Source organism: Vulpes vulpes, chromosome 13, assembly GCF_048418805.1.
Source record: "Vulpes vulpes isolate BD-2025 chromosome 13, VulVul3, whole genome shotgun sequence".
Taxonomy (NCBI): domain Eukaryota; kingdom Metazoa; phylum Chordata; class Mammalia; order Carnivora; family Canidae; genus Vulpes; species Vulpes vulpes.
Genome location: NC_132792.1, coordinates 102300185 through 102354568, shown reverse-complemented (window position 1 = coordinate 102354568; position 54384 = coordinate 102300185). Strand labels below are relative to the sequence as shown.

General features: G+C 36.4%; 1 protein-coding gene across 1 annotated transcript; it reads right to left on the bottom strand.

Annotated features, from left to right (window-relative positions):
• Positions 1-8824: 8824 nt before the first annotated feature.
• DSG4 (desmoglein 4) lies at positions 8825-50628 on the bottom strand. Its single transcript, XM_072732126.1, has 16 exons — positions 50317-50628; positions 37959-37994; positions 36443-36574; positions 34763-34918; positions 34308-34452; positions 32190-32356; positions 31807-31941; positions 30597-30782; positions 24642-24913; positions 23166-23305; positions 20629-20856; positions 18055-18360; positions 15441-15580; positions 15225-15288; positions 13726-13934; positions 8825-10952 (listed from the first exon to the last, which is right to left on the bottom strand). The coding sequence occupies exons 1-16, from the start codon at positions 50362-50364 to the stop codon at positions 10185-10187; spliced, it is 3132 nt and encodes a 1043-aa protein (XP_072588227.1). The 5' UTR covers positions 50365-50628; the 3' UTR covers positions 8825-10184.
• Positions 50629-54384: the final 3756 nt, after the last annotated feature.

Genomic DNA, 54384 nt, shown 5'->3' with positions numbered 1-54384 from the left:
ATGTAAATTCCCTAAGTTAAGGAAGTCAGATGAGAAACATTGATTTGAAATTGTGGAAATGAAAAACATGAGGAACAGGTTAGTACTTGAAATCCACACATTGTGGAAGATTAGTCATAGTTAAATATATTCTGGACAGTGTAAGAAAATCTCATTTTTTTGAAATTAAGAACAAATATAAGTAGTAAGTGTCATTTCAGGATGGGATCTACAATCATCATGTCAGATCATGTTCTATCTTTACTGGGTGTAATTTTTTTCCTCTAAAGCATGTATTTAAATTTAAAGATCTTTCTTGGTGGATGGTGAACTTAGTTCTAGCAACCAGCCTATAGGCTATACTTGGGAGATGCCAGCCAGTGTGGCATTGTGGTTTAGGTTTTCTCATACTTTTTGGGGGAAGAGATTTTTTTTCAGGGTTCAAATTGTTAGACAATATTGGGTTCTTTTTAGAAAAAATTATAGCCCATAACTTTGGTTCTAGGATCATACTATACATCAATCAGGGCTGAACACATAGATATGTTGTCTTCACTTGAGAAAAAAGAGTAAGTTTTAGGACCACCAAAAATAACTTGGGATAATTTCTTTTAAAGATTTTATTTAGTTATTCATGAGACACACAGAGAGAGGCACAGACACAGGCAGAGAGAGAAGCAGGCTCCGTTCTATGCAGGAAGCCTGACGTGGGATTCGATCCTGGGTCCCCAGGACCACATCCTGGACTGAAGGCGGTGCTCAACCACTGAGCCACCTGGGCTGCCCTGAGATAATTTTTTTTAAGTAATCTCCGTGTCCAGTGTGGAGCCAAACACAGGGCGTGAACTCATGACACTGAGATCAAGAGCTGAGCTGAAATCAAGAGTCGGATGCTTAACCGATTGAGCCACCCAGGTGCCCCTCACCTAGGATAATTTAAGCCTTGAGAACAAGGGATATTTATCCAAATATTTCTGTATAATGCTGGCATCCTTACAGATGAAAATATAAGCATCATAACTCAATGATAAATCTATTAGGCACATGGTCTCCATCAGAGTACTGGAAGGGAAACTGGAACCCTAGAAGTAAAAAAATATACACTACTGCTTTGGTTATTGCACTTTGGGGTATAGGGTGTTTTCAGGAATATCTAGGGCTATCTTGTTAATAAGTGTTGTATATAATATACAAATTCTTAAATACATGCATAGTTTTGGCCCAGAAATTTCAATTTCAATGGAAATAATGTAAAGTGCATGTGAAGTCCCACATCATTTTTTATAATATAAAAAGAATGAAGGAAACCTCCGTGTTCATTCATAGCTTGAATATCCCTTAAAATACTTTTATTAAGAATTTCAAATAGGGGCACCTGAGTGTTGCAGTGGGTTGAGCACCTGACTGTTGGTTTCAGCTCAGGTCATGATCTTAAGATTGTGAGATCAAGCCCTGCATTAGGCTCTGCACTCAGTGGGGAGTTTGCTTGAGATTCTCTCCTTCTGCCCTTCCCTCCATGTGCTATCTATCTCAAATAGATACATAAAATCTTTTTTTTTTAAAAAAAGGCTCTTCCTCTCTCCTTGTCCCTCCCTCTCTTTAAAAATAAATAAATAAATAAACTTTAAATATAAAAAATAGGCACAAACCTTTATATATAATAATCTCAAGTTTAAAATGATATGCAACAAATAAGCGTGTTAGAAAAGGATGTAGAAACAATGTTTAACAGTCATGAACTTGGGTTTCTTGGGCGGTAATCTATCAGCTAAAGGGTAACTGGGAAAGTGTTAATTGAAAGGAAAATTATCATGGTGTTAACAGTAGTTGTTTCTGGGTAATGGTATATGATTCCCATTACCTTTCTATATTTTCACAATAACTACACAGCAGTTTTACACTAGAAAAATAATGAAAGCTGCATGAATAGCAAAAATAAAAAGCAAAAACCCTTAAAATCTTAACACTGATTTGTTTCAAAATTTTTCGTTCCTCACCTTTATAAATGTAGAAAGCATATTATTCTTGAGGTGAAAGATTGGGTCTTAGCATCCATTTTCTGCTCCTTTAGCAGATAGTCCTTCAGGGAGAGTACTACTATTTCAAGGGCATTTACTGGGCTTGGTGGCTTTAGGTTACAGTGCCATCTTTGGGACATGACTGGTATAACTGGTTGCCACCATTTATTGATGATGTAAAATACACATTTTTTTTTTAAAGATTTTATTCATTTCTTAGAAAGTGAGTGAGTGAGAGCGAGAGAGGGAGAGAAAGCAAGCACCAGTCAGGGGAGAGGCAGAAGGAGAGGGAGAAGCAGACTCCTTGATGAGCAGGGAGCCCGATGTGGACTCCTGATCATGACCTGAAGCTGAAGGCAGTTGCTTAACTGACTGAGCCACCCAGGTTCCCAACAATTGTTTTTAAGATTTATTTATTTTGGAAAGAGAGGAGTAAGGGGAAGGATAGAGGGAGAGGGAGAGAGAGAGAAAGAGAGAGAGAGATCTTCAGCAGACTCTCCACTGAGCATGGAGCCTGATGAGGGGCTCAATCCCAAGACCTTAAGATCATGACCTGAGCCAAAATCAAGAGATGGATAATTGACCGACTGGGCCACTCAGGTGTCACATGAAATACACAATTATAATATCATTTTGTGACATGGGCAGTTAATCGGTCCAATATCCCAAAGATTATGATGAGTTGATGAAACTCAAATCATTCCCTCACTGCCTTGGTTCATTGGAACAGCTTCCTGGCTGGCTGATCTTATCAATAGCCTCATGCCCCATCTGTACCAGAGCAAACGTTACAAGTGATTTAAAATTCACTATTCTTTAAATATTTCAGTGGTTCTCTTTAACTTTTAGATTAAAATGAGAATTCCTTAGCATGTCATTATATTTAGGCTTCTGACTTCTTATCTATACTACCATCTTCCTTCATTCCCCAGCCTTAACAAACTACTTCTAGTTTTCAGAAGAGCTAATCTCTTTTTCCATGTCCCCTGTTTCTCTGCTTCTTTCCTATTCTTTCCAGTTTTGAGGGCCCTTCCCATTTCTTCATCTGGCATTTTCTCCTGGGTTCTTCCAGGCTCAGCTGAAAGGTCATTTTGCCTCAGAAGCGCTTCCCACTTGCCTGGATGCCCCCAGTCTTCCCCCATAGTACTCACTTATTCTCTTGGGTAACGGTTGTCAAATCATTTTAACTCTACTTCTTCCTGCATTGGACTGTGAGACAAGGACCTTAGTTTACCTCTCTACTCCTAGCAATGAGCTCACAGGTAGATAGTGAAATGATCAAAAACCATTTAATTCATGAATGAATGAATGAGCTTTGGAACTAGGTCACAGTAGTTCCCATAATTTTTCTTTTCCTCAGTTTTATCCATCTAGGAAGACAGATCATAAGTGGATTAAAGAAGAACATGTTTGAAAAGCAATTAGTGTAATCCTTTGCATAATAATAAATAAATATTTGGTTTTTTATTCTTCTCTCTTTAAATACCTATCTAGTTTCATATTCCCCACACCTGGTGGCTCATGTCTCCCTGATACCAAAGTCCCCACCCAGTCAGTGCCTCCTGTGTATTTAAATACATAATGAAGAATTCCCAGGCAACCGGTGTTTATGCTGATTGCATGTGTGCTCTGTGACTTTTGTACCAACACCTCACCATCACTCACTACACATATTCACTATCTCCTTATTAAGCACACAGTCAACATCTCTCTTACATTTAGCTTAGTCATCTTACTAATCACAGAGAAACTCAACTCTATGGATTTCTAACCCATAACCAGGATTTCTAACCCTGGTCCTCTTTTTAATAAAATATTTTCAATGCTATGAGTTGATCTTTTAGGCCAACAACAATAAATACAGGTAGTCTTCAACTTTCACTTGTTTCACTTTTATTCAACTAACTTTGTCTACATTACGTATTGGCACCCTTACCTTGCACAATTCTGCCTGCATGTGAGCTAATGAACAAGCACTTTGCACTAGCACATGATGCATGCCTGCCGGCAGTTCTGTTCCGAACAATTGCTATCTTAATCTATAAAAGAGAATTTATTTTTGTAATTATTAGAAGGGTTTTATTGCCTTTTCCTTTATTATTTTTTAAAATGATAAGATACCTCACAGTCTTGTTTATTCAGTTTCTTAGCAGTTCACAAAAGTGCAGGCAAACCCCACTAGGGATTCCTTCCCAGTGTGAACTCTGTCTTCAGTTTTACCGTTATTTCAAGTCAGCTGAAATAGAATTTATTTATTTATTTAAGATTTATTTTACTTTTTAGAGAGAGAGAGAGACAGAGCATGCATGCGTGTACGTGCAAGGTTAAGGGAGAAGCAGAGAGAGAAGCAGTGAAAAACCCAAGCAGACTCTGCAGTGAGTGCTGAGCCCCACAAGGGACTTGATCTTGTGACTTGAGATCATGACCTAGGGTGAAACTGGGAGTTGGAGGCTTAACTGACTGAGCAACCCAGGGACCCCTTAAATAAGCTGAAATAGAATTTAAGGAAGCTGTCTTAGCAACTTAATTTTCATTATTTGCATTTAATAATTAGTCCCTGTTTAAAAATTGTAACAACCATTTAGATATTGTAACATTCAAGAAATTATACCATTTGACAATAAGTGACAATAAGTGTTGGCTTTCTGGGAATTTTTCCCATGAAAATGTAAGCGTAATTTTTAGGCTTCATTTATTTGGTTTTCATGGTTGTTTTGATAAAAGGAAAGAACCTTTATCTTAATACTGAGACCTGTATTTTTCCTGCTGTCAGGCTTTATCACACACACACACACACACACACACACACACACACACACACATTTTGTTACCAACCTTATATAGAAGAAATGGTATTTTTTTTTTAGAAGAAATGGTATTAAAAGAGAAAAAGCCCACAATCAATGGCTCTAATGAAAGGTAATCTTATTATCAACTGTCTCTCAAATTCGCAGAAATTTTAACTGTCTTCTGAAGTGTTTATCTTGCATAAAAATCACTTTCTCTGTGACATTTTACAATTTATTTTATTCAGCTATAACAATTTCTTTCAAAGACACATGAGATTTTCTCTTTCTTTCTTTCTTTCTTTCTTTCTTTCTTTCTTTTTTTCTTTCTTTCTTTTTCTTCTTTCTTTCTTTTCTTTCTTTTTCTTTTTTTTTTGATTTTGTTTGTTTATTTATGAAAGACCCAGAGAGAGAGGCAGAGGCATAGGCAGAGGGAGAAGCAGGCTCCCTGGAGGGAGCCTGATGTGGGACTCGATCCCAGGACCCAAAAGATAGATTTCTCCTGGAATTGTCTTTGTGAGTTATATACTTCCATTTTCTTGCTAAAGGCAGCATTTATACAAGCTTTTCAAAAGTCATTCAAAGGGCTGCTACCTAGAGGTAATGCTATTAAACTGCAGATACTTCCTTTTGAGTCCCTGAAAGAATTGTACTATATTCTTCACTTCTAAAATTAATGAGTGGGTGCTATGTGCTAGATATTCTTTTAACAGTGGAGAAAAGCGGTGTCCTTTCTCAAGGAACTCATAGGCTGGCAGGCATAGGAAAAATAGTGTGTTAACAGAAGTAAAGGAGAGCTAGCTAAGCCAGCAGCTTGAGGGCAGTGAAAGAGATATCAGGAAATGCTCTCAAGAAGTGGCAATGCTTGAAGTGAGTGTTGAAGGGTAAGTAGGAAAAAGCTAAGTAGATGAGAAGAGCAAAGAGTGTTCCAGGTTAAGGAACCAGGGAGGGGCAGAGTGATGGAGGTATGAGAAAGCATGCCCTATTCTAGGAACTGCAAATAGTCCATACATGTGACTTAAAGTGAAAAAAAAGGAAGAAGAAGGTCAAAGGCATTCAAAATGTAGAAAAACTTTGATTGACTTATTGGAGTCACCTTAGACCACCCAACATATACCTGCTCATCACAGTGGTGATCTAAGATCTCTGAGACTTTGGGGTCAACAAGCTTACCTTGGAATATTGTCTTTTTGGAAGATCCTTGGCTCTCTGGCCTCAAGAGTGTCTCTGTGTTCAATAGCACACCAACTGTCATGAAGACTCCTAATGGCTGCCTCCGTTGCATCTCATAAAATAAGACCTGGCCATTTAGCAGCACACAAAATTTCACTTGTTCCTCATTTTATAACAAGTTAAGACCAAACCCCTAATGGGATTCAAGATTCTCTACCATTTGCCTTTCTCCCTAATCTTTTGAATGAAATCAAAAGCATTTGAAGATTAAGAATAAGAATAGGCCATCCTGGGTTTGAATTTTAACTCTGCTACTCACTTAAGCTCTAATACAAAAATAACAACGCTTTAGTATCTTCATGTGTGACTTGGATATCAGTCATACCCAGTGTTGTTTTATGAACTCAATAGGATAATATATTCTAAGAAATTAGAACAGTAAGCGTCATATAAAATGGCTGACTATGTAATAAGTTTATAATGCCTATTTTGTTTCAGACATTTCTTATTATATTTAATTTGACCACTTAATATTCTTTGAATATATCCTATGTTTTTAGTTTTTATACCTTTGGAATCCCTGTCAGACACAATTCTGCTTGGTCTAGCTCAGATCTCACCCTTCAAGAAGTCTTCCTCAATTCCCCTTATTGAAATTCACTATTCTTTTCTTATTTCAACAGAAATTGATGCCTCTGGTAGGGGAACAATAATGATAATTTTATTGAATTTAAATCCAGTGGGAGAAAGAGGATATTTAATTCTGTAATTTATACAATGTCTGGAATAATTTTTGGAATTTATTCAGGAGATTTGTTAGTTTATAGTGAGCATTTACTAAGAAAATAATGATTTTATTGAGAAATTTTACCATTGGTGAGTAAATGAATTATTCTGAATTCCAATTTACAAGTGAATCCATGCTCCTGTATTATACCCACATGATAGAGACAATAATCACCCAGGAACATGATGGGAAGAGGTTTTCTGGGTGTGTGTTTGTGTGTAGAACACTACATACACCAAAGAGAAAATGAAACATTTATTTCTTTTATCATATTTTTATTGGAGAAACATATAAAACATTATTACATTTGGTAATATATTGCCATCAGAAATATCTAATCCAAAAGGAAATTTTTTCCAATAATTTTTTTCTGAAACAAGTTTGTAAATAATGTTTTTTTTTTAAAAATATTTTATTCATATGAAGGAGAGAGCATGAGCAGGGGTAGGGGCAGAGAGAGAGGGAAAAGCAGACTCCTCGCTGAGCAGGTAGCCTGACTCTGGGCTCCATTCCCAGGAGCCTGGATCAGGACCTGAGCCAAAGGCAGATACTTAGCCAACTGAGCCACCCAGGTGCCCCTGTAAATACTCTGTGTTCTTGTCTTCCTTTCCCTTTACCTAATCAGGCAGTTCTAATAGAACCTATTTTTACATTTGATAATGACTTCCCTTCAGGTAATTGCAAGCAGCAAGATATATGGTTCAAACTATATGTTATTATACTTATTAATTAAATATCATTTCTTGAACTTATGGGTTCATTTTCAAATTTTAACATCAATGCTGTATCATCTTTATATCCTAGATAAATCAATACCCTAACTCTTCAGCAGGGCAAGGGAGATCTTACTTATGTTTTCTATTTTATTTGGGATAATATTTTAATAATACACCAATTTTGGAGCCTTATGTCATATGTGAATGATACAGACCATCTTGGAATGATGGAGGAGTTCCTTCTCACTGATAATATTGAGAGAGAAAATGAAATGGTTCTGGTCTTGTTTCCATGGACAGTATAAGGGAAAACAGCCACCAGAGATAGATTTCCTCTTTTGGAAGCACCATTAAATCTTTGTGTATTGATAGAAAAGTTTATAGAGAAATTTTCATAGCCTTCTCACAAGTGGTATCAGTTAAACTTTTAGTACTATTTTCTTCATCATTTCTCAAATCTCATATTGTTTTCAGTTTTAAATCCATTAGCACCTTACATTTAATTATTCACCAGTTTTTTCATAATTTGAAAAATTATTAGCGCCATAGAATGCAGAATTCAAGAGAGAACTATCCACATCAGGAAATGCCATGGCACTGAATGCATGCAAGGTGTTACATGGCTGGTTTGTTGACTATTAAAATGACCATGGTATTAATATGCTCCTTAGCTACCCTATGAATTCATCAAATTATAGAGTTATGAAATGTAGCAGAATCTTGGTTGTGAATAACCACAGTAAGGAATGACTATAATAACTGGTAATACATGTAGCTTGGAAAAGATGAGAAAACATGTAAATAATCTTCTGGCGTCATACCGTTTCAGCTGTTCTGCACTTAAACGTCACAAAACCGGGATCCCTGGGTGGCGCAGTGGTTTAGCGCCTGCCTTTGGCCCAGGGCGCGATCCTGGAGACCCGGGATTGAGTCCCACGTCGGGCTCCTGGTGCATGGAACCTGCTTCTCCCTCTGCCTATGACTCTGCCTCTCTCTCTCTCTGTGACTATCATAAAAAAAAAAAAAAAAAAAAAAAAAAAAAAAAAGTCACAAAACCTTTTTTTTTCTTTTTTCTTTTGAGAGATACTTTTTCTTCCAATTAGGAAATAACAAAGACTATGCAATGGGCCAAACTTGATCTCCATGTCTGATGTAGTTATAATATTGAAACATGGGCCAGAGTACCTGAGAAATGGCTATAAGATTTTGTTCCACAACTAGCAAGTTGTAGTCACTTTACCTCTCTGGTTCTAGATTCCTTTTCTGTAAAATGAGAGAATTGGGCAAGAGATTATGGGAGATGCTCCAAATTCTAGACTAGTTTTATTTATAAAGGAACAAATTAAACAAGAAGCACTACAGTTATTTCCTTCCAAAAGGAATAAGCCCTGAAAATAAGTTTATTTCATTTACATTATTTTATGAGTCACATTATAGTTGCTACTATATAGTTTACATATTTTACAGAATTAAATAAAATTATCTGGCTAGAACTTCTTTCTCTTAAGCCCACTTTATACCTACTAAAAGCAAGCAATCTGTGTATGTGTTTCTGTTTTATTCATTCAACATAATATAGCAGTGTTAAAAAGAGAAACACAACTTGGTAATGGACTTAAATATTTTGTTAATTATTCTTGGCAGGAACTCAAAGCTGTATCCCCAGAGTTTTAAGGGTACAGATGAGTTAGAAGTTCTAGAAGACGGGTAAATCATGTTTGTCTTCTTCACGTATTTATTCACAGAGACAAGACCAGCACTCAACACATAGTAGCTTCTGAGTAAATATTGTTGAATATATGCATAACCAGAGAGGTACTTTGGAGAATACCTGATCGCTAAATGAAAGCTCTATGACTTGGGTCAACAAAATGGAGTAAACCATATTTAATATGGTTTTCTGACATAATTAGGAAGAATAGAGAAAACATTCTAAGAAGGAAATACTTTAATGCTTTCCCTAAGAACTGTTTGTACTCTATCGTTGTCATAATTCTTTTTACTATCATAAATTAATTTACAGTTACTGATATAAATCAATAAAGTGCAATAAAAATTCATCCATATTGATTAATGTATATATGCATATCTATATATATGTAATTCTTTTCAGTGAACTATTTTCAGTAATGCACTCAGCTGTCAAACTCTTTCCCTGTATTATATTAGTTATGCCCTAAATATTGCATATCTTGAGAAACTATTGAAGAGACAAATGATTTCAGGCTGCTAATGATAGATGCTCTATTGTCCTTTCCAACCTTCTTTCAGAAATGTACACTTCATTCAGTTTTTCAATTAAAATTTTTTAACAGAAATATTTCTCAAAAGATAAATATGACTGGTAATTGTAGTCATGACTTCTTTTGCAACCTCCAAGAACAAGGGCATCTTGGCTTGTATGACTAGTCCTACAGACCTGAAGATCTCTAAGATTCACCTTATGAGTTATGTGCTATTTATTAGACGGTATCAAAGGAAATAAAAGATTTTAAGTTTTTGGCACATTATTTAAAACCAGAAAGAATTATAAAAGGCTTATCTAAAGTGCTTAGCCATATTCACCACCCCCCGCAAAAGACATATTCAAAGAGTAGCATTGATCTTAGAATATCTGAATATTTGTTGGCTATTAAAATGTTAAATATAATACATTTATACCTTTAATGGATATGTGGGTGATTACAAAGTACAAGGTCTCCGTATAGAGTATTGACCAAAAGCACTATTGTTGGGAGTAATGTATGTTACTATACCGTGTTACTCTGTGTCGAGATGTCATTGGGGATGTGGAACCAGTGGTTTGGCTTATATGAACGTTGGGACTCACCATTTGTGTCACTTGAATTTCTGGCCCTACCAAAATACCTCCACTCATTACGGGTCCCATACAGCCATCAGTCATGGTACTGCTGTTCATGTCAGGCATACCAGGACTAGATAGCACTCTCTCAGTGTAGATTACATTGTGTGCGCTGGCTAGCTCAGCTGGTACACAGATATTCCCTTGGACATCATAAACAGGTGCCATCACTGTTTCAGTCACTACAACATTGGGTGCAAGCTGAGGATCAATAACAATTGTAGTGGGTTGCATACATTGGTCAGCAGTTGAGTATGTCTCGGTCACTACGATATCCCCATGGATTATGGGCTCAGGTATTGCCATTTCTGCCTGGAATTCAGCCTCTGAGAGGGTCATTCCTGAAGAATCATTAACAAAATAATTAGGCCCCAGCAAAGGCAGGTCGGTACTGATAGGTATACAGGCCTGCTGTGAAGGAAATGGCTCAATTTCTGTGTCTAAGCAGATTTCAGCCAGAGTCCTGAATTTTGGATCTAAAGTTTCCATGCAGCTTTCATCCAAATCATCCACAATCCAGCTGCAGCAACCAATGGAGCCAACAGGAGACCCTACTCCCTCGTGGTCATAGATGAGTAAGCAGTCATTTGCTGGCCGACCTTCATCTTCATCTGCATAAACATATGCTTTCTAAAATTAGAAGAAAAATAGGAAATTAGAAGCCTCTTTTCCCTTAAGATAACCAAAGAATAATAATAATGCTTTAGAGATGTCAGATTTGAGAAGACTTTAATGGAATGAACTGAAGAAAAACTGATGATTTTTTTTTGCTCTATTTCTAAATAATCGGGATTTTATTTTTATTTATTTTTATTTTTTCAATAATTGGAATTTTTAAAGGAGATCAGTATTCATTAATAGTGAATAGAACTTGAATAAATGTGAACTGCTCTTATTTGAAAGCTAACATAATAATTTCTACATTTTATTCAGATTTTGACAATCTGGATTTATCAAAGACGAGGTTTTAGTCTTTTGGATTTATAGTCTTTTGTTTCTCTGACATGGTCTAGAAATAACAAAATATATTTAGTTATGTTCAACACGTTATTTACTTAAGGAGAGAAATTTTATCAACTTAGAATAAAAGCATGTATGAAGATGTCAGTATCTTTAAGCTCCAGAGACTTATGTTCGAATGTTCAGTGGTTTTATGTGAACTAGGTGAAGAGAGCCAAGCTGACTTTGGAGTTAGGTTGACAGCAAAAAAACACTAGGATGATACCTACTATGATTTTCAAATTATTTTTAATGACAGCCCCTTGATTTTTATTTTTATTTTTTTTTATTTATTTATGATAGTCACAGAGAGAGAGAGAGAGGCAGAGACACAGGCAGAGGGAGAAGCAGGCTCCATGCACCGGGAGCCTGATGTGGGATTCGATCCCGGTTCTCCAGGATCGCGCCCTGGGCCAAAGGCAGGCGCCAAACCGCTGCGCCACCCAGGGATCCCATGACAGCCCCTTTAAATGAAATCTTAGGTAGGAGCCCTCTATGTAGAAGAGATGAAAGAGAACTTCTCTGAAGAGGTGAGGTGGCTGCCAGTTTTCTCCCCAATTTCCCTCAGCTGCCATGGCCCTTGTTGGGTTCCATGAAATCCCACAGGACCTGGTATAATATTAGCTCCTTTCTATGTTATAAATAAGGTAGCCGAAGGCCCAGAGAGAGTGAATGGAATGCCCGAGACTCAAATAATTGTAGAAGGCTACCTGAAATTCAACTATCCTTTTTATACTACATCATGCTCCTTACCCTCTGGTCTGTACTAGACTCTAAATTCTAGCATTAGAAAGAAATGATTTTAAGTCTTGAAATCAATTCTTCATGAGTTTGGTATTACCTTAGAACTTTGCTGTTTAATATTTTTAAGTCGACACCTTAGTAAGAGAATAATCCCCTCTTGCCTGGGGCACAAGTTGGCTGTAGGGGTGGTGGTGTTGGTGGTGTAAAACAGAAAAAAAGAAGCACTGCACTCTTCTGCAGGTTTCACCTAGTAGAGGGAGAGGCTGCATCTCATGACCTCTGAAATCTAGGGCCATTTTTAAAGTGTAGAGCTGATATGTTTGGGGAAGGATGAGCCTCAGTGCTCACAGAGAAAGGAGAACACGTTTTGAATTTATTTGACCTATCAGGCACCAATTGTAACCAAAGGAAAGAATGCCCAGTGCAATTTTGACATTAATGGTAAAGCTCTTTTATTATTAGTGTGATTTTTATGAATGATTTGTTAAATAAAATTTCTGTGACATTTCTATGATACATATATAATTTGTGCCCATATATCGAGTGTACTCAGTGATAGTAGTCACTCATTTAAATAATCGATGCTATTCATGGATAGTCTGCAGTAGTATTTGTAATCACCAATTTTAAGAAATAGCTTAGAATTACAACAACATCCTTAGCATTTTTGTTTTGTTTTGTTTTGTTAAGAGCTATGGTAAAATTCATGTATTACCATATAGGGAGTAAAATGGGCTAGTTGAACTCTAAGATGAAATGGATTTCTAGTTAAATCAAATAAACATACTAAATAGAGATCCACAGGGGATTTATTTACTCTTTGTGCTACTCGGTTAGGCCAATCCAATGCCTATGGAGCTTTCTTTGGAATACTCATAGACCCATGATCCCTTCTCTAACTGGGGGACACATATCCTTGGTGATGGGAGAATAGGAGACAGGGGTTCTGGATCTTGATCTATCAGCAAATCATGGCAGTGCTCTGTTCCTGAGTTACCATTCTCTTCCTTCCCCAGTCCTGGCTTTAATTTCTTTTTTTTCTCTTTTCTATTGGAGGTACTTGCAAGGCAGGAAGGACACCATAAGGAGAGGACATGGATACACATTTTTTTTTTTCTTCTTGATCAGAATCCTCCTGTTTTGCTGCTGCTATGGGAAACAAAGTGGGAAAACCAGAAGGAAACAGAAGACAGAAAAATAGGAAAAGAGAAGTAGGGAACAATGAGGGATGCTAGCCTTTTCCACAATATTAAAATAGAGTATGTCAGTTGAATACGAAATGTTTTTGGCTGCATTGCCTTTCTGTATTTTAAGGAGAAATGAAATACTTCTTATTCAGGATGGGGATAGACTTGAGAATAACTGAATATATTTCAGAAGAACCTGTTGGGACGCCTGGGTGGCTTAGCAGTTGAGCATCTGCCTTTGGCTCAGGGTGTGATCCTGGAGTTCCAGGATCAAGTTCTGCATCAGCCCCCCCCCCCCCACGTGCCCCCCCCCCCCCCACCGCAGGGAGCCTGCTTCTCCCTCTGTTTATGTCTTTGCCTCTTTTTGTATCTCTCATGAATAAAAAAGTAAAATCTTAAAAAAAAAAAAGAATCTGCTGAATGTTATCATTCAGTCCAAAATTATTTTGTGGGGCCATGTGCAGGGGGATTACCTCAGAGAAATAACTGTCCAAGAAAGCCATGTTCAGGCCCATATCTGCATATTCCCACTGAGTTCCTATAGTGGAACTCCTCCTCCGCCGCGCTCCTGCTGCATCTTCGATGGCCAGACCGGCAGCTGTCCCCAGCCCCGTGTTGAGTTCCACTCCTGACACACCCCCTTCAACTGTTCCTCCACCGGCGTAGGTGTTAGTGTAGATTTCTGAAAGGAGAGAGTGTTTGGGAAACAGTGCTTGAGGGGTCTGCACAGATCATTCATGTAAAACACTGCCAGCCACTGTCTGCTGTGTCACACCACCACCACCACACAACATGAGTAGGTTCTGGAAAGCAAGGCTGGGAGCCATCCAAATTCTACCCAGTCTCAGGCTTGCCAATAAAAGTAAGTAAGTGGTACAGAGGGAGCCAGCTTTTCGCACGTGGCCCCACATTTGCACAAGCTTCTCCCCTAGACTCAGGTGGAGAACTAGCCAAGAGGAGCAGGACCTCTGCCTCTGCTGCTTGGGCAGGTCAGAGAGGGCTTGCACCCATCCAGGAACCCGCCACTGCAAGGCCAGCAGAAACAGGCACAGTCCTCATTCACCCCAACACTAGAGGGACAGCTGGCTTTTAGAGGAGTGGCCAGCCACCTTAGGCTCTTTGCATCCAGGGTCCAGTTTGGGACACTAAGGAGCCACTGCTGAGAAATCTCATGTCTGCTCTAGAACTGGGCAACCTCTCTATATTGTTCAGTCATTGCTCACTAGCTGGGTATTTTTTATAGTATTCCTAGATGTACATAGAACTGATAAACTAGGAGAATATAAGGCTGGTGAGGCAAATGCATGTGTGGATTTAAGAAAATTCTTCAATGTATATTAGAAGAATATATTTGCTGCTTTTTCTTTTCTCTTATTATTTTTTTTGAAAAGCTTGTGTTACAAATAATAGCTACAGTAGCACTCTGTGTAAGGCTATTCTTATAGTCTTAGAATATACTATTCTAAAGTATATTTTGTGATACATATTTTATATGTATTTGTATGCATGTATATTTTGTGATATATTTATTCACATACCACACATACACATATAAAACATAAATTATATAATATATAATACATTATATAGCATACATAATATGTGTATATTTGTGTGTGTCACTCTTCACAATGATACTTTGAAGTAGGTACTATCATAACCTCATTTTCAAAGATAAGGAAATTGAGGCCCAGGGAGTTTAAGTGCTGGCCCAAGGACATAACTGGGAATCAAACTCAAATATTCTGGTTCTAGAGTTTGCCTTTTTAATTGCTGCACCATACTGCACTGCCTATAGTTTAAGAAAAAGAGAATGCTGATTTCAAACGTAACTTTTCCTCTCATTATAATCTCCTCCAAAAAGTTTGGCAGGTATACTGTTTATTTAAAAAAATTACTTTTACATGAAATTTATCTGGTTGGATAATTTTGCAAATTTCAAAAAGAAAAACAGATTTTAGTGTCCACTGACCAGAAGAATCTATACGATCCTGGGTATTAGAGGCTGTCATTGGTACACATATATTTGACACATCCTGAAAAGAAAGAAAAATATTTTTTAAATAAATGCTTTATGTTAAACATATAAAAATTGACATACTTTTATTTTTATGTCTCATGTAATTGTCAAGACATGCATAATCCCATTGAAACCCCACACTTCTCTGGAACATGACAGTCCACTCACCCTGTCCTCAGGATGGGCCCCTTCGATTCTCCAAGACTGCATCACTCCATCACCTCCCTCTGGCACAGGAGCAAACCTCGTCCCCAGGCCTTCAGGCTGTCTTCGTTTGCAGCAACACATGAGCAGCAAGAGTGGTGACACTACCCAAGAAAGTAGAAAGAGAGTTAACACATATTGCTCAATTTAGGAAGTCATTAAAAGTATCCTTTTTTGAAAAATGCAGCATTCTATTTAGAACCAAAGGGATAAATATAAATGTAGGAAAGCATTTCCTAAAGGATTGAATATACACACCCATGTTTATGAATATGAAATCACCAAATCATAGACTTTGAATGCTGGGCTGAAAGGAATTTGAGATCACATAATCAGGGTTTTTTACTGATAGATCAGGAAAATAAGATGCAGATCCAGGATTCAAATCCAGTTTTCTGATTCCTAGTCCCCCATGTACACACATATAATTGTCTTTGTATGTATATGTGTTTGCTAGCCTATATATACATATGAATAAATATATTCTTATCCTCAAGAGTATGTGTATTTGTAGGTACCTGGATATGGTATATACATACACATAGACTGTCTCTGTGTATATGTGTGTGTGTGTGTGTGTGTGTGTATACATTTGCGTATCCATATAAAAACCAATATATACAAACCCATGTAACCAAACATCACGTATATATTTATAAGTTAAGTGCATAATCAGTGTATGTTATCAAAAAGATTGAATACAAATTTCAGCTATAGGACCTAGAAATAGGTCTCTTCTACTCTTATATTTACACTTAAAATCAACTAGATATCACCCACTAAATTTAATTGAGCCATTTATATTTATTTTAAGATTTTGTCTATAAACTATAATGAAAAATTTACCTCAATTCTACACTTTAATCCATAAATATAGACATTTCTTAAGTTTTCTAAGATTCTAGAATACACTCAGTTTAGTTCTTTGGGTCCACTCTAGTTGATTTTTTTTATACTCTTCTAATTCCCTAGTGTAACATGCATTCCACTGAGTTAATTAGAGGTATGGAAGAAAATAACAAACCTGCTAAATAGGACTTTTATTGATTTCATTGAAGTAGTTAATCTCACTCAGAGCAAACATCAGAAGTCTTAAATGAAGGCCCTTTGAGAAAATGTTTTGGGCAGGGATCCCTCCTCTCACCATAACACTGCTTCTCCTCCTCCATAACACAGCATGGTTTTCTCCAGTGAAAACAAATAATCGACTAAAAGGGTATACCCTTTCTATTCTACAATCAACTTAACAACTCTTCTGCTTTCTTGGCCTGGTTAAGGAAGAGTCATGAAATTCTGAGTGCTAGTCCACTGAGAATGCAGCTGATTCTGTTTATTTTTTTATTTTTTTATTTTTTTATACATGAACTGCACATTAGCTTCACCAGACATGCCACAACTTGGTGTCATCTTGAGTACTTCTGCTTGAACATGATTAATTTTAAAGGTCTTCAGTGATTCCAATGTGCAGGTAGGATTGAGAACCGCTGGCTTAAAGGCAAGCTGACACCTTGACTCATTTGCTATTGTCATGTTCTGGGAAAATATCTCTAGTATCATTATGATAATCACTCGTGATATTGATATAATCCTAAAAATTCATATTGTTTTAAGAAGGAAAGTCTCCCCCAAACTCATTTGTTATTTTTTCATTCCTCAAAGTGATAATGTTTCAGTGTGTACTTATCCATTGTAACATATTAATATTATATTTTGAAGGATTTAGTCATCTTTGATTTTAGAATTCAATTTTTGATTTCCACAAACTCTAAGTATTGCAGGGGAAGCCTAAAATGTATTAGTCTTCTGAGGATCTACATGCTTTAAAAAATGGTATGGGGAGAGGAGGATTCTTTTTGCAGTGTTTGCTTAGGGACCTCACCATTCCTATGACCATGGTTTTAGTTGCAAACACTTCTATCAAGAGTCTAGAGGCAAATTTTCTCTTCTAGGCTTTCTCCCCACTTCCTATTATACTAGAGTGAAGAGGTCACCTGATCCTATACATCCTCACTGATTTCTCAACTGTGGACTGAAGCCCAGAATGTTTGGCTTATCATGAACTTTCCTGCTTTATGGCTCCTAGCTTACCTTTTAGCTTATCTACTTCCTGAGTGTCCAATGCCTTTCCATCCCTCTCCTTGTTTATGTTTGTGTTATTCCTTTCAGATTTCCCCAGATACCATCCTCCTTCTAAGAAAATCTTTAGCTTTTAGGGCCTGGGCCGAAGCCAGTTTCTATATGAAGACTACCAACCTTCCCACTTGGACTTGAATTGCTTCTACCTTTCTTTCCAGCACTTTGCTGAAATTCTCATGATGGGATTTACTCTATGTTTTGCTACATTATACTTAGACATTTGCTTGTGTTTTTCATTTTTTATGACCCTCCCTAACTCTAGTTATCATTATTGAACAAGTATATGCTCTAATTGGTTCCACTGTTTTTTTCCCCAAATTCCTGCAAGAATTGCTATAGCTACCAAAAGGAAATGGCCAAACAAATTTAGTCACACCTGTGAGCCTAGTTACATTCTTATTTTGAAGAATGGCTGAAAAGAGGGATTCAATCCAGTACTTACAAAGTAGTAGTAGGACTCCCAGAGCGATCATGCCAATCCCTGTTGGTCCGAGACCAACATTTGAACTCCCAAGTTGGTCATCAGTGACAGACCCGTATATATCGCTGGTAACTGAGCTGCCGTCCCCTGTGTTGATTCCCGTGGTACTAAAGTACAAGCATATGTGGTCGTTGTCACAATCACAGGCTTCTAACACCACAATCTGTGGCAATTCACATGCTCGGTTATAGCTGTCCTTCACGATGATTGGGATTTGGTAGAGCATGGGACTTAAACGCTGCTTAGCTGTCAGGATTGCGAAGGTAGCTGAAAAAGAAGAGAGGAAAGAAAAAATAAATGGAAATTCCTTTTGGGTGACCCTTCTTAATACCCAAGACTAACCTAGGGCTTGGTTTTTCCATGTTCCCCTAGTCATACAGCACTCTACACTTTTTTTTTTTTTTAAAGATTTTATTTATTTATTCTTGAGAGATAGAAGGAGAGACAGCGCCAGAGACACAGGCAGAGAGAGAAGCAGGCTCCATGCACCGGGAGCCCGACGTGGGATTCGATCCCGGGTCTCCAGGATCGCGCCTGGGCCAAAGGCAGGCGCCAAACCGCTGCGCCACCCAGGGATCCCCACTTTTTTTTTTTTAATGTTTATAATGAATTGTCCAATACTTCTTCCTGCTGAATTGTTATTTTTCTGAAGCAGGCTGGGACCCTGTTGCTATTTTCTGGACCAACAATATTTGGCATGTTGTAGGCAGTCAATAACTATTTGTCCAATGAATGAAGAATTATCGAGCTGCAAGGAAATACTAGAAATCTTCTATTTAGGATTACAGTTTGCAAATACCTCCTTAAGACACTTGATTATCTCTTATTCAAAGTTGCTGTTGTATCATTTAAATTTAAATTATTCGAATAACTATTATTTTCCTAATTCTTTGTGCTACCATTGCCTATTGATTTGCCTAGAAACTATAGCTTAATACATAGCTTGAAATTTATTTACAGACCCAAGGGTTTAGAGATTATTAAGTTTATACCTAAATCATGAATATTAATTGATTAATCTATAACGTGCCATAATTATAAATATTATGGTTTATTAATTTCATTTAACTATGTAATAAGCCAACTGTGTCTAATAAAATGCACCTGTGCACAAGGCAAGAGTTGAATAACATCTGTGATGCCATAGCACATTAGGTGAAAGTTTATTCTGTTCTTTAACACCAACATTGAAACAGGACCCTAGGAATATTTTTTCCAGTGTGATTATATTTTTATTGGCAAATCTATAATTTGAATACCTTTATGAACCTCCACATTGAACCTTTTTAAAAATGTTTTTACTCATAATATCTAGGATCTTAATGAGGAAAGGTCATTGGCAGTTGTTATTTAAGAATGGGATATTAGGCTTTATAAGAAGTGTGAATTCAAAGTTGTTTTGATTTTAATGGAGTTACTTTAATGTGCTTAGTGTTTTAAAATATTAAAGTGGTTTTGTGGAAAAGAGCCAAAAGTTTTATTATGAAAACAAGTTGCCTAATTTCCTCTTTTTATTAAGTGCTTAAGTGTGGCTCTTTTTTTTTTCTTTTTGGCATCATTTTAGCATTTCTTCATTCTGTGAGTGGAGAACCTCAGTGGTCTTGGAGAGATGGCAAGTATTTCCTCTCACCTTGGGCTCTGAGGTTGGATCTCCATCCCATCACCCTCTAAAAATCTTTTATTGTTGCCTCAAGTGAATATGAAATTAGAGAGCTATTGTAACCCAAATCAGGTCCTCTTATAGCATTTTATTTTCTATTAAACATTTAACATCTCTGGGAAGTAGAACCTAAGTATGTAAAACATTATGTAGTCTGATATTTACTCTCAGTACTTTCAGGCATTCATTTTTACAAAGCAGTGGTTAGCACAAGCGCATATACTACCTGGAGATCTTACTCTTTAAATACTATGGCTTATGTGTTTCTTTGTATCTAAAAGCTTCACATAATTCTAATTTTAATGCTGTATGTACTACATCTTAATAATGTGTACTACTGTTTGCTTAACCATTCTTTTCATTTTGAGCAATTTGGATTTAAATTTTTACCTTTAGGAAAAGTTTAAACTTATCACTCTTTCTAAAAAGAATTTCATTGATCTTATGTGTACCCGAGCAGAAAATATGTAGATATGGGATACTTGAGTTTCAGAAATTTTTAAGTGATTTGCCTGAAATAATTCAGAATAGGGGAATTATGACATATGGTGAGTTAGTCAAGGGTTCTGTTTATTTCAAACTGACCAAATATTGGTTTAGTACCCCATGTATATAAAATGGTAAACTGATATTTATATATTACTATTTGTAATTGTGTATAAAAAATTACCGATAAAACTTTTTAAATTTTATTTCAGTTTAAGAATTTTCCAAATATCCTAAGTGTTAATATGAGAGATTTTTCTCATTTACTATGAATATGGTGTAGAATCACAGAAACAGAGATAGAAAGTATTGTTACATGTCTTGCCTAAGTATTTAGTAATTGCTTTTGCTTTTGGCCTTGAAGATGAACAAGTTTGCATTTCACTTACCATTTTTTGGTTTGATATCCCATAAGTCTGCTGTCCCTGGTGGCTGATCAACAACACAGAAGGTATAGGGAGACCCATAATTATGATCACTAATGTCTCTTGCAGAGATAAGGATCGATGGAGAGTCAATGCATATGTATTCACTTTCAGCAAAAACAACTGGACAATAATCATTGACATCAGGGACTTCGATACATATGGTTCCTGTTGCTGTTTTCCCAGAGCCATCTGAAACAGCAGAGCATCATAGGTATTGGGGTACATGGTGTGAGGCAAAAAATTCTTATATTCCATAATGATGCCACAACATAGAGGAATAGCATGAGTAACTCCTGAGGTGGTGCATGATGGGTTCCTGCTTATTTCAGTGACCCAAAGCCACTCTTGCCTTTGCTCACTACCTTCCAGCCACACTGGCTTCTTTTTAGTTCTTGGAACAAGTTTCTTCCTAACCCAGGACTCTTGTGCACACTATTCATCCTTCCCAAAATGTTTTTCATCTCAATTTCATTCAGCCAACTCCTACACATCCCAGTATGCAAAAGTAAATGTCATTCAGAGAAGCCTCACAGCTTTCTGTTCCTCTCCTGTCCCCATGAACGAGACTCCCCGCCAGCCTATAGCCTTCGATTTGGATGCTTATTGAGCTCTGTGCTTGTAGGAAAATAGCCACAGTTGAAATGAAATGATTATTTGTATATTTTTTCTTTCCGTTTTGCTATGTTTTTTTTTTTTAATTTAAATGCCATCCCTTGGATGCTATTTCTCTGTGAAACGGCACTTCTGAAAACAAACAGAAATCTATTAAATTTTTTCCTAACCTACTTGAAACAAATTTTGGCTTAATATAGTTTATGAGAATGGGCAGAGGACCAAGAAATAGGAATCTGGGCTTTTAGTTCACTTTTCCATCTGGATGGCTTATACCTGTGCAGATACTCTGCATAGGTACATAAACAATAGCCCTTGTTTTTAGTTTGCTGTTAAACATTTTGGTAGTTATTTCCTCCCTCTTTATTCACTTGATGACTAATTTTTATTCTAGTTTCTTTTTTCTTTCTTTCTTTCTTTCTTTCTTTCTTTCTTTCTTTCTTTCTTCTTTCTTTCTTTCTTTCTTCTTTCTTCTTTCTTTCTTTTTTTTCAAAGTGATAGGAGTTTATTAAGCAGAGACATGGAAAAAGCTCTCAGGAGTGAGAGGGGTCCCAAGAGCATTGCCCTTTATTCTAGTTTCTGAAGATATTCACATATGAACAGTGTGCAAACATAGGCATTGATCAATAGGATTAGAATCCATTATAGGAAAAGGTTTTCTAGAATACTGATAATAAATAAGACTATAGTATTTTTATAACAGACCCAGCTGTTAAAAGTGACACTCCCAGGATGAAGAACAGAATGTATGGACCATAATTACTTGGGTATTATCATGGTTTCTTTTTAAATCTTATACTGCCACTTTATCTTTTTCTTTGGCTACTGTAAGGCCCAGTTATAAATAATATAAACCTATAGTATCTATCTGCTATTCGGTATACATCTGGAACACCTGTTTTTTCTCTTCTTTCCTGGATCCTGACCTTTTGCTATATATTTTTTTTTTTCCTGTAGTAGCTGGTTTCCTAGATACTGTTCAGAGAATGGTTAACTATTGATAAATAACTTCTTGTTGCACTCACCAAGAAGAATCCTTAATGGATTTTCCCACATGAGAAGCAGCTCAGTTACAAGTTCAGTGCATCTGCACTTTGGGCTTTTAATTTGGATCTTATATCTTTAATTTGCTCTTTCTATCTTGTGCTTTATACTTTGGACAACATGTCCACTTAAGCTGCACTTACATAGGCCTCTCATTGTAGCTCAGTGTTAGTGGTTGTAAAATAACTATACTCTTGGGTGGCTCAGTCCATTAAGCATCTGACTCTTGGTTTTGGCTCAGGTCATGATCTCAGAGTCCTGAGATGGAGCCCTACCTGGGACTCCAAGCTCAGCGCGGAGACTGCTTGTCCCTCTCTGTTGGCTCGTCCCCCACCCCCACGGGCTTACACGTGTGCTCCCCTCTCTCTCTCATAAATAAATAAATAATGTTTTTTAAAAAATCCTTAAACTAGCCCTTGTCTTTGGGAGACACTGCTTTCCGATAGGTCATCTCCAGATGAACTTTGTGTATACCTCGTTAGCACTTCCTTTACATAAACATTTCTAACACACTCTGAAAGTTGGATTAATCATCTCAAGAAATGAGGCCATAAGCAGAAACTGAGTTTTACTTATAGACATAACCTTTTATGCTTTCTGCTGTATATCACATAAAGTTCTTTTTTGGAAGTAGGTAAAATAAATTATGATTTAAATGTAAATTATGGTTATGAGTGTACTGAGTTCAGTTCTTAATCTAGGGTATTTAGAACTCTCTATAAGTTTTGCATACAGATACACTACATGATATATTTTGAGTCAATCTAATATCTATATTAAAATCATATTTATATTTAATGAAACAATAATTTTATTAAAATATTGAAAAGAAATTTTCTTACCATCTACAGCCAGGATCTCTGCTGTGTATATCCCATTGGTAATATATTTTGACTTCTTATCAAATTCCCTAGAAAATTTTATCTCACCAGTCCTTGAATCTACTTTTAACCAGCTGCCTGCATCATGTCCTATGACATACCTGTTGTGAAATAAATAAGTTCATCATTTGCTCATATGAAAGTTTATAATTTTAAGTTACATACAATGTATTAAACATAAATATGGTGCTTGTATGTAAAAAACCAAGTGATAATTGCCTTGATTTATAAAATGTATATATATCAATAAAATTTTAGTGTTGAACATAGTAAACACAGGTTCACAACAGTGTTTTAAAATTTCATAATTCTTACTCTTCTAGTTCTTACTCTAATTGTTAGTAAAATGTATGAGTCTCTTTAAGGTTTATTTATTATAGCAATACCTACTGAGGGAATATCCTTTATTCATTTTCACATGTGATGTACTTTGTTTTTCCTAGATTTTAAGGCATATTAGTTTTAGGGTACTTCACTGGTAGACTGTTAGGGTTATGGTGTTATATTAATATAATATAATATAATATAATATAATATAATATAATATAATATAATATAAATACAATTGATTCAAAGTGCTTGACCTTAGTGGAAGAAGATCTAGCCTCTGTAGCATGCGCAATTTCAAGTGTCCAAAGCACTTATCTGACACATCCTTTTCCTCTATCCCATACTGATAGTCTTCATGATTTTTGTTGTCAATTTGTTAGCCTATTAAGTAATCAAAACTGTTGCTATTAAAGTAATTTGCAAGTCAATAGACTGTTCACTCCAAAAATATTAGGAGGAGGAAGAGAGATAAGCAAAGGATGTAGAGAATGCTTACATATTTCACTAGAGTAAATTTCTAGAGTATATTGTAATTAAATGTAATTCATGTATAATCTGTCTACCTAGTGCCCCTAATGCCTTTCTATTTCTCCAATTCTGACTTCCTTTATACTCAAATTTCTGGAACACCTGTGTTTTGGCTTCTTCTGTTATCTTTTTTCTTCCTCTTAAAATTAAGCTGGTGGTTGAAATTAGCTCCAAAGTCATTAGATAACACAGGTGTTAAGGAAACAAGCAGTGATTCATCTTTTATGTCTCACAGTTTACAAAACAGCTTAGTCAGCCTGGGGTCAGGGTGGTAACAAATGGCCACAAAAGATTAGAGAGACTCATAGAGTCTCTTAGGTAGCCCTTTGACCTTATTCTTTCTCTCTGGACACAATGACCTTTGTAACCAGTTGGAGGCCATATTGCCTCTAAACTACTATTAAAATCTTGGAAAAATGTCAGTGCTACAAAAATGTTTTAAAACAAGCAAATGAACAAGAGAAGCAAAGCAAAACTCAAAAAGCATTTCAACTCACATAGTCTAGCAGATTCTATATGAGCTAACACTGGACCAAACTGCATTTTATCACTTTGACATGAGCATAGTATTTGTGGTACCTGACATTTGTGGCAGGATTTCCCGTGTCCAAGTCTATTGCCGTATATGTGCCAAGCACATAATTCAATAAGGAATTTCCTCTTATCCCTTCCCGTATACTGAAAATCATAGAATTTGGATGAAATGCAGGTCCTTCTTTCACATTAACAACCTGAATTCTCACAGGGGTTGAGTGCATTTGGAATCGAGAGGCAACTGAGTGGTGAAATTCAGCTTGGTTTTTAACTCCGATACCAAGATGAATATTAGGCATTTGTTCATAATCCAGCATCTGAAATGATAGAAAGTAAAAAACTCTAAAACAGCGAAAGGACTCTCTTTTGATAGACTAAGTAGCCATGATAGGAAATCAACACACTATAGTAAAGTCATGGAGCTATGTAATTCAGATTTTGAATTGATAAAACTTTTATTACTGCATCAGATACCTCGGACATGTTGTTCCCTTTATCTCATGGCCTAATCAGGTATATACGTCATTTAGGCCTGTGACTTAAGTTGGACTCCAATCCTGGAGTTTCAAACTTCTTATATAATAACTGTGAAGTCAAAAATGATCTCTTTCCAAATGAGAAAAATAAAAAATAAATTTAGAATGAAATAAAAAGGGGTTTACAACTGGTGAATGAATAAATAGGACTCAGGTTTTCTTTGTAGAATCCACATCTGAGAATCTCTTAAAATCAGCAGAATAAAGGAGCCAATATGTGTGATGTAATTGAAGGTGTAATTTTATTAAAAAATGATGCAAACAACTTCTAAAGGAAAATTCATGATTATTATACATAGTTAGAAACTATAATTTAGTTGTGTTGGGTCTAGTGGATTAAAAGATTTTTTTCACAGGCCTCATTCAAATAAGTAAATACGTCTCCTGGAGAAAAGTCACCTTTGAAATGGGTTCTTTGGATAAAAGGTGAATGAAATCTTTTGATCCAGAATGATTGATGTGGTGACTTGAAAGGTCACCACCAAAAATTCAGCACAGAGCTGACTGTGAACAGTGTACTAAAAAATGGATTTTCAATTGGAAGAGAGTTCCCTCTTGTACAACACATGAAAAAATAGTTGTGGAAAAAAGGAGTCCTGGACAAAGTCTGGTTAGAAGTGTTCTGGAAGCTAATGTAAGGATCACTTGGATCACATTTACCAACAACAGAAGTCAGGATAGCAGTGCCATCAGCAAGACCCTGGGGTAAATCTCTGCTTCCCAAGGAAATTCTGTGACATCATAAATATTTTCCCAGTCAATTTTTGTTAATTTCTTTGTAAGAGCTAATAAGATACAAGTATTCACAGGAATTCAATTGCATCCTTATTTAGGGCCAACTCAACATGATTTCCTTAGATTTCAGCTCAAATCCTTCAGGTTTGGGTTTTGGTTTTTTTTATCTGTCCTCCTCCTGGTCCACACAATGCCTTGCACAGAGCTGACTATGAATGATGTACTCAAAAATAGATTTTCAATCAGAAGAAACCCCTCTCTTATAACTCAGTTTTTATTTTTTAGAACTCCATTGCTGTTTTTAAACAACTGAAAAATCTAAGATCTTCTCTTCTGGTAGAGAGATCTCCTGGGGCTCTTTTGTGCATATGCTTATTGTTTGTCAGAATAGTTCTCTACCTTTTTGAATGGAGTGTGGTGAAAAATATATTAATGTGTATATAACATCATGTGAATTATAGATGTTCATAGAATATAGTGACAGGAAATTGGGGGCTGATCTTCCTCCAATAGGGAAGAAAAAAAGCAGAGGAAAGGCGGAAAGCCTCTTACATCCTTTGCCAATGGGAACTTTTAACAAGAGTTTTGCAATTGTGTACAGAGATCGGGATTGTGCAAAAAGCAGTAAAAGCAAACAAACAAAAGGCAATAAAAACAACCATGAGTCCCTGTCTGGAGTTAGAATGGAGAGGCTAGAACACCTCAGTTTCTGCAGTTTAAGGCCTGACAAGAATAATCACAAAGGATATGCAGATCTGTGCCAGAAAGGGTGGAGCTAGTGTTAGAGAGTCTACAAGAGGCTCAGGGTAAAGAAGACCCCTCTAGAAATAGATCTGGCTTTGTTTGTTTGTTTTTGCTTATTCTAGGTTAATAGGACCCTGCTAATTCTTAGGGGGATGCCAGTTCATTTTAAAATTAAGTATGAACAAGAGGAGGAGATTAGCAGTCTGTGTACCAAACAGGAAGTTTTCTATGCCAGGGGATTGAGGAAATGGTTAATTATCTACCATGGTGTGTACATTCTGCTTTTCAGGAACTGACATTTTCTGGTGTAAATGTGTCTGGAAGAGACTAGCAGGACACATATGATTGGGCTTATAGAAATAAACAGATGGAAGTGTCTCAGGACTCTAGTTCTTGCTTCAGACTTGTTTCACTGGCCCCAGATTCCATGGTGAAGCACAGAGGTGGCAGTTAATTATGCCTTTGGAATCAGAAAGCTCTGGTTGGGAGATCCCTGAGTGGCTCAGTGGTTTAGCGCCTGCCTTTGACCCAGGGCATGATCCTGGAATGCCGGGATCTAGTTCCCTGCATGGAGCCTGTTTCTCCCTCTGCCTGTGTCTCTGTCTGTCTGTCTGTCTCTCTCTCTGTGTTTCTCATGAATAAATAAATAAAACCTTAAAAAAAAAAAGCTCTGATTGGATCTTTTCTTTGTTATTTGCCACATGGGTGGACTTAAGACAGGTTAGTTTTCCTCTTTGATTTGTTTCACTTTCTGTAAAAAAGGAATCAGAATATTTTCTTCTCAGAGTTGTGATGATTAGATAATATGTGTAAAACCTCTATAATGCAATATAACTGATTAGCTGGTGTTTACTGACTGCTTAATAAATGTTAATTTGAATTATTATAAAAACAGAGAATCAATATTTTTTTGTTAGAATTCCAACTGGATAATATTTTGCTTTTTTTCTCAATGCTGAAACAAATGTGTGTACACACGCATGCATACACACACACAGACATTTATATTGTTGGTTAGTATTTCCACACACATTTGTTGATAAATACCAAAAAAAGTTATTAAAGTTATTATTGACAGTTTTTAAAATCTTCTTAAATATTTTCTCTTGTTACACTACAAATTTAATTAGAGCAAGGACCATGTCTCATTCACTTTCATATCCCTAACACCTAGCAGTTCTTAATACATTTGAGGTGAATTGAGTCATTTATAATATCCTTAGACTAAGAAAAGGGTTATGGAAAGCTTAGTCAAAGCCCATGACTGAGGGGCTAGTTTCCACAAGGTTAAATAGCAGCTTGAGTGAAAATGGAGAGGATGCAGAAGGGCATTAGTGACCTCATTCCAAATGCCAAATTCTGGATATTACACATATGTTCTCTAAATACATAGTTCTTCTGGCTGTGTCCTGACATGCATACTAAGGTTTTAAATTTCATTTTAATTAGCCTTTCCATATTATTTTGATGTTTTTAAACATATTTTTCCTGATTTGTTTAATAGACTTGAGAAGTTATCATCCAGGAAGAGAGATGCTTTGTCTATATAACATCTAACATACCTGGACCAATTTTTCATGAAATTGAATTTCCCATAGTTTTTCTTTGTGATGAACTAAGTATATTAAAAAACCTCCACTTTTTAGCTCTTACAGAAGACACATCATGTAAGTTATAGTATAATTGTCTACATTATGAACATGTTTTCTTTTTAATTTTTATACTTTTTTAGAAATTATGCAATATGCAATCAAGCTCAACTCCATTTGGGTGAAAACCACACCATCCTCAAACTTTTGTGAGTTTCTACTATCTTCTGGACACTGGACCACGTGCTAGGTAGGAGTGGTCCAGTGTTAGATCAAGTTGTGTATATGCAAAGTTATTACTATGTTATTTCAGTAGATTTGGAGGCAGACCAAAAGCAAAGAACAGTTATATGTTACGAGATAACAAGTTAAGTCAATGATAACGATGGTAAGAATTATGCGACATGTCTAGATCTTGATTTTTTTTAACTGAAATGCAAGGTTAAACAAATTCTGATTCCTGAAACAAACTTGACTATTCAGAATTTGATAGGATGGCAGGTGACTTCTTGTCTTTCTCTTCCTTATCTATGTTAATTTGGCAATGGCTATTATTCTTGTTCCCTCATTTCCATTTTTATTGCTATTGCCTTAGATCAGATTCTTAGCACCTCAGGACTTGACTAATACAATAATTTTCTTAACTTTAATCTTTCCAGAGTTGAGCTAATAATTTGTTTTTTTAAAAAAAATATGTCCTCTTGGTCTAGAAGTAGGGATTAGTAAAATTTTTTGGTTCAGAGCAAATAGAAGGGCAGCCCAGGTGGCTCAGCGGTTTAGGGCTGCCTTCAGCCCAGGGCCTGATCCTGGAATCCCAGGATCCAGTCCCCTGTTAGGCTCCCAGCATGGAGCCTGCTTCTCCCTTTGCCTGTGTCTCTGCCTCTCTTCCTCTCCTTGTCTCTCATGAATAAATAAATAAAATCTAAAAAAAAAAAAAAAAAAAAAAAAGAATTAAAAAAAAAAAAGAGCAGATAGTAAATGTTTTAGGCTTTGGAGGTCATACACAGTTTTTGTCTTCAACATTCAGTTCAGCCACTGGAGGTTGGAAACAGCCATAGAAAATAATGAATGATGATGGCTGTGTTTTAATAAAATGTTACGTACAAAAAGATGGCAGGTCATATTTGTCCTGTGGGCTATAGTTTGCTGACCTATGGCCTAAAGCAATATTTCTCAAACAGGAAGGCTCTGGTGTGTTCTTAGAGTCCTTGTGTTCTCTTCAGGAATTTTGAAATTTTGAATGGCAATCTTATAAAGTATACATAGATATTTTCCATAATTTTGGTGACTACTTCCTAAATTAATACAGTACATGATTTCAGTGCTGGTGGTTGGGTTTTGAGGTAAATAAATAATACTTTAATTGCTCCAGACAATTGCAAAAAAAAAAAAAAAAAAAAAAAAACGGAGAAAGGCTCTATATAGAAATGGTGTGTTTGCATTAGATGAGGGCCAAATGACTTCCTGATATATAGTAATTGGGATAAAGAAAAGTGGTAACAGAATGAAATAATTACAGCTCACACTGTGTACCTAATTGAATGTGTGCATTTGTCTCATAGTTTATATTTTCATAACTATAAGTTTTGCCTATGTTGTTAGTAGTAATTTTGAGGAAAAAATTTCCCTTAAGACATTACTGTTAATTTGAGTCTTACTGTTCTATAGTTTTAGTTGTTTCTAATTTGTATTTTTAGATTTTATTGGTGTCCATAATTTAAAATCATAAAGTAGTTTAAGAAAATTAGTTATAGGAAAAAGTCAAACCCTCTACTCCAGTAATCAAGGTTCTCAGTAGACCGACTCTAATTCAGCAACTTTGTTCTTATATCCCATTTTCTCCCTTCCATGAACACTCTGCTGCAGCCCCCAAAATTGCTCATGGTACCCAGAACATGCTTTACATTTACTCACCTCAGTGTCTTTGTTCATTTCAGTTTTGACATTAGCAGTCTCAGTTGTAAAGTCTTAACTTAAACTAAACTGTCTTCTCTGCATGAAACTTTTTCAGACCGATCCAGCTCAGAAAGATCTCACCTCTTAGTAATTATTTCATATATCACCCATTTGGCCATTAATTATGTTTAACATTAGAACATCTATACAACTATTTCTTTGTTTTGAACTCATTATCGAATTCAGGAGTGCATGCCTTGTCTTCTCAGCTAGATACTGAACACCGTGAGAACAAAACACCCTCCTTACTTCTTATTGCTCTTGGTAATAAAGAGCATGTTGCTGAGCTGCAAGTCTCACACTGACATAGTGAGCTAATTTATGGCACTTGTCCACATAAATAGTATTCACGGTTCTAGTGTGGTTTTTTTGTAGGCAGATTCTGACTGTAAGAGTATTTGAAAACTTTAGAAGGAAGTGCTGCAGATCCCATACAGTACCTTGACGACTTTCAAAATGCCCTCATTGGTTCGTGGGTCTGTTTGAATATCAAACCAATTCCCATCATTTCCGGAGAGAATTAAATATTTTGCCAACCAATTATCAGTGCCTTCTTCATCAAGATCAATTGCTTGTAATCTTAACAGTTCTGAGCTTAGACAGTTCTCTTCAATACTTGCTGAATACTGAAATGACAGATCAATTTTATAATCAATAAAGTTTCAAAAGGGGAAAGATGTTAATTAATATATAACTGTCATTTAAGATACTAACAACAAACTGTCAATAATTTTTGCACCATTATTAAATAACATACATTCTGATCATAAATCTAAGAATAAAATGATTATAAGATAATAAAACTGATTTTTTTGTTCTGTGTGTGAAATCAAGGTCAAACAGGCACTTTGTTTCATTCTTCTTGCTTTTTTTTTTTTTTTTCATTTTTCTTAAGTTACTCCCTCCTTTTACTCTGAAGGATCAAATAGTAATATCTTAGGCTTTGTGATCCAGGGAGTTCATGCTACAACTAGTTACCTCTGCTGCTGTAGGATCAAAGCACCTGCAGACAACATATAGAGGAATGAGTCAAGTTGTGATCCAATAAAACTTTTTTTTTTTTTTTTTTTTTTTTTTTTTACCAAAATAGGTGGTGAGTCAGATTTGGCCTTGCTATTTTCAATTCTATGCTTCTTTATGCCTAAAGATGAAGATGGAAGTTGAAAATGTTTGGGACTCTTGTAGAATTAATTCAGTAAATTATTAGGCCTATAAAGATACATCAGTAATGTTACATGATTCCCAGACTTAGATTAATAAAATCCCAGATTTCTGTAAGTAGACAGTATGGAGGAGATGGTTTGCTGCTTTGATGGTCTGTGCGAGTTGCACAGAATAGCGCCTCAAAGGCAAACATGCACTAGTAAGGTATATTATTATTTTTTTAATGAAATACAATTAAAATATAATTTTTAGTTTTACATACAATGCAGAAATGTGATATTGATATGGAGTGTGAAATGATCACCAGAGTAGGCCTAGTTGCCATCTGTCACCATACAAAGTTAGTACAATATTATTGATTAATGAGATATATTATTAGTATACATAAGAAGTTCCAAGGTTTACACGGCAAAGCTGAGTCCATCCATACATATCAAATCAATTACTGACACTTAGGAAAAAAAGGGTTATAGGGTAATAACTTACAGAAGTTTTCTCCAAGGTGGGAAAATTATCATTGACATCTAAAACCTTGATTCTACAGTCGCACTCAGAGGACAGTCCATCTATAGCTCCATCTCGATCTGAGCCCCTCACGAGGAGGTTATACATACTGTGTTGCTTAAGATAAAAAAAAAAAAAAACAAAAACTGTAAGACTTAAGTCTCATTTTTAATGGAATCCAACACATCCCAATGTTGTTCTTCCAATTTCCTTTTATAATTTTATGTAATATTTTAATATAATTTTTTCTTTTTATAATTTTCATTGAAAAGTCATGGTTGGATTATTTTTTCTCCCCTCCTTTATCTTTGTCTTTTGAAAATTGAATTCTTTATTTATTATCATTCATTCGTAGAAGGCTTTACCTCTCTGTCAAGGAAACTGGACATCGTGCGGACTTCTCCAGTATACCTGTTCAGGATGAACATTGGTGCACCTGCTGGCTCCTGAGAGATGATCTTATAGGCTATTTTAGAATTCAGATGATTGTCTTCATCTGCATCTGTAGCACTTAACTTTACAACCAATGTGTCTAGAAATGAAGATGGAGATGGAGAATGTTTGGGATTCTGTTAGAATCAGTTCAGCAAATCATCAGGCATAGGAAGAAAGACTGGTTGGCCTTCCCCTGAATTTTCTTTTGCTTTAGTTTCCATGAGAATATAGTATCATAACTTTCAGCTACACCGCTGACTGCAAAAATAATAGTGGTTTGCTTCTATAAAATCATTTACAGTTTCTCAAGTACTTCCAGTCCTTAAGTGATTAAATGGTAAATTAGGGGCAAACTAATCACTGATGTATGAAAAGTTCCATGGCCTTAATCATAAAGCTGAAAAACAGAATTTATCAATTTGTTTTTGTGTGGTCGTGTGACATTATTTTAAAATGCTTAAGGAAGAAATAGTATAACTTAATTAAATTCAGTGTTAAGGTTATTTATTGAGCACCTATATTCTTTATTTTCATTTACCCAGAAAGTAGAGAATTACTATTTGTTGCCTTGGAGGATGGTAGTCCGTTACTGAATAGTCAAAAACATATACCTACTGAAAAGATTTGTCCACAGGAATAGGAAAAGTTCTTAATTATTCATAGGATCAAAGATGCTTATCCAGGCAGTCCTCAAGGACATCAGCCCAAAGGACAGATTTTCCAGAGCTGGATGATCCCTGATGTTTTTCTGCTTTCTAGCCAGGTTTCAAAGTGAAAAACCCTAACACAGAGAACCAGAGATGCTTTCAATAGAAAAAACAGTTCTCATGGAGTTCATAGTTTATGAAAATATGCCCTGGCCCTGTGGTTGACTCTCCTCGCATGAGGGAGTGTGAACAAGACTGCTAATCAGCAACCAAGGGTACGTGGACTCGGGTGTGCATTTGGATGCGGGTTTTACCTTCTCTCCATTCACCAGGTTGTGGAAGGATGTTAGTGAGGAAACAATGATGGGCTTTGGAAACCCTCTCTCTGTTTGGCTTCCTTTGAGCAAACTTTTATTTTACTTCTGTTATGTCCTCCCATTCTGTTATGTTTTATGTTATAAAAATTTTGTTTCTTCTTTTCAGCATCACTGTTTTTAGGGCCTCTGCAGAAGGAGTTCTCCAGACACCCCCTCTTGACTCCTGCCTTTTTACCTCCTCCTTTTCTGCTCCCACATTTCTTGTCTCCTTTCTCTTTTCCCCTAGACTTCTCCATTTTTCTTTCTTTGACTTTCATCGGTATCTTTAGTTTGCTTTCTATGTGCCTTCTGAAATTTCTTTCTTCTTTTTTCCAAATCTAATTTAGAGGTACACATGCAGACATAGACATGGGAGGAAAAGGAATATTGGAATATTGGGGAAAGAAAGAGGTGGAGGGCAAGGAAGGAGAGCAGAGGAAAAGACCAACACAGGTAAAGCATAGGGTGGAAGGATGTTCAGGAGAAGTGATAGAAAGAGGGAGAAAAGAATATTCGACCTGGAGATGAAATTAAGCAAGATGGAAAAAATGAAAAAAAAAAAAAAAAAAAGAGAGAGAGAATGTAAGGTAGCTTGCTGTGTAGACTGTGAAGAGTCAGTGATTACCCTATAGGACTAACCTGATGGGTGCTGTTTGGGATGTACCTTCCATCACTCTCTAGTGTGCTTTAGCCCAGAATTTGAGGAATAGACCAGTACAGAGCCCTTTTCCATATCATGGTTTCTTCTTCAGTTTACTCATTAGTATTAAGTTAATCAAGAGCCAGTAACAATCTTTAAGGAAGGCACTAAGCACCTACTAAATCACATCTATGAGAGTCCTCCACAAACAAGAGGATATTTAGTGCTTTAGACAGCATGTTTTTATCTAGGTCAGTTTTAAGTTAGAATTTGTGGGGTTTATTCAAAATACAAGTTTGACTTTTTCTCATCTTTAAATTCTACCTGTATGTCAATTTCCTACACACCTTTTGACCAAGAAAAAATTGATGTGATACAATGCAGAGATGAGTGTCATCTACTTACTTGCATCACTGTTTTCTTCAATGCTGGCTGTGTACACATTTTGTGTAAAAACTGGAGGGTTATCATTTATGTCCATAACCTTGACTCGAAGCTCAAGAGGTCTTTCTAAATCTTCACCCCGTGAATTCAGAGCCCGGCAATAGATCTGTGGAGAGTTGTGGAAAAAAAACTGTCTTTTTCAATCGAAGATAATTAAGTAATATGCTTAGAAATATTTCAGGAAATATGCAAAGAAACAATTTACTTAGTGAATTCAGACTACATTACAATTTATTAATTTAAACATTATCAAGACATTTGATGGCATACCAATGCAACACACCAGACACTCTTGAACTATAAACTTATGTTTTCACACTTTTTTCATCTCTTTAGTCTTTTTTTCATCTCAGCTTTGCTGTGTTTTAAAAAGGGAAGAAAAAATGCACAAATTAAAACACACTGATGTGACTTACCAAGAAAAGTGGAGTTATCTCCCTGTCCACCACTGAAGTGATATTAATTTCCCCAGTCCGAGGATTAATGGTGAATACTCCGTAAGGTGGTCGATCAATTCCTACCCCAGAAATGCGGTATGTAATCTTCTGGTTTGCTTCACAGTCTGATCGAATCTGTGAAGAAAATGGCTAGGTCTGTGATCTTACTGAAAGCAGTTTCTGAACTGCAGAGTATAATAGAATGAGAAGGGATAGCTTTGTAGCCAGATGGGCTTTGGGTTGAAACCTGGGACCATGATTTAGGCCTGGAGTGACCTTGGAAAATTCACTTAACTTTGCCAAGTATCAGCTTATAATGGGATAATACCACCTACATCCTAGGTTTGTAGTGGGGCTGGTATGAGGTAACATATATACACCCACCCCAAAGCCTGGCATAAGGAACATACATGCTTGATGCTAGATTTGTTATTATTAACAATACATTGTTTAATTCTCTGATTTTCTTTGCATATAAAGAATTTGACAGAAGAAATCACCATCTTTAGTATTTGTTAAAAGATTGTGTCATATTGATATGTACTTGACTATACTTTAGTTGGAGATTTAATCAAAATTATAGATAATTTAAGAACATCACAAGAGAAGCACAGTATTTAGAGATATTGGCAATCATTTTTTTAATTGAAACCTACCATATCATTCATTCACCTGCCAAATAGATTTTGTGGCAAATATTCTGCTATATAAGTTTTATTTTAATAGTTTCTAAAAAAGATTTTATTTTTTTATTCAGGAGAGACACACAGAGAGAGAGAGATAGGCAGAGACAAAGGCAGAGGGAGAAATAGGCTCCATGCAGGAAGCCGACGTGGGACTCGTTCCTAGAATCCCAGGATCACTCCCTGAGCCGAAGGCAGACGTTCAACTGTTGAGCCACCCAGGTGTCCCTGTTTTAATAGCTTTATACCTATTGCTCATAAATTTAAATAAAGATAGTTTACATTTTGAAATCTCACCTGTATACTAAAGATGAAAACATTCAATAAAATACTAAGATTTGTGACCCAAATATCCACAATTAAATAAAGACAACTATAAATACAACTTGGATTAGCTTCACTGTAATCCAGAGATCTTATTTATATAGATGAAAATCCAAGAATTCTTCCAAATGCGAATGAAAAGAAGAGGGATTCCTTTCTTTCCTAATTCTCCTTCCTTATTAATTGGAATACCATTATTTGGAATACTTTTTAAGTCTCTCCTAATTTCTGGACTTAGGAATCTAGTGGGAACTTTTGATACTCTCTTTTCTTTCTTAAAAAGAATAAGTACTATAAACCTTTGATTTGGGAGTGGGATAGTCAGAGATTATTACTACACACGTAAATTTCCTATAACATGTACATACGACAGATAAACAGAACACAAATGAGAAGATAAAGCCCAGTTGTGCTGGAGATCCAGGTCTCTCTACTAGGATCACTTCAGAGACTCTCTGCTCTGTGTCGGCTCTGCAAAGGTGATATTCAAAACGGTGCCTCAGCAACATGAGCAGAGGAGTACATGTCACCCATCTTCCTTAATTACTATTGAGTAATAAAGGCTGCAAATCCCTGAAATGTCTGAGGCTTTCCTGCCCTGCAGAATCATTTGTTATCAGCACAGCGTGCTCCTGTTTATTTCATCACTTACTCTGGCAATTGGATTCCTCTTGGAGTTGTCTTCTCCTTCTCGGCAGGCAGCAGCAAACTTGATCCACTCCCTCTTTTGTCTTCTGACGGTCTGCCATTTTGTAGTGCCTTTTTCAATGTCTAATTCTTTCACCTTATGCAAAAATAGTTCACATTTTGTACAGTGTTAGTACAGTTTTACTTAGGAAGGACATGCATTCAACATTGTGAAGTATACCCGGAAGAAGCAATAGTGTTGAATTTGAGGAACAAAGGGTGTTTACTAATTCATGACTCTAGATAGTTAGAGCTCTGTCACCTGCCTGCCTACTTCTTTTGGAATCATCTCACTTCTAACTATATGATTCCAGTGAAACAGATTTCATTAGCTATGTGTGGTGCTCACAATGTGTTACATTGGATAATATGTTATGATTTTTCTTTTTTCAATCTGTCCTCACCATGTGGAGGGCTTGCCTACCTCACCCTTCACTGACCTCTGACCAGGCTTTTTTGTCTCCAGATTCTAAAAGACTGTTAGTGTTCCACTGAGTACGACCTATGCAAAAGGAAAGTTGTTCTGGTGAGTATGCTCACCTAAAAGATGGAAGGGATTTTTCTTTTCTGTTGGTAAGGACACCACTCTAGCTAAGCACCCAAATATATTATTGTAGGATTAGGAGAATATTTTAAGTAAATTGATGGTACTTACAATAATCCTGTGAACAACTCTGTGCCTTCTCAAAGTTGTCCATTTGTATCTCTGCTTGCTATATGTTTTTCTCTTTGTAGGTTTATGTTGCTATTGTTGGAAGATGTCCAGGAATTTTATAGTATTCAAGAGTTTAGAAACTTAGTACATGCATAGACATTTTTATACATGTATAAATGTATGCATATATTTGTGTATAATGTACATTTCCTTCCATTTTGATACAACTTCCTGAAATGTACCATGTATTCCCTACTTTGTCAACAGAGATTAGAAAAGTAATTTTTTTCAATGATTTGAGATTATCATAATGAAAGTTTAACTACTGTAAAAAAAATAAAATTCTCCCAGAGATTAAGGACAGTAGCTTTATTTCCTGAGTCCCACTCTAAATGGCACCAGATTCCCTGTTGTTCTACTTGGTTATGATAAATATTTTTTTACTTTTATATTTTTCCCTCATTGACTGATGATCAGTTATCTTTCCTAATGGTGTAACTATCTAAAAATCCTCTTCCCATCTTAACGTGTTACTGTGCTTCTTTTGTTTTGTTTAATTTGGGAAATGTATGGATAAACTACTAATATAGTTTGAGAAAAGTCGCAGTTACTATGACATTGAACTGTCACAAACCATGCCTGAAAACATGGATATTTGGAAGTATGGGTTTTACCATTGCTATTTCAGTTTGGCAGAGATTCTTTCTCTTGCCTTTTATCTAGATGATTATGATTTCAAATATTCTGATATTTGTTATATGATGCATTGCAAAATTCTATTTTTCTTTCAATTTTAAATTGAGAAAATAGTTTTATTATACATTACCTCAACAATAAATTCGCTGTTTACTTCCAGCACCACCTGTTATAGAAGGTACAAAATTAGCAAAGATTTGCATAAATAAAGGAAACAATGTCATAAAACCATTGACAATGTTCTTTTATTAATTCATTTCTTAAATATACATTTTGTTCATAATTTGGAACAAACATGGGTAATACAAAATAAATAATAGACTTTTTGCCCTCCAAAGGCTTTTAAACTTTTAGGAAGGAAAAAGTATAATTACAGCAAGGCAGATTAGGACACATGTTGCAACAGAGGCACCCATGGGCTCAATGGAAAGATATAGCAGATAACTCAAGGGATCAAAGTGAATTTTGGTAAGGCCTTATAGGAGACTAGGGATTGAAAGGGTTCTGCAGGATGAAGGTGCTTTGATAAGAGGAGTTGATGAAGAGAAAAATTTCAGCCAGAGTAAAACATGTACACAGATGTAAAGGAAGTTCCAGAAATGATAAATAATATTAGCAGGAAGTTAGAGGAAGTATGAAGGACACATGGGAAATAAGATTTGGGATGTCAATTTGGAGACAGATCATGAAGCACTTCTTATACCAGATTAAGGAGTTTTAGACTTCATTGGGTAAGAGACAAGGAGTGACAAAAGCAGTGTGTGTAAAATACAGCATTGATACAGAAGGTAGATTTCAAAGAAAAACACTGGAAGTTGAGAGACTTGGGAATTAGCAATCGCTTAGGAAGGACAGAGTTAGAACATCAACATTGGTGCTGAGTGGCCCTGGAAAGAAGAGAGGAGAGAGACATTCTCAAAGGACTGACAGGACTTATGGACCATGTGTTGCCAGGGAAGGAGGGGTCAGATGGTGCTGGTGGAGGAAGCTTGGCTTTCAGGAACAACTGGAGTAGTAGTCATAGAAACAGAAAATTCAGCAGAAGTGTGTCCCTGTGGTGAGAGGATGATGGATGTTTGTTTTATTTATTTTTAATGTGATTCTAAAATTTGGGGTAGATATCAAAGCTAAAAAAAAAGTGGAACTTATCCAAACATGAGAGCTACTAAAAGTTAAAGGAATTGAGGTTATTACACGGAATGGTTCAAAGTCAATGAAATAGGTCAGGGAATGGGCTCTTATGGGAAATGCTTACATTTGTGCAGTGGACAGAAGGAAGAAATCTAAAAGCAGAGGGCTCAGAGAAAGTAAGGGAATAGAGGGACCGAGGGATCAAGGTTGTGGGCACACAGCACATTCTGTCAGTGTCAGAATGCTAAAAAGTGGAGATGATCATGGTGGTTGTGGTGGGCTGGTGAGGAAGGTGACTCAGAAAGGAGAGATTGGATAAGTAGGTGGAAAAGTAGCAAGAAAGGAGGCAGAATGAGTGGAGTGCAGTGATAAGAAGCTAGACAAAAGAGGGAATATTTAATGATTTATGTACATAGCAAGGTTGAGGTGAATGGGAATGGAGAAGGTCATGGGGTCTCTCCTTTACATCTGTGTAAGTAGCATGGAGTCATTGCTAACGTTTGCTGGTGGCATAAGTCAAATCATAGGAGTCAAGGGATGAGTTATTGAGAAAGTGGAAATAGCAATCATAGATTACATGAAAGTAAGGAGTTAAAAGAAATGTGGGAGGGCAGCCCGGTGGCTCAGCGGTTTAGTGAGATACTCCTAAGGAACATATATAAAAGCTATACATTCTACTCCACAATAAACATGTTTGTACAATAGTTTTCAATGGAGGTGTAATTCATCAGTAAAAATAAACAAGCTTCTATGCAAGCAAGAAAGCTTTTCCAACTTTCTTTTAAAAATCAACACAAAAACAATGACATGATTGTCTATGTAGAAAATCAAAAAGAATTGACAAAACAAGTCCTGGAAATAATAAGAAATTATAACAAGTTTTCAGGATACAAGATTAATATACAAACATCAAATGCTTTTCAATATACCAGCAATGAACAAGTGGGATTTGAAATTTAGAACACAATATCATTTAACCCCCCCTCAAATTAATTATGCTTAAGTATAAGCAAAAAATTATGCTTAGGTATAAATCTAACAAAATATATACAAGGTGTACATGAGAAAATCTACCAAATTCTGATGAAGGAAATGAAAAAAAGAATTAAATAGTTATTCCATGCATGAGAAAGAGAGAAGAGAGTGCAGGAGAAACAGAAAATAGAGACTGGTGGGAAGCTGAAGATGGGGAACAGTAGGCTCAGATGACAAGTTCATCAACCTTCTGGCATCCATTAAGGCAGTGCTTCCAGTTCACCTCCCACTGGGGGGACAGTGCCTGACAATCACATATCACAGTTTAGTCTCAGCATTAACTAGTCAGTTCTCTGTTATCCTAATATCCCAATGGTCTGAATGGAAGATACCTATTAGAGTGATACATAAGGCAACCTTCACAATGTAGGATGTCCCTATGTATTCACTGGAACTTTACCAAAATAATCACTGAGTGCAAAAACCAAATTACCAAATGGCACATTATAACTCTTTTGGGTTAAGAAAAAAAAAATTACAACTTGTACATGTATATATGTTTTGGGAAGAAGAAAATTAAAAAAAAAAAAAAAAAAAGCCTGAAAGAATTTCTCCAAACACTAACAGTGATAAATCTCCAAGTAGCAGGATTTAGTGTGATTTTTACTTTTACTTATACCTTCCTGAACCATCTAATTTTCTAACAACAACAACAACAAAAAAAACCTCACCCCCCAAAAAAGTGTTATTTATTATTAAATAAAACATCCTTTGTAATCAAATAAAATGATCTCCTATTAAATACTGAACTTCTTTCCCAAGTCTAGATATTTTGCTAATGTCCAATTAAAAGTGCACGTGAGGGAGAAAGTGAATTAAGAGGAAACACTATTGGGGCGCTTGGGTGGCTTAGTGTTTGAGCTCCTGCCTTCGGCTCAGTTTGTGATCCCAGGGTCCTAGGATCAAGTTCTGCATCAGGGTCCCTATAGGGAGCCTGCTTCTCCTCTGCCTGTGTCTCTGCCTCTCTCTCTCTGTCTCTGTCTCTCATGAATGAATAAAATCTTAAAAAAAAGAAAAAAAAGAGGAAACCCTATTCCCCACTGCCAAATTTCTAATCTGTATTTTTCCCCTTTCTGGACTCAGGTGACATTCCAAATCCCCATCACATTCCCACTCCTCCTACACCCCCCTTCACACCTGCAGATCCTCTCTGCACCCTCTCCCTCTGTCCCAGTCTCTTTCTAGTCTCTCCCTGGTTTAGCTCTGCTCCTTGACTCACTGGAGTTCACAATAATATCTTATCACAACCCTGAATCTTCAGTCTGCCTTGGTAACAATCCCCAACTAAGGAAGCCCTCATATTCCTTCTCATCCAGCTCCCAGGCTGCCAAGTTCTATTAGAAAAGGCACAAAACACTTCCTGTCACTTTCCTACACCCCTCCTCATTCTTGCCCACTCCAACTCCACAAAACGGTGCTTGTTTATTTTTACTGATGAATTACACCTCCATTGAAAACTATTGTACAAACATGTTTATTTTTGAAGCACATATTGGATTAAGTCACTCCCTTGCTTAAAACCCTCAAGGCAACTTCCTGTGGCCCTTAGAATGGAATTTAGGCTACCTTCATAGCAAGAAGCTCTATCTGATTTGGTCTGCCCATCTTCTAACTCTATCCCTTATCTCTGTCCCTGAGCTATCTGTTCTTCCAGGACCCAAGTACTCACTTGTCTCAGGCTATTGAGTCACTGTCAGGAAAACTCAAACTTCTGATTTTCAAAACACTGGCTCAGTCCCTTTCTCAGTGAGACATCCCTGACTTCCCAATCTCCAAGCTCAATCAGCATCCATGACCACCCTTTGTCAATGGTTGTCAAATCCATCATTTTTACATCTTCCTCAATAGGAAGATGTTTCAGTGTCTGATGTTATTTTGAAAAGATATCTATTGTCTATACCTGTCCATTACTATATGAGTTCCAAGAAAATTGGGACTTTGGGGATCATGTTCTTACCCTCTCTCCCCTATCAGAATGCTCAGTGCCTAGACATACAGTAAATATTTGCTGTAGAAACCAATGGACAATCACTATAAAAATGATAAAGATATTAAGCCTTGCAAAAATAGAGTGTGACATTATTCAAAAATGTAGAAGATACAAAAGGAAAAATAGGCAGATACATAGATGTATCAAATAGTCCATGTAATTCTTTGAAAGAAATTGTTTTATGGTGGCTTTTGATATCTTTTTCTGTTGGTTCATGATATGCCTATGATCACTCATTATCTCTACTCTTGGTTAAGCATTTAATTTGGAGCAGCCTTTGAATGAGTGGGCTGCCTTCCATGTTTACTCAGACATGCTTCCATCTTGTGGAGTTTTCTCTCTCCAAATTTAAATGACTTCTTAGACTTTCCACATAGCTTAAATGGTAATTTTATGATATTTCTTTTCAACTTTTTACCTTATCTGTAAAACATTAGTCTAATTATAAGTATGATAAACTCACATGAGAAAACCATTTGATTAGGAGCCATCAAAGGAATGACTAAAGTCATGTATCAGGCCTTTGTACCATAGGATTTTTAGTATCGATGTGATTAAATGATGGTTTTGTACAAATAGATGATAGATTAGAAAACCAGTTGGGTAGCAGTGAATCAAACTCCAGTCCTTGCAAATACATGGGCATTGCAGTAAAATAGCTTGTGGGAACTGCCTTCTGCAGGGCCATGGGATGGCTCTTTGGGATGATTAAAATCTTATTAGACTTGATCTTTGCTGAAAATTATTTAAGAAAAATGAAATATATAAACTTGGTTTGAAATCTAGAAGTTGGCTTTGTTTATAGTCTGTATTTACTTTGTAAATTAGTTGGGTGAGATGTAGGCCTTTCAGAAAAAGTGGGGATTTAAAAATAAGGAAGACAAAATAATATTTGTAATTTAGTGCTGTTCTTCCCCTGCCTCTCATCCAACTGTTTGGTGTTCATAAAATTAGTTCTGCTACATAGACAGATTTTAGATGAAAATATAACATTATGAGGGTTAATGTGCTTCAAATTGTGCAGTTAAGGAAAGTATACATGGAGATACGTGTTGCAAATGAAAGTCTTGTTCTGATCTACAAGTTGGACCAAATAGGTGTTTTATTTTTGCCAATTGACTATTTGGAAATTATTGAGAATAATTAATCTCCCAGAGGCATTTAGTGTCTAAAAATGTTTTAAAATGGGGTGATCCCTGGGTGGCTCAGCGGTTTGGCTCCTGCCGTTGGCCCAGGGCACGATCCTGGAGTCCCGGGATCGAGTCCCGTGTCAGGCTTCCGGCATGGAGCCTGCTTCTCCTTCCCCTGTGTCTCTGCCTCTCTCTTTCTCTCTCTATATCTATCATGAATAAATAAATAAATATTTTTTAAAAATGTTCTAAAATGGGCAGCCCAGGTAGCTCAGTGGTTTAGCACTGCCTTCAGCCCAGGGCCTGATCCTGGAGACCCAAGATTAAGTCCCATGTCGGGCTCCCTACATGGAGCTTGCTTCTCCCTCTGCCTGTGTCTCTGCCTCTCTCTCTCTCTCTCTCTCTCTCTCTCTGTCTCTCATGAATAAATAAATGAAATCTTAAAAAAAAGATTAAGATTGACTTAAGGAAAAAAAAATATATATGGAAGCTGAGATCTAGTAAATGATTCATTTAAAACTATCTGTGGACTTGTACCCTCTGAAATGATCATGTATCTCAGGGATATCTCTGCCCCAAATGAAGATTATTGTTATAGCAGCAAGTAAGATGGTATTAAGGTTTTTCAGTCTGTATGTATCTCTAAGTCAAATAATTTCTGTCTCAGAGTGAATATGTAGCCCTGAATTATAGTTAGCTTCATAAAAAGCAATGTGGTTTAGACATTGATAATAATGATTAGCAATGCATCCTTCTACATGCAGAAGAACTGGGTATGGGTCTTAATTTTGTTTACCAGCTGTGTGATCTTGGATAAATTTCCTAGCTTCTCTCTGATTCAGATTCTCATCTAAAAAGAATAAAATTTGTGAAAGTAATAGGCACCCTATATGCTCAGTATATTTATACAAAGGAAGAACAGTGAAAGAAGAGTTTCCTTCTGTGCTTTAGAGGATATGTTCACAGCACACCCTGTCATCTAAAAGTACTAGTCATTCATTTTTAAAGACTTAGCTACATCAACCTGATTAGTTCTCAGTTTAAGTGATAAAGGGAGTGTTCTGAATTTATTTAATTTCCTCTTGTCCTCTCTACAGAACCCAACTCAATTGAATAGCAACAATCCATGGTTGCCCTGTGAATTTGTGAGTATAAGTGTAAATGTCCGTTTTTTGTTTTGTTTTTGTTTTTTGTTTTTTGTTTAAGGAAGTTGTAATATTAGATCCTAGGGTCCTTCCTAGGATAACTTATATTGTGCCTGATGGGGATGGTGCACTTCTGATATTTCTGTTTTCTGCTCAGCTGGCTCTACTGATGACGGTCCCAATAGCCATGCTCTGCAAGTCCCATCCCTTTATGTGCAGGTGTTACTGAACGAACTCTGTAGGTTCTGTTCTCAAGCTGTACAAAATCAGGAGGCTCCTCACTTTCCAAGAAATACCTGCGAATGGGTGTTTTGGAAGAAACATGAAATGACATCTTTCTAAATTGCACATAGTACCATAACTGCCTAAACCTCAATTACACTGTGCAGAGTAGTTATGGGTTCCTGGATAATTGAAGAAATTCCTTGCCTATAAAAGTCACCTTTTGGGAGCCTATGTAGGTCATGCATTATTCTAAGGTATAGTTTTGCCTGAAAGGCTGGCTAAAAGACATCACACAAAATGGAGAGGGTTGAACCAGTTGCATGATAATGGAGTAGAGAAGTTAAGGGCACTTGCAGTTGAAGGAACAGAAATAACCCAGAGAGTGTCTGGTATCCTGAGTGTGCTGTGCTCTCTGTGGGCTAGTCTGATGAGAGGGTTTCCCATCTTCTTTTTTTCCTTTGGATGTCTTTACAATAAATTGCATTAACTGAAGTAACATTAATAGGACTTTTTCTGGCAGTATAAAATGCCTCTGAAACTAAAACGTATACGCCTGTGCTACTTACTCTCCAAGTATGTGTTTAAGACTGAGATGGAGTATCTGCCCAAAAGGGGCTCCCACATTCAAAGGAGGAAAGCAAATAAATGTAAAAAGATATTGGACTATTATAGACATCATAAAAGAAGCATGGGTTGGATATAGCATTGGCCCAGTTAAGGGAAAGAATCAATTCTGAAACTGGATAAAATTCTGGACATGTAGTTCAATTTATAACTGTGCCACTTATGGTACATTTATACCCTTCTTTATTTGTAAAACAAGGATACTTCTATTTATCTCTTAGGACTCCTGTTATGTGTGTGAAATGATTTTGTTAACTATAAAATGCTTTGTTAGTGCTTAGTTAGATGAGAATGCAGTGACAGACTAAATCCCCAAGATCCACCTCCCATGGTTGTCTCAATTTTAAACCCACAAGCTTACTCTGAAGTTCACTAGCCACATTAAAGTGACCTATTAACATATAGGTGGAAAATATGGTGAAGTGACTTGGTGAGAAAGATAAATTAGAAATGATATCCATTCATTATTTAAAATTTTCTTTGATAAAATATTATGTGACAGGTACTGTTCTTTGTGTTGGAGTTCCAACCTGTAATGATGTACCCAGTCTGGGGAGAATAATAGGATATACAATATTCGATAGCCATCTAACTTTTGGTGAATTGTTAGTTTTTCTGGGCCTATTTTTCTTTGTCAGTGCTTTCTCCCAGAGAGAATATGATGATTTTGCAAAGATATTGGAAGCACATTATGCGTGCTTACTGCAAATTAGTCTACACATTGTTCTTTTACATACTGAGTGATTTAAGTCATTGCTACTGAACAAGGCTATTTTTCATTTTTGTGCCTTACCTTTACCTTTTTAAAAAAAATATTTTATTTATTTATTTATGAAAGACAGAGAGAGAGAGAGAGAGAGAGAGAAAGAGAGAGAGGCAGAGACACAGGCAGAAGGAGAAGCAGGCTCCCTGCAGGAAGCCTGATGCAGCACTCGATCCCAGGACCCCAGGATCATACCCTGAGCCAAATGCAGATGCTCAACCACTGAGCCACCCAGGCGTCCCTGAAGTCAGTTTCTGAATCCATTTACACATCTAGGACTAACTTATTAATAAGCAGTTCTCTCCTGAATAATACTTATAAAAATAATTGAGTAAAGCAATTGGTATCCTTATAGGGGTATGTTAGAGATGCCAAGTTCAAGCCTAATTATACTACTTTTGTTTATAATTGAAGGTATATCAAGTAGTGGCATTTTAGTTTGCAAGCCATGTAATTTTCCATGTAGAAAGGAAAGGCAAAGAGTTCTCATGCGGTAATATCTGAAGGTTTCACTCCAGTCACTCTTCCCACAAACCCTCTCATCAGAGGTGCTCCTTGTGGGTGAAATATTCCAATAGCGCTGCCACTTGGGAAAAGGAAGGAAATGTCCCAGCAGCTCAAACAACAGTTTCATTGCTTTGTAAGGAATCCCTGCCTGGATAGTTAGGGACTAACAAGGAGTCAGAAGGCTATGTACTCAGGATTGTGATGTTTTCTTAAAAAGATAAATATCTTTGAAAAAAGGAAAACATCATAGAGTCTCAAGAGCCATGAAATATTTTTTAGAGCAAGATTTTTATCTTACAAATCTACAGGTAGATATTCTTGAGAAGACCGTATTAAAATTATTGGTCATGTTATGATAATATATATTATTATATTATTTATATTATATATTAAATTATATTATATATTATTTTAAATCCAACATAAAGTCTGCAGGAATCAGAAAGCAAAAATCTAAATTTACACTCTCAGGTTAAAATATATATTATAATTTCTTAGCTGCTTATATCAACAACAGCAAAAATGATAGAGGTGAGATTTATTTCCATGTAACTTTTGGTGTTAGGTATTGAAAGAGGGAGGAAAGCCAGTAAGTGTGAAAGGATATTGGAATATAATAGACAATATAAAGGAAGCATAGAAAGGATACAGCATTGGCCCAATTGGGACATCCATGTATCTGTAACAAGCAGTACTAAAACCAGTCATATAATGTTATCTAGGATATTCTGTTTAGCACAAGTCAAAAACAAAATCAGATAAATATTTTTATTGTTGTTATTAATGGTGTTCCCATAAGTCTATACTCCTAGAGATTTGTCTGAAAATAAAATAAAACACAAATTTCTGTTCTACATGGCAAAATCACATTGTTTTGTGTAAGAACTAAATTGATAAGTGGCTTGGTTAGTTCTAAATATGTTTTTAAATTTTGATACCCGTTTTCAACTTACAGTGAGATAATGTTCATATGCTTGGCCTCTACCTTCTTTACTTTCCAAGAAGGAGAAGACTTAGTTGGAATGTATACATTTCATATGTATACATGATCATGAATGATCACCATATGTGCAAAAATTCTTATCCGATAAAAGCTACGTGGCTGTTTTTTTAATGATAACAACTTGATAAAATACATGTCTCTCACAGCTAATAACTAGTTTGTCTTGATTCCTTACTAATAAGACTTATATGATCCACAGCATGACCTAAATCTTTAGATTCTTCAACTAAAGTTATGAAAATAATTCTTGGGAGCCAGATATGAACTTCTACTGCATGACTCTTTGGTAGAGGTAATTAAAGAATCTCAGAGTTTCTGCATTGGCAGAAGCTTAGTGACATCATGTCTAACAGTGTATCCTGACATGGAGCACAAATGCAGCCCTGAAAGATTGGGTGCCTTGGCCAAAGTTACCCAGTTCCTTTGAGGGGAAGCTGTGACTCACCCCTGAAGCTTCTGAATCCTAGTCCAGTTTGACTGTATCTGACCACCCCAACCCATTTCAGAGTAGAACATGATGAACATTAGGAAGATGCCAAAGGGCTCACGTGATAAAATGAGACACCCTCTTGTAGCTTTGAGTTTTGGGTACCATTTATAGATCACGTCAAAATCTTGTTTAAAGCACTCTCTGTGGTTGAGATATAGATGACACAAAGTACCATCTCTGAGAAGCTGCCACACCCTCATTAGTATAAGCTGCAATGATGCCCAGATAGCCTTTGATTTAGTTAATGTAAAAAGGGCAGAGTTCAAGTTCAAGAAATGAAAGACAAGTAGGTGTGCTTGTTTTCCACAACATCCATAATATTATATTGATTTTCCTTAACTTATTCCAATCTTGGTATATGCCAGCAATTTCTACTTCCTAATTACAAAAGTTACTAATTGATATGTTAAAAGATATATTAAAAATCTTTTAGGAAAGACCTTAAATTTCTCACAACTACTAAGAAATTTAAAGCACAGATACTTTAGTTATCAGTGGGGAGTAGGGAGAAATTAAGCATCAAAAACATGAAAATTAATAAGGATAATAAATGTATACTACTAAAAAAGATGCTGAGAATCTGAAATATAATACTTTCTCAAGATCAAGGAGAAGAAACATTAACTCTTCAATTAAGTAATATTGTCATAAAACATGCCTGTGCAGAGAACAGGAGGCAAAATTTTGTGCTCAGAAGTAGCCTTTACAATCTGGATGCATGCAATCAGTTTCCTTACAAAAACAAAAGATTTATAAGCACAAGCAGGGGAGAAGGGGGAGAGGGAGAGGGAGAAGGAGAAGCAGATGCCCCCTGAGCAGGGAGCCCATTGTGGGGCTTGATCCCAGGATTCTGAGATCATGACCTAAGCTGACGGCAGATGCTTAACTGACTGAGCCACTCAGAAGCCCCCCAAATAGTCTTGTTTAATAATCTGTCTCCCAAACTTAGAGAATGGAATGTTCCTCCACTGTTCCCTTCCAAGGTTGGGCTGTGTGCCCTTTGGCAGCGTTAGACTCCTGCACTGCTTTTGAAGCTCATGGAAACTGTGAAGTCCAGAAGAATGGCATCTGCTGGGCCAACTGGATGGCAATGTGCTCCCTTATCTCCCTACCCTTGGCTGCCCTCTGCCTTTTAGAATTGATGCTCAGATGAGTCCCAGAGAATAACACTTACAAATCATTTTCTAAGCAAATGTCATGACATCACTATGGACATTCCTTGGAGACTGAGGTGAGGCCAACAATAGAGTATTAGCCTTTGTTTGCTTTGAAAAAAACATATGTACAATTTCCTAATAATCTCCTTCTCTTATCTATCCCTTTCATTTCTCTTAACTGTTTTGGCTGAATTGTTCTGTCATTTAACCATAAATAGATTTATGTCTAATGTAATCTAATCCAATTTAATGATTTTCCCCCCAAGATTTATTTATTTATTTATTTGAGAGGGAGGGAGAGTATGAGTGGGGGTGGGGAGGGGAAGGAGGAGAAAGAGAGAATCATAGGCAGACTCCCTGCTGAGTGCAGAACCACACAGAGTTTGATTCCAAGATCTTGGGATCATGACCTGAACTGAAATCAAGAGTCAGATGCTCAACGGAATGAGCCACCCAGGTGCCCCTTAACTGATTTTTTAAAACAGATTTTTCTGATTGAAAATTAGTGAATTGACCAACCTGATCTTTGTTCCTCTAGGGATCTGGCATTAGGAACTTCCTTAGCTTTTTCAAGAATAGGGCACTCGTTGTGGATGATACCTATCTGGAAAGCACTTCAGCACCCATGGGTTGGAGGAAAGTAGTATAATATCCAGAATGCCATGTTTATTTTAAAGAACTATATCATCTAAATGATTCCTTCCTGGACTGTAGAAATGCCCTAATTATCCCAGAAAGGGTCTGTCTTGATGGCTTGGTTTTCTTCATTTTCTTTAGCCATTTCTGACAGGAAAAATTTTCTCACATGGCTGAAATATTTCAGTTATTCACAATGTAATTTTGACATAGCCACCATTCCTTCACCTTAAAACAAACTCACAGGAACATAACTGTTTAAAATAAATGAGCTTGACCAACTTTACTTCCCTAAATATGTGGAATCCATTTATACTGGGAATTTTGACAGTAATCTGTTTGGTTTAAGTATAAATAAAAGAAAATAGAAAAATACTTTTGTTTCTGATTAGAAATTTTAGAATTGTCCAGACATTCAATCTGAATTAGATTATGTCTATGATGCCACTGAAGTATAATTCACTTAGATCCTCACTCTGCTTTTCTATGGCATTAGGTCCCTCAAGCATGGAGAGTCCTTTCAAGTCACTAGCAGCTGAACTCACAGGAAAGGTTTAAAAAGGAATAAATCCCATGTAGAAAACCTGACAACCAACAGAATAGATAGGCCTTAAGGCTGCATTTCCTTGCCAGGCCTTTAAATTCTACTTACCGTTAAAATGATCAAAAGGCAAATGTTCCTGAAAAGGAGCCAATCCATTCCTTCGAGTCTCTCTTGCACACGAACCCCAGTGAGATGCGATTTTAGTCCTAGTCCTCCAGGTTCTGAATTCAGCTCTGCAGCAAGATGTGCTTCAAGATGCCCTTTTAGGAGGGCATGGGTGATAACTCTGGTGCTTTCTGAGCAGAGGAATGAAGATGTTCTATAATGACTCTGTTTCCCCACCCCAAACTCTTGGGCTGGTCTGGAAGGCTGGCATTGTTTGAGCTCTGGGTAAGAACACAGACACACCTTGATTCTTATTGCAATGAAACCCTTTGTTGGACACCAAAGAAAAATCTTACAGAGTGAGGACAAGATTTACAGGGAAGATACCCAATGAATAATAAATTACTCACAACATGAAAAATAATTAAAATGTTAGGGCCTATCATCATGCTGAATAAAATTAGTAGGCTTCTTCTTCTGCCAACATTGTAAAAGTAAAATTATATATACTGACAACACACATACACATGTCCACTACAGAACCAACTTCAAGGACTCACACTTTGAGCAGAGGATTTTGTGAAAAGGTATCAGGCCCAAAAGATGGTGTAGGGAGAAAGATAGAATAATGAGACTCTCATCTCTTAATTCCTGCTTTCCTCCTTAAGAAGTACTATGGTCAAACTGCATTACTCAACCCTAAAGATGTTCTGAAAAAATAAGGCTAGAACAAAGAGACTCTAATTTCACTAGGATGTTTGTTCCCACATTTTAGCACCTTCTTTCCTCAATATACAGTTGAACTGTTAGATACGGTATAACACTAATGTCTTAAAGAAACTACGATAGAGTTTCCTCATTCTTCATAGCATTTCCCCTGATTAAAAAAAAACACATAACATGGGTAAGGAACACGTTTGAAACCCTGATAAATATTGATTAATAAAAAAATGGAATTATAAGCCTGAGAATTTAAGAGGAAAAGACCAGAGCAACAGGGATGTCTCTGAAAATCATTACTTGTTTTCATTTCTCTCTTACCCTTTGTTAGTGTGGATTTGGAGGAGGTATAGTTTCCTGTGAAAAAATTGCAGGTTGGCAAGTATCATCAACAAACATAAAAAGAAAATGTAGTTGAATGTCCTCTAACTGCTGATACAAGTTTGTTGGAGAATTTGATAGAGTTCTCTACTGCTAATACATATTGATTGGAGATTGCATCTTGTCTTTACTACCTCACTGCTGTAATTCAGAAACAAGACGGGCTCTATTGCTGTTAATGGAAAGTATTCTAAATAACACTTAGTTTTTGAGAATCTTAGTTTGACATTTTGAGGAGCATAGGAGAGAGCATTAGAGGGGTGGCATAGTATCCTAAAATGAAAATGAATGAATTATATGTTGAAAATATTTATAAGAAAGAGCAGGAAATTATAGTTAAGCAATGGAAAAAGTGAATTGTTACAAAAAGGCAGTATTTGGATACACCTGCCCAAGCCAAATCTAATATTTGAGGATATCTGGCTCATTCAAAAATATATAGGCTGACCTGATTAAGTATGTGTATCAGGTTTAAAGTATGTCAGATTATCCTCCGGATATTAATTTACTATTTCATTGTATGTTAGATACGTCTTTAAGATAAGAGTTATGGAAAACTATGCTTGGGTAAATAAGCTGTAAAAAATTATTTTGTCACTGTTGTACACACAGCAGAGCTTTCATCTTTTGTTTTCATGAATTGTTCAGAGGGTTTGAAATGGGACAATTATATCTACCTTGGAAAATTTTTCTTTTATAGCTAGGATAGAACAGCATTAAATTAAATACTTTTACTCTCAAAATATATCCTCTATCAATAGTGCTAGTGAGCTTTGGGCTTTGGAGACACAGTGGTATTTTCCCTGTGTTTCTCTATATGTCAGAAGTATAAAGGACACTGTTGCTTGAAATGATTTCCAAGGGATAAGTTGGTGTGAAGTGGTTCTTTCCAATACAAGCTACCAAAGACTTTTTTATTGTGTGTAACTGTGTTGTGGCTTTGCTTTTATTTTTGTACAAAACATTTGAATTATTTTGGAATAAAGAAGGAAGGACAATGAGAATTTGCACTATATCAGTGAGGAATACTCTTTGGCTAACTGTGTACATATTTACCCCTAGAAATGCACCACAAACAGCTAAGAAGATGGTTTGTGACTTGTGGAAATTCAGTGTGCCATGCTGCTTCAGATTTGAAGTATAGAAACACGAGAGGAGAACGTAAAGTGTCTCAAATATTTAAAGAATATATAGCTGACATCCTTTTTCTGTGTGCTACCCCATTTACCATGGCCCATGTACATAAATTTTTTTGGTGTCTGTATCCAAAGGAGGAGTGATAGAAGAGGATCTATAGCTTCAGTGCTTTCATTACGATGCTCTGGGCCATCAAGCAGAAATGAATCTGGGAGACCTTTTATTGCAATGGGAGTCACTAGAGAATAGTAGAGAATGAGAAAAGCCAGTAAGGATTTGTTAGCAGACTTATGGTTATAAACAATAGGTCAGTCAGAGCTTAAGAAGGAACTAAAAGTTCAAGAAGTCAGTGGCTGTCGTGATGGTTTTATTTTCACCACTACTTCCAAACAGGCTTTGAGTCAACGTAATGGTGCATTACAATAATATGCATCATAGGGCAAGTTGACTGTTGTTTAGCTAACTAAAGAAATTCATTTTTGTTTTATTTCAGTTAATATTGAATTAGAATAATTTAATTTGTCTAAGAGAATTAGTGAAACAGATCTAGATCTATGTGTCACTGTTTGTCACAAGAGGAAAATTATACTCTTTCCTGGCTCTGTTTGATGGAGGTATTTGCACAGGTTTCCACTTTTTGTTTTATCATGATTAGTTGATTTCTTCTGAAAAATAAAAGTTTTTGTTTACCTGATTTGCTATTCATAGGGTGAGTTTCAAAGAAAACAAAAGGAAAGGAAATAAAAGAAAAAGAAACAAAAGAAATGGCAAACAATAGAAATAGCTTGTAGATTTTTTAGGTAATTCCTCCAGATTTCCCCATTTGTAACTCCTGTACTCAGTGATTCAGAATTGAATCTGGTGACTATGATTATACACAGATTTAAAATATTTTATAGTGAAATAAGTCAATTGGAGAAGGACAAACATTATATGGTCTCATTCATTTGGGGAATATAAATAATAGTGAAAGGGAATAGAGGGGAAGGGAGAAGAAACAGGTAGGAAATATCAGAAAGGGAGACAGAACATGGAAGACTCCTAACTCTGGGAAACAAACTAGGGGTGGTGGAAGGGGAAGAGGGCGGGGGGTGGGGGTGACTGGTTGGCGGGCACTGAGGGGGGCACTTGATGGGATGAGCACTGGGTGTTATTCTGTATGTTGGCAAATTGAACACCAATAAAAATAAATTTATTATTTAAAAAATATTTTATAGTAACTGAGGAATGGACACTTGATGCCCAACACCTCATTTGTATTTACTCTCCTTGGGAGAGTTGTGGAGGCTATCTCAAAGTAGAATCCTGAAAGGATTTCAGTTAGTGACTAGTTACTAGTTTTCTGGGCTAAACTTTGAGCTTGGATTGATAAAGAACAGCTACTTTTGTTTCTCTTGCGGGGTACTAGCCATCATAAAATCAGAGTACAAAAATATTAATGTTTAAAAATACCCTAGAATGATCTAATGCAACCTCTTCACTCTTCCTTCTCCCCAGTGCATGTTATAGGTATAGCCTTGTGTCTGTAGAGTTTATTAGTGACAAAGTAGAACAAGAATTCTACTCGACTATAGTCAATTTATATAAATACCATGCCACTATTCAGTGTTGGCTGGATATGTGAAAGCCAACTAAAAAAGAGTTGATGGCTGAATGCTATTACCTTTTACAAAAACTCTTTACATAGTTTATAGGTTACCAGACTATTAAGTTTAATAGCTGGCTCTGCAAGCAGAATTCTAAGAGTAAGTTTGTTTTATTATTAATGTTTGATATCAAACCAGTAGCATTTTATTTGCTCAAATGAAAGTGTATGTAGAATTTCAGGGATGC

What these genes read in the sequence shown, in the direction of transcription:
- DSG4 (XM_072732126.1), bottom strand. Translation starts at nt 50,364, where the DNA reads ATGGATTGGCTCCTTTTCAGGAACATTTGCCTTTTGATCATTTTAACG. An exon ending in CCACCTTGGAGAAAACTTCT is followed by an intron (nt 30,783 to 31,806) that starts GTAAGTTATTAC and finishes CTGTCATTTCAG; the next exon opens with TATTCAGCAAGTATTGAAGA. An exon ending in GGGCCCATCCTGAGGACAGG is followed by an intron (nt 15,289 to 15,440) that starts GTGAGTGGACTG and finishes CTTTCTTTTCAG; the next exon opens with GATGTGTCAAATATATGTGT.